The following is a 72,089-nucleotide window of genomic DNA, read 5'->3' on the forward strand; positions in this document are numbered from 1 at the left end:
TAGTATTTAAAATAGATAACCAACAAGGATCTACTGTGGGCTTCCCAGGTGGCAGAGTGGTAAGAATCCACCTGCCAGTGCATTAGAGGCAGGAGATGTGGGTTCCACCCCTGGGCTGGGAAGATCCCCTGGGGAAGGAAATGGCAACCCACTCCAGTATTCTTGCCTTGAAAATTCCATGGACAGCAGAGCCAGGCGGGCTACAGTTCATAGGATCTCAAAGAGTCAGACACGACTCAGTGACTGCGCACGCAGGAGCACGCGAGGAGCTACTGTCCGGCGCCAGGAGCTGTGCTCAATGTTCTTGTAATAATCTAAATGGGGAAAAGCTGATCAAGAATTTACGGTAAAGAACCTGCCTGTGATGCAGGAGACCAGGGTTCGATCCCTGGGTTGAGAAGTTCCTCTGGACAAGGGAATCAAAATCCACTCCAGTATTCTTGCCTGGAGAATCTCATAGACAGAGAAGCCTGGCGGGCCACAGTCTGTGGGGTTGCAAAGAGTCAGACACAACTGAGCAATGAACACACACATGTATAACTAGTTTCCCAGGTGGCACAGCGGTAAAGAATCCACCCGCTAGTGCATCAGATGCTGGAGACATGGGTTGGATCCTTGGGTTGGGAAGATCTCCTGGAGAAGGAAATGGCAACCCACTCCAGTATTCTTGCCTGGGAAATCCCACGGACAGCAGAGCCAGGCGGGCTATAGTTCGTAGGTTTGCAGAGTCGGACACGACTCAGTGACTGCGCACGCAGGAGCACGCGAGGGCCTACTGTCCGGCGCCAGGAGCTGTCTCAATGTTCTGTAATAGCCTGGAGGGGAAAAGAATCTGAAACAGAACTTATATACGGATATGTATATATATATATATATATAGTTAGTTTCCTAGGTGGTGCCAGTGGTGAAGAATCCACCTGCCAATGCAGGAGATAAGAGACGCAGGTTCGATCCTTGAGTCAGGAAGATCCCCTGGAGGAAGGCATGGCAACCTGCTCCAGTATTCTTGGTGAATCACTTTGCCGTTCACTTGAAACTAACACAATGTTGCAAATTAACTATAATCCAATATAAAATTTAAAAAAATTTTTTAAGAAATACATGTAATATTAGGTGGGTTACTGGGATTGGCAATGTGCTGCAGAGATGAGAAGCATGGCCCCAAGTCAGATAACCTGACTTTTCCCCAGAGAATATGAGCTTCTTGAGGACTGGTTCACCATAGATGCCCCAGGTTCTAAAACAATGCCTAGACGAAAAAAGCAGACCCTTTTCATAAATTTCCTTTGAATGAATCAGTTTGACTTCCTCTTCTAACACACACTAGCAGAATTACACTGCCCACTGGGAAGGCAGATTACACAGCTGGGATACTTTACCAGAAGCAGAACTTCTGTGCATCTTGGCAGATGAGGCCTGGGTACCAGGGCTGCAGTAGGTCTGCCATTATGGGCTTAATGTAGACTGTGTCCCAGCCTGACTCTCCCTCAAGCAGCCTCTGGAAGAGCTCTGGGAGACGGGACATGAGAGGCAGTGGCTGGGGCTCCTCATGGAGTGAGGAGGGGGTAGACTTGGGGGTATGCATAGCCTGGGCCTAACACACTCATTTTGGCTCACATGTGGAGCATGAATAGTCAGATATACAGTTCTTCTGTCAGCCTAGCCTAGGAAAAGATGCAATGTTTTCATTCCTTGGTGAGAGGAGCGTTTCTGTATCTGCTGATGACCACCTGATTGCCACTGAAAGTGAAAGTCACTCAGTCGTGTCTGACTCTTGGGGACCCCATGGACTATATAGTTCATGGAATTCTCCAGACCAGAATACTGGAGTGGGTAGCCTTTCCCTTCTCCAGGGGATCTTCCCAACCCAGGGATCCAACCCACGTCTCCCACATTGCAGGTGGATACCAAAGAATACTGGAGTGGGTAGCCTATTCCTTCTCCAGCGGGTCTTCCCGACCCAGGAATCAAGCCGGGGTCTCCTGCATTTCAGGTGGATTCTTTATGAACTGAACTATCAGTGAAGCCCTGATTGCCATTGGCCAGACACAAATTTTATTCCTAGTATGATGTGGAGTAAGGATTTGGAGTATAACAAGTAAATGGATTCCATTCTAGCAACAGAAGCATGACACTTGCCTAGCCATATCAGCAAGTTTTATTTCCCTATGTGCCAAATGGGGAAATTGATGGTCACCAGGCAGTTGTGAAGATTACATTTATGTATGCAAAACACAGGTTCTCCCCTGATTTCTCCAACTTAAAAACGGACCCAGTAGTTTGTGCTTTCTCTCTACCCCGACCCCTGACTCTCGAATCACTCCCAGAATCTAATCTCATTGCTCTGTGGAATATGGGATTCGTGTGGCAGATTCGTGCATTATTCATTGAGAGCTACTATTGCAAGACAGTAGCCGTGTGGCACACGAAGATAGGATTGAGCAGTGAGGGGCTGACACTCGGGCCCCAAAGCGTGTCCCAGTGTCCTTGGACGCGATAATGTTCCGCCAGCATCATTACATCCCACCACCCACAGCAGACCATAGGATTCTGTTTTTTTCTACAAGTTTTGGGGACAAAAACTGTATTCCTTGAGAGTCCACTTAAAAATCCCTTTTACAAATAAGGCCTCAAAGACACTGGCTTTCTTTCAAAGCAGTAATCAGTGGCAGCACATTAACTTCTCCTGTTTAATATCATACTCTGTTTCATCTTTTTCCAGGTGGCTTCAGGCTGTCCCAGGAAGAGAAAGTCAGCAGAAGTGCCCTCCAGGGACCCACAGAGTGAGACAGATAGATAGAGCTGCTTTTCCTATTTATTCCCAACACTTCTTAATGTTTAACATTTTGGGTAAAATCTTATTCCTTCCCCCAAAGAAGAAAAGGGTAAGATTTTTTACTTTGTTTTGCAGAAATGTATTGGTACGACTTACCTTCTAATTACAGTTTCAACATCTTGGTATCATAATGGTTGCTTCAAAGACCATGAAATAATAGATTTCGAGGAGCATAACACCCATGCTTTTTCAGCACATCTGTAATTATTATATACATTCTAATTACAATGCTTCTTACCTAGGTATTATTGCTCAAGGGAAAACAAAAACTCCTGCTATTTTCAGTTAGTCTATTTATACTCTGAGACCTAAGCCTGACTAGTGATCAGGCTTTAGTGATGACTCTGCCATCAATATTCTTTCCTGCAGCCTCACAGTGGTTGCAACCTGAAATGATATAAATGATATAAAAATATTTATGTACAATCTCAAATCTTTTTTTTAATGGACATACAATTGATTTACAATGTTGTGTTAGAATCTGCTGTATTACAAAGTGATTCAGTTATACATATATATATATATATTTTTCTCTTTCATATTCTTTTTCATTATAGGTTATTCAGTTCAGTCACTAAATTGTGTCCAACTCTTTGCGACCCATGGACTGCAGCATGCCAGGCTTTCCTGTCCTTCACTATGTCCTGGATAATGAGCTCAAACTCATGTCCATCGAGTTGGTGATGCCATCCTACCATCTCATCCTCTGTCATCCCCCTTCTCCTCCTGCCCTCAATCTTTCCCAGCATCGGGGTCTTTGATGTTGAATATAGTTCTCTGTGCTATGAATACATGAAGTGAAGTGAAGTGAAAGTCGCTCAGTCATGTCTGACTCTTTGCAACCCCATGGACTATACAGCCTGGTGGGCTGCCATCTATGGGATTGCACAGTTGGACACCACTGAAGTGACTTAGCAGCAGCAGCAGGTGGGCAACTATTAATTTGATTACTTTGTGATTTAAAATGTATAAAGCAAATACTCCGCTTTCAAGGGGCTGCAGAATTTGCAAAGTAAGATATATCCTTTCTTTCCTGAGATGCCCCCCTTTATTTCTAACCAAGAAACACTATCTGATTTGCTAATCGTTCATCCTTCCAAGTGAAAGTCAAAGTCGCTCAGTAGTGTCCTACTGTTTGCAACCCCATGGACTATATAGTCCATGGAATTCTCCAGGCCAGAATACTGGAGTGGGTAGCCTTTCCCTTCTTCAGGGGATCTTCCCAACCCAGGCATTGAACCCAGGACTCCCGCATTGCAGGTGGATTCTTTACCAGCTGAGCCACCAGGAAAGCCATAGTACGTCCTTAGTAGGACCTACTATTTTTTATATAATAGTCTGTATCTGCTAATCCCAACCTCCTATTAGTAATTTATCCCTCCTCCCCCTCCCCTTTGGTAGCCATGAGTTTATTTTCTTTTTTAAAGAATATTTATTTATTGATTTGGCTGCCTTGGGTCTCAGCTGCAGCACGCGGGATCTTCTTCGCATCATGCAGAACCTTTCCTTCTGGTGCGTGGACTCTCTAGCTGTGATGCAGGCTCCAAAACGTGTGGGCTCAGGAGTTGCGGCTCAAGGGCTCCGTGGCTCTGCAGCTTGTGGGATCTTAGTTCCCCCACCAGGGATTGAACTTGCATCTGCATTGCAAGGTGGATTCTTCACCACTGGGCCACCAGGTAAGTGCTCCATAAGTTTGTTTTCTTTGCCTGTGAGTCTATTTCTGTTTGGTAAATAAGTCCATTTGTATCATTTTTTAGAGTCCATATGTAAGTGATGACATATATTTGTCTTTCTCTGACTTACTTCACTTAGTCGGGTCATCTCTAGGTCCATCCATGTTGCTGAAAGTAGCATTATTTCATCAAATGTTAAAATCTTAACCCTGTGATTCTCTAGCAAAGAAACACCCCACCCATCTAAGGAAGGGGGTAATTTTCATCTTTCTGCTTAGCTAACTTCTCTCGGGTGTGAGTGGGTGGAGGGTGTAGAAAAAACTCACAGGAATCAAAATAAACTCACAAAAATCTGTTTCCATCTAATTAGAATTAACTCACTGATCTCATTGGTTAATTTTTCAAAAAATATGCATTAAAAATTGTTATTTTTAAAGTTGCTTCTGTGTTTCAGTGTTTGCCTCATGAAAAGTATAGAAAAAACTAAAAAAACTCTAGTCAAAAGTGGCAACATCTATACTTCCTGATGTTTCTGACACCTTGAGTACTGTTTGAAAAGTGTGTGGCTGTTGAATTATAAGTAGAGATAAAATATTTAGAGTCATTATTTTGTTTCATGTCTTAAAAAAGCAGGAATGGTGGGAAGGACGTGGAAGAAGGCATCAGAAGAACAGAAGGACAATCTTGGCTCTGCTGCTTTCTAGTCTCTCAAGCAAATCACGTAAGCATTCTGAACTGCAGTGTCTTTATTCAACACAATATGGAATATGTGTTTTCTCAGTGGGATGGTTTAGCACTTCTGAAACAACTGTCAGTGTATCCTTGGCATGAGCAATAGGTCAGTATATCGAGGATGACGGGGGCCAAGTTTTTCATGGTAAAAAGAAGGAGTAACAAACAGGGAAAGAGAGAAACAAGAAGGAGCACTACGGTGTTGGGCTGAAATTAATTGGAGGTGTCAGGATGAACTCATGGCTCTTAGGAGAGTAAGAGTGAGAAAGCGGGAGAGAGAGGAAAATGAGCAGAAAAAGAGGAGGGAGAGAGATTACATATAAAATGGATAAACAACAAGGCCCTGCTGTATAGTACAGAGAATTATATTCAATATCCTGTGATAAACCATATAGAAAAGAGTATTAAAAAGAATGTATATTTTTCTGGAATTGAGCTGCAGGAGTTGCTTGTATATTTTTGAGATTAATCCTTTGTCTGTTTCTTCATTTACTATTATTTTCTCCCAATCTGAGGGCTGTCTTTTCACCTTGCTTATAGTTTTCTTTGTAGTGCAAAAGCTTTTAAGTTTCATTAGGTCCCATTTGTTTATTTTTGCTTTTATTTCCAATATTCTGGGAGGTGGGTCATAGAGGATCTTGCTGTGATTTATGTCAGAGAGTGTTTTGCCTATGTTCTCCTCTAGGAGTTTTATAGTTTCTGGTCTTACATTTAGATCTTTAATCCATTTTGAGTTTATTTTTGTGTATGGTGTTAGAAAGTGTTCTAGTTTCATTCTTTTACAAGTGGTTGACCAGTTTTCCCAGCACCACTTGTTAAAGAGGTTGTCTTTTTTCCATTGTATATCCTTGCCTCCTTTGTCAAAGATAAGGTGTCCATAGGTTTGTGGATTTATCTCTGGGCTTTCTATTCTGTTCCATTGATCTATATGTCTTTGTGCCAGTACCATACTGTCTTGATGACTGTGGCTTTGTAGTAGAGTCTGAGTCAGGCAGGTTGATTCCTCCACTTCCATTCTTCTTTCTCAAGATTACTTTGGCTATTCGAGGTTTTTTGTATTTCCATACAAATTGTGAAAGACATTTCTCACAAAAAGACATACAGTGAGCTAACAACACATGAAAAGATGCTCAACAGTCATCATGTATCAGAGAAATGCAAATCAAAACCCAATGGGTGACATTACCGCCAGTCGGATGGCTGCATCCAAAGTCTAATGCAATAATGGCTGAGGGGTGTGGAGAAAAGATACCGCTCTACACTGTTGGTGGGAATGCACTTACAGCGTATGAAACAGTGTGGAGATTTCTAAAACTGGAAATGAACTGCCGATATGACCAGCATCACTTCTGCATACACACTGAGGAAACCAGATCTGAAAGAGACGCGTGCACCCCAATCTTCATCGCAGCACTGTTTATTATAGCCAGGACATGGAAGCAACCTAGATGCCCATCAGCAGATGAATGGATAAGGAAGCTGTGGTACATATACACCATGGAATATTACTCAGCTGTTAAAAAGAATTCATTTGAATCAGTTCTAATGAGATGGATGAAACTGGAGCCCATTATACAGAGTGAAGTAAGCCAGAAAGATAAGAACATTACAGCATACTAACACATATATATGGAATTTAGAAAGATGGTAATGATAACCCTATATGCAAAACAGAAAAAGAGACACAGAAGTACAGAACAGACTTTTGAACTTTTGTGGGAGAATGTGAGGGTGGGATATTTCAAAAGAACAGCATGGTTATACTAACGTATGGTGAACAATCAAGCCAGGTGGATGCACTGAGACAAGATGCTTCCGGCCTGCGTGCACTGGGACGCAGCCAGAGGAATCGGTGGGAGAGGGAGGTGGGAGGGGGGATCGGGATTGGGAAATACATGTAATCCATGGCTGATTCATATCAATGTATGACAAAACCCACTGGAAAAAAAAAAATTAAAAAAAAATAAAACAAACAAACAAAAAAAGAATGTATATATTTTGCTGTATAGAAGAAATTAACATTGAATTATGGAAGAATTAACATTGTAAATCAACTATATGTCAATAAAAAGTTTTTTAAAAGAAAAAGAGGAGGAGGCAGAGGAGAAGAGGATGTGGGGAAGAAGAGAGGGAGGAAGGCAGGAAAGAAGGAAGAAAGGAAGCGAGGTAAGCCTGAGTCTAGGATCCTACAGGAAAAGTACAGGATGTGTGCTTTTAAATAGACAAACTGAAGCCCCTCAGAATCTGCAATCACCTTGGAAGGGGACTGGACCATGTGAGTTGGGTGACTTGAAATAATTACATCCAAATCTCAAAAGACCAGGTTTCAACCTGAACTCAATAGAGGGAGGTCAAATTAAAGCAGTCCAATGGTATTATTTCCCTTAGATTGCAGATCTGATGGTACTAAGACCTTTGGACCATTGTCTATTTTATGCCAATTGGCCTGAAGTATGATGTAAAGCAAAAGAAAAAGGGATTGGATTTTTTTCACTTTCTATGTGGCAGATAATTCTAACCCAGAAGCCAGTGAAGCTACCTCGATTCCTAATTTTCATTGCATCTACTCCCTGAACTATTTTAAGATTCAGTAACGGCTTCTCATTACTCTTAGAATGATCAGAGCCCTCACCAGTCTATAAAGCCCTATACAATGTGGTTCCAGCCTTGACACCCAGACCTAGCCCTGCACGCTTCTGCCACTCGGCGCTACCCTGACCCGTCCTTGGTTAAACTTGGTCCTCCCGCAGGGCGTTTGCTTGTGCTCCTCCTCCTGCTCGGGATGCGCTTCTCCACCCTCTTCTTTGGACAAACTACTTACTGGTAATACCAGCTTAAAAGTCACTTTCTCAAAGATACCCCCTCGAAGTGGGAGAGTAGGACTGATCTGTATACACCACCATGTGTAAAATAGCCGGCTAGTGGGGAGCTGCAGGGTGAAGCCCAGGGAGCCCCGCTCGGTGCTCTGTGATGGCCTAGAGGGGGGAGGGGGGTGTGGGTGGGAGGCAGGCTCAAGGGGGAAGGCGCATATGTATATACACAGCTGATTTACTTCACGTTCAGCAGAAACTAACAATAGTGTAAAGCAACCATATCCCACTCTTTAAAAAAAGCACATAGAGTGAAGGCGGGCCAGCTGGCTGAGGGGAGCACAGTATTAGATGAGGAGGTAAGGGATGTCTGAGCTGGTGGCGTTTGAATACCTGAATGGCTAATGGGCCCAATCAGATGATCTCAGAGGGAACAATACTAGACAGAGGGAACAGCAAATGCAGGAGCTCTGAAACAAAAATGAACCTGACGTGTGGAAAGGAGAGAGGGAGGCAAAGCATTGCTGGAGAGGGAGAGGGAAGGATGAGCTGAGGACGCATGGGCAGGCAGGGTCCACACCGCCAAGAGCCCCATGGGCCATCTGATTTGATTCTTAGCAAAAGTGGAAGCTATTAAAGGGTTTTTCAGTTGTCTTATATTTTAAACAGTGGGATGAGGGAGTGTGAAAGCAGGTAAGTCAGTTAGGTATCTAGTTCTGCAGTCCGCATGAGAAAAACTGGTTCTGAGCTTTGCACTATGGGGGCAGCAAGGGCGCTGGAGAGAAGTGGGCAGGTTTAGAACGTGTCTTTGAAGTGGTGCTAGCAACCCTCTATTTATGAACTGAATGTGTGGGTGTAAAAGAAGGCCCAGAATCAGGGACTAGTGAGTGGTATTTGGGTTTGGGCAATTCCATGTAGATGATTGGGGCTTCCCGGGTGGCTCAGCTGGTAAAGAATCCACCTGCAATGCAGGAGACCTGGGTTTGATCCCTGGGTTGGGAAGATCCCCTGGAGGAGGGCATGGCAGCCCACTCCAGTATTCTTGCCTGGAGAATCCCCATAGACAGAGGAGCCTGGCGGGCTGCAGTCCCTGGGGTCACAATGAGTCGAACACGGCTGAGCAACTAAGCACAGCCCAGCATGTAGATGGTTATTCATTTACAGAATCTGAGGAGCAGTCGCTATTTTTTTTTTTTAGAAATAGGAGTGCCATGCTGGACATGCCAAAAATGCTATGCATTGTGTGGATGTGGAGTAGATACTGATCAAAATAACTATGGGACTCAGAGGGGAGATCAGGGCAGGGATATCATTTTAGCGGCCATCAGAATAGACACAGTATTTAAAGCTTGGGATTATATACACTGCCCTGGAGGGGTATGCTGTCAATGAGGAGGGCAGGGGGAAGGAGCCAGCAAAGGGTGTTGAGAAGAACTAGCCGATGAAGAAGCAGGGACACCAGGAAAAGTGAATGGGTGGTGGAGACCAAGAGGAGAAAGTGGGGCATGGTGCTGCATGCTGTTCAGAAGTTAAAGATGGAAAGATGGGAACATTTCATGAGCTGTGGCAATTTGGAAGCTGGTGACTTTGACAAGAACGGTTTCCAGGTGGTGTAGGAGGGAGCCTCCTAAGGGTTAGACAGTGGCAGGAGCATGACTATAAACTACTTTTACTTGGGGCACAAGTCTTGCTGTCGAGGTGTGGCCGAGATACTCTCTGCCTCCTTCACACTCATCTTCCCCTTTTACTTTAGAAGCAGCACCTCTTTACCTCATCTTTGCTACCTGGAATAAAGACTTCATTTTCCAGCCTCCTCTGTAGCTGTGGATGGAAGTATGGTCCCAGGACTAGGTTCTTGACACAGTATTTCTAAGCAAGCTTCTTAAAAGGAAGAAATTCAGCTGATTCACATTGTTGTATAGCAGAAGCCAACACAACATTGGAAAGCAGTCATCTTCCAATTAAAAATAAATTTTAAAAATTACAATAAAAAAAGGAAGCAATTCACCTGGGAGGAGCACCACTTTGCCTTTTTCCTGCTGCCTGGAATGTGGGATGCGATGACTTATCCTCAAGAGCAGCCATTCTGAGCCCTCAAGTAATTGAGAGCTGCTGCTGCTGCTAAGTCACGTCAGTCGTGTCCGACTCTGTGCGACCCCATAGACGGCAGCCCACCAGGCTCCCCTGTCCCTGGGATTCTCCAGGCAAGAGCACTGGAGTGGGTTGCCATTTCCTTCTCCAATGCATGAAAGTGAAAAGTGAAAGTGAAGGCACTCAGTCGTGTCTGACTCTTGGCGACCCCATGAACTGCAGCCTGCCAGGCTCCTCCGTCCATGGGATTTTCCAGGCAAGAGTACTGGAGTGGGGTGCTGTTGCTGTCTCTGAGTAATTGAGAATGTGACATCCAAATCCAGTGCGGTGGGAAAAGTGATAGAGTCTGGTCTCTGATGACTCCATGGATTGTCTACTTTTGCACATCTTTAACGTGAGAGAAGAAATACTTGCATGTCTAAATCATTATCTTTCCCCCTCTTGTGTTAACCAAATCTGTTGAAGAGAATTGAAGAGAAATGGTGGTGGGTTGGAGATAGACATGAGGTCAACAGCTGTTTGTTTGCTTGTTTTTAAGTCAAATGGTTCACTGAGTAGTTATTAGATACTCTGATGTATTCTTTGGAAAAAGTTCCAGAGTTATTCAGGATACCTCTTGTGAAATGCCATTTGAGTTTTTGTTTCTGGATTTAGATTTAGTGTATCAGTCAGTGTTCTTGGGTCTGAGCAATAGAAATGGATGATATAAGCAGAAAAGGAAATGCAGGGGCTTCCCGGGTGGCTCAGTGGTAAAGAATCCACCCGCAAAGCAGGAGACCTGGGTTCAATCCCTGGGTCAGGAAGGTCCCCTAGAGTAGGACATAGAAAAGCAAATGCAGGAAGGCAATCAGTGTCTGCATGTGCTGTGGCTGGGTGGGAAGTCAGGCTTGGACGATAGGCAGAGTGAGGAGGGCAGCTCCTGAGACCACAGGTACCATCATGTCATGAGATCAGTCTGTCAGGGCCACCGTAGCCCTTGCTGTCAAGGGCTGCATGCCACCCTGCCCTCGCCACTCCTGGAGGCTGAACAGATTTAGCCAAATAGATTCTCTGCTCCCCTCCCCTCCCTCCTTATGCCAGGCATGCCTATTCAAAATCTGTGATGGGGTAGTGGGTTGACCTACATTATGGGCTCATCTCCTAGCTGCAAGGGAGGCTGGGAAAGAAGCAATCTGGCCTTTTCAGACTTCTGGAGTGAGTGGTGCTTCCCACAAAAAGTCACATGGGGGTTCAGATGCCAGGTAGACCAAAGTAATAGTTAAAAATGCCAGCAAATATCTAGTATGTTTAGTTTCTTAAGTATTATAATAAACAAGTATATAGTGTTCACTTAAAAAGTTTACAGGCAAGTGACACATACCATGGTAATTTGAATATGGATTTTTAAGTCTATTTGGATTATGTACAGAAAGATAAATTACTTAAAACTATAATAAATTAGTAAAATATATAGAAAAAATCAAAGAAAATACATTTGAATGATAAAATCAGCTTCTGGGTCATAAGACCTGTTGCTAAGATAAGCTGGGACAATGTGAATGTCAAATAAAAAATAACTTTTTTTCAGCATTGTTCCTGCTTTTTAATTGGAATATTAATTTTTTAACTTTATAAGACTAGATTTACCCATACATGTCTTTGGAATGTGAGTAATGTCTATAGCATGGAAGGACAATTGGCAAATTTAACCACTATTTTTGTAAACTTGCTAGCATTAACAATTTATCATTTATTTCATAGTTACTATGTGTCACGCATTGTGTGGGGTACACACATTTTCTTATCTTGTCTTCACAATAACCCTTCGAGTCATCCCCACTCTATGGCTATGAAAATTTTGGTGCAGAGAAGCCAAGTCACTTGCTCAAGGTCAGGTAGCTGGTGAATGCCATAACTAGGTTTTTAATTCAGGTTTAATGAAAGCAAACTTGGGTACAATTTAGCAAAGGAGTGCAGTAGGGCACTTAAGGAGCTCAAGAGCCTTATCCAGGTTAATTCACTTCAGGAGTCATCCCAATTTATATCTTCATTGGGAGATTCTAGATGCTGGTCAGAGTTCCACATGACTTAGGTAAATGTCCACCTGATTTAGTATATTAGATGGTGTATGATGATCAACAGCAAACATGACTTGACAGTTTGTCCTTATCTATTGAAATATCTTCAGCTTTCTGTTGGTAGATGTGATAATTTCCACATACCTCAAGCTGAATATCTACTTATAAAAAGTGGATTATCTAGGTTGCATGTTTATGCTCATTAGATTTACCTTATTAGTGGGTCAAACAATTAGTAGAATAAATAATCAAGTTTTGAGTTTAATTAGAATACTGTCCAGACATAGCGAGGCCAAAAGTGACTAGAAATTCATCGTATTTAAATGCAAATTGAGTGGACATGTTGACCTCTCATTTGCTTACTTATATCTGATTATAAAATTTTTTTTTCATTTATTTTTATTAGTTGGAGGCTAATTACTTCACAACATTGCAGTGGGTTTTGTCATACATTGACATGAATCAGCCATGGAGTTACATGTATTCCCCATCCTGATACCCCCTCCCACCTCCCTCTCTACCCGATCCCTCTGGGTCTTCCCAGTGCACCAGGCCCGAGCACTTGTCTCATGCATCCCACCTGGGCTGGTGATCTGTTTCACTATAGATAATATACATGCTGTTCTCTCGAAACATCCCACCCTCGCCTTCTCCCACAGAGTCCAAAACTCTGTTCTGTACATCTGTGTCTCTTTTTCTGTTTTGCATGTAGGGTTATCATTACCATCTTTCTAAATTCCATATATATGTGTTAGTATGCTGTAATGATCTTTATCTTTCTGGCTTACTTCACTCTGTATAATGGGCTCCAGTTTCATCCATCTCATTAGAACTGATTCAAATGAATTCTTTTTAATGGCTGAGTAATATTCCATGGTGTATATGTACCACAGCTTCCTTATCCATTCATCTGCTGATGGGCATCTAGGTTGCTTCCATGTCCTGGCTATTATAAACAGTGCTGCGATGAACATTGGGGTGCACGTGTCTCTTTCAGATCTGGTTTCCTCAGTGTGTATGCCCAGAAGTGGGACTGCTGGGTCATATGGCAGTTCTATTTCCAGTTTTTTAAGAAATCTCCACACTGTTTTCCACAGTGGCTGTACTAGTTTGCATTCCCACCAACAGTGTAAGAGGGTTCCCTTTTCTCCACACCCTCTCCAGCATTTATTGCTTGTAGACTTTTGGATAGCAGCCATCCTGACTGGCGTTAATGGTACCTCATTGTGGTTTTGATTTGCATTTCTCTGATAATGAGTGATGTTGAGCATCTTTTCATGTGTTTGTTAGCCATCTGTATGTCTTCTTTGGAGAAATGTCTGTTTAGTTCTTTGGCCCATTTTTTGATTGGGTCATTTATTTTTCTGGAATTGAGCTTCAGGAGTTGCTTGTATATTTTTGAGATTAATCCTTTGTCTGTTGCTTCATTTGCTATTATTTTCTCCCAATCTGAGGGCTGTCTTTTCACCTTACTTATAGTTTCTTTTGTTGTGCAAAAGCATTTATATCTGATTATAAATTTTATATAAGATTTATTTTCAGAATTTTGTTGTCTTATAGTAGAACCTGATAATATTTTATTTAATTCATGATAACCTCAAGAATTAAAAATTTCTACTAAAGAAAATAAACAGGACAGAAATAGTAATACATTAATTCTCATTCCGTAATGACACAAGGGGGAATGCTTACTGTTTGATAAATTGAAAAGGAAATGGTCTTCGGAGAGATAAAAGTGGAGTTTGTAACATTTTGAGAGGATGTAGTTTTCTCCCCCCTCTCTCCCTCTGATGAAATCCTGCTCTTATTAAGCTGTGACAGTGAAGTCTATTGAAGGTGACTTTTCCCTTTCGTGTCAGTGGAGAGGGGAGAAGCAGGTCACTAAGCCTCTGAGGGTGCTCCCTGCATCTTTAGCTAGAGATAGGGCTTTAGTGGGTTTATGGAGCCCTTGAAATCATACACGAAATGTTGCATTTAGGAATGTGGGAGTGTTTTTGTGGAAGAGGTTCCCTAGCTCCTACCACTGCCTCTGAGTGGGCTGTGATCCCAAAAGAGGAATCAATACTGCTGGCTTGATCCCTGGGTGGGGAAGATCCCCTGGAGAAGGAAATGGCAACCCACTCCAGTATTCTTGCCTGGAGAATTCCATGGACAGAGGAGCCTGGTGGGCTACAGTCCATGGGGTTGCAAAGAATTGGACGTGACTGAGCGACGGAATATGCATGCACACACATTGAGTGGGAATCCTGCCATCCGAACATGGAAGCAGACACCTTTACTCTTAAGTCAAAAGGATTGCCTGAGAATAGGTGCAGAACTGGTATCAGTACAGTATTACTTGTGATTATACACACTGCTTTCAAATATTTTAACATAAATAATAACTTTAAAGTTCTGGTTAAAGAGAGCTTTACAGTTACTAGGTCACTTTAATCTATACTTGCTCATTTAAAAATCACAGTAATCAGTGGGACTTCCTGGCAGTCCAGTGTTTAAAACTTGCCTTCCAATTCTGGGGATGCACGCTCAATCCCTGGTTGGGGAGCTAAGATTCCACATGCCTGTGGCCAAAAAACCAGAACATAAAACAACGGAAGCAATATTGTAACAAATTCAATAAGACTTTAAAAATGGTCCACAGTTTTTAAAAAGTCTTTACAAATAAAAGGTTTAAATTAAAAAAAAAATACAGCAATCTGGGCTAAAACTGGAGGACTAAAATTATTTTCATCTTATAGCCAAGTAAATAAAAACAGAGGGGACAAAACCAACAATTTGTTCTAGAGATTGGAAGGCTCACGGAAGTAAAAGCCCTTCCCATAGTGTTTGCATCAGGAGTGGATATCTGACTCAAACTGGCCCAGTCAGACATTCTTCTAAGACGGTTTGGAAGGGTGACCAAAAATCAAGTTGTTGGTCCCTTGGGGATCTGGGGTGCGGTTCTTCTATCATAAATGGTGAAGCAGGAAGAGGAGGGTTAAGGAAAGGGGAGAGGGGTGAAGGGAGGCAGGAGAACTTTTGTGGGTTCTGATTCAGGCTGTTCATCTGCCTCAGGTCCCCGAGATAGACTTGCTCTGAGATAGAGCTTGGAGCAGAACTTGAATAGACTACAGAAGACACCTGTCAATGCTTGAGTGAAGTAGAGAACTCATGGAACGGAACTCTGGTGGAAACAGGACTCCTGCTTGATCCAGTGTTGGCAAGAATCATGAAATAGAATGCAAAAAAATAACTTGAATTCCAATCTTGTTTTTGGTCTCTTGTGGACAATTCACAATGTTTTTTATAAGAACATCTTTTTAAAAAACCGCTTATGCCTGATTCCTGGCTCCTCAGGCCTAGTTTGAAACTACTCACATAACAAACAAAAAACTCTGTAACATTTCAGCATGTGTGGATTTATGTCTCATTGTTCTCACTCCCTTCCTCCCCCTCCTGTTCTTTCCTCCTGTTATCTTTATTACTCATCACAGAAACTTGGAAACTTGGGAGTGGGTAGAGAGGAAATAGAAGTTTTGAGAAAAACTGGTAATATTTACATGTTCAGAAATATTACTCATGCTACATATGTTTATAATAAACTGGTTTTTGCCTAAAATGATATGAGCTGGTTTCTGTTATTTCTATCAAAGAGTTTTAAGTAATGTGTTCTTGGAGATAGTGGTAGAATTGAGGCAAGAACTTGAGTCTTTTGACTTAAAATTTCTTGCTCTTTTGGCACACCCTGACTCTGTCTGCATAGTCTTCGACTGCCAGAGAACTGAGGATTCTTTAATCCTCTGAGTACTTTAAAACAGTTTTGTATTTCTTACTAGTCCATGAGGGCAGGTACTATGTCTGTTTTGCTCAGTTGTGTATTTTCAATGCCTAACACATTGTTGATGTGTAAAAAATTGTTGGTGCTAAAAAAAAAAAAAATCATTGAATGAATGAAAGAATGAATGAAGTCTCATCTTCACTTTTTAAAATTTCATGATCTTATTTACATTTGGAGTATCTTGACAGAAAAATATAGTAGATGAATACAACTAAGAATACAGTTGCTCTTAAATTTAAGCTGTCTTTCAAGATAAAACTTTGAATTTCTGATAATTTTTCATTATTGTTTCTGGGTTTTCCTTGTATTTTATATCTCGAGGGAAACTTTTTCAATTAACTGTGATTTCTGTTGAAAGCTCTTTACTCCAAGAGGGCAATCAGTCTTATCTTCAAGTGTGTTATATGTTAGCACAAAGGGGAGTGGAGGCTTATTTTGCTAATCAGAAACAGCTCCAGTTACATAGCTCAGGCCTAAAATTATGGGATGGACAATAGACAGGGAAAAAGATTGATGAAACAATATTTCAAGCCATGTTTTCCACACATGTTGCAATGAATCTGTATTGGCATTATGATGAATACAAGTCATAATTGACTTGGTTGAAAGCCCAGTGAGTGTGTTGTGTGATAGTGACAATTGCACTGGGCTGTGAAAAATCTTCCTTGAGATTTGGAAAAAGCTTCTTGTTCTTACAGTCCAACAACATTTGTAACAGAAGAGACTTAACCTTAATATCAGCTTTATTCTTCTAAGAAACAGCTTCCTGACCCATACCCCCAAAGGACCTGAATTTCTTCTCCCAGGGACTCAGGCCTTCCTACCTCTCTTCCTACCAACCTTAGATCTTGGATTCAGAAGAAGGTGGACATAACATTCCAGGGGCAAGAAGGGATCACAGTTATGGCAGTGTCCTTGATCTCTCAAACTGAGCTGAGGTATCAGTGGGGAGCAGAGAGTGCTCTGAACTGAAAGATCAAGTTTAAGGTTCAAAACTTAACTCTGGCACTTCCTAGCTTTGTGACCTCCAAAAAGTTAATTAGTTCTTCTGTTAATAAATTCCTCAACCTTAAAACAGGAATAATGGTACTTTTACAGGCTTACTACTAAATGAGGTGATATCTTAAATACCTGGTACATGTAGACCTCCAAAAAAGGAATGCTTTCTCATTTTCATTCCCAGTTTCTCTCCTTCATTCAATTTTGTGCCTCTACAAAGAAAAACCTGTGACTTCCACTTCTGAGATTTTTCTCTTAAAAAATATCTTCCTTTGACTCTTGGGAAGATGTGCAGAGATTGCAAACTCTCCCCCACATCTGTGTTTCTAGGGCACTAGGACTCTACAGCCTGGTGAGCTTGCAGGGAAAATGTCAAGTTCAGAATCTCCAATAACCTTGCTCACTCAAGCCCTTGAGTACCAAGTGACAGACAAATGGTCAACCACCTTGATGCCTATTCTCTTTTTCTGGTATCATACAAAGAGCTCATAAAGTACCATAGTGAAAGAGAGTGTTAGTCACTAAGTCATGTCAGACTCTTTGTGACCCCATGGACTGTAGCCCACCAGGCCCCACTGTCCTTGGAATTCTCCAGGCAAGGTACTGGTGAGGGTTGCCATTCTCTTCTCCAGGGGATCTTTCCAACCCAGGGATCAAACCCGGGGATCAAACCCAGGGATCAAACCCAGGTCTGTTGCATTGCAGGCAGATTCTTTATCATCTGAGCCACCAGGGAAGCCTATAAAGTATCATAAGCTCATGGATTACAACAGGCAATGACACAGTAATTGACTAAAAAGATCATCTTTTAAATACTTTTAAATAATAATTTAGACTTGCATGTTAAGATAATTTTCCCAAGCTAGGATAAATTTTTAGTAGAAAGTGGGTTTAGACTAAGGCAAATTTTGCATCGTGTCAAAAAACTTTGTTTAGATCATCTTCATGTACACATGTAAATTATTTATTGATGGCCATGGCTTATTATATCTGGTAAGATATAAGCAAAAAGTTTAACCTATTAATGGATTGAAATCACTAATTCTCTCAGATTCTGTGATTCTTTGTAAAAGGGGAGAATTGAATCTTTGTAAAAATAAAGCCACTTTTGATTTCTGCAATATATATTTTCCATGCTAATCTCCTTTCTACTTTGGGTAGCATAGCCAAAGATTTTGGTTTGCCTGATGCTGCAATACTTTGGCCACTTGATGCCAAGAGCCAACTCATTGGAAAAGACACTGATACTGGGAAAGATTGAGGGCAGGAGGAGCAGGCGGTGACAGAGGATTAGATGGTTGGATGGCATCACTGACTCAATGCACATGAATTTGAGCAAATTCTGGGAGATAGTGAAGGACAGGGAAGCCTGGTGGGCTGTGGTCCATGGAGTTGCGAAGAGTTGACACGACTTAGCAACTGAACAACAACAGGACAATCATGTTTGGAGACTTTTGTTCTGGTGTAATTATTAATATACTTCCCCAAGCTCCCCCACCAAAGGTGTTTTGAACAATGAGATTTTGTGAGGAAAGTGAAAAAGTTGGCTTAAAACTCAACATTCAGAAAACTAAGATCACGGCATCTGGTCCCATTACTTCATGGCAAATAGATGGGGAAGCAATGGAAACAGTGACAGACTTCATTTTTTGGGGCCCCGAAATGAAGGGGTCCTGGGGATTAAGTGTGCATTAATTTTTTTAAACACCATTCTTGTAGAGAAGGGGGACAAAAAGAAGCAAATGTAGAAAAATATGAGAAACCTATTGAAAACGTGTTCATTTCCCTAGTACCCCTCATTTTGGAGTGAGGGGTGATTTTCGGGCTCCAAAATCACTGCAGATGGTGACTGCAGTCATGAAATTAAAAGACACTTGCTCCTGAGAAGAAAATCTATGACCAACCTAGACAGCATATTAAAAAGAAGAGACATGACTTTGCCAACAAAGGTCCATCTAGTCAAAGGTATCGTTTTTCCAGTAGTCATATACAGATGTGAGAGTTGGACTATAAAGAAAACCGAGTGCCGAAGAATTGATGCTTTTGAACTGTGTTGTTGGAGAAGACTCTTGAGAGTCCCTTGGACTGCAAGGAGATCCAACCAGTCCATCCTAAAGGAAATCAGTCCTGAATGTTCATTGGAAGGACTGATGTTGAAGCTGAAACGTCAATACTTTGGCCACCTGATGAAAATAACTGACTTCTTAGAAAAGACCCTGATGTTGGGAATGATTGAAGGTGGGAGGAGAAGGGGATGACAGAGGGTGAGATGGTTGGATGGCATCACAAACTCAATGGACATGAGTTTAAGTAAGCTCTGGGAGTTGGTGATGAACAGGGAGGCCTGGCATGCTGCAGTCCACAGGGTCACAAAGAGTTGGACATGACTGAGCAACTGAACTGAACTGAACTGAACCTTGGAGGTTTACATTTGCTATTTTTCCTTTGGAATTTCAGAAGTAAACTGGAAATCTCAGGTTTACTTTTAGGACAGGAGTTCTATGGATTGAAATCAGAATTTGAGGGAGTCTATGAACTTGGATTTTAGGAAGAGGTGGCAAGAATACACAGAAGAGCTGTACAAAATAGATCTTCATGACCCAGATAACCACGACGGTGTGATCACTCACCTAGAGCCAGATATCCTGGAATGTGAAATCAAGTGGGCCTTAGGAAGCATCACTATGAACAAAGCTAGTGGAGGTGATGGAATTTCAGTTGAGCTATTTCAAATACTGAAAGATGATGCTGTGAAAGTGCTGCACTCAATATGGCAGCAAATATGGAAAACTCAGCAGTGGCCACAGGACTGGAAAAGGTCAGTTTTCATTCCAATCCCAAAGAAAGGCAATGCCAAAGAATGTTCAAACTACTGCACAATTGCGCTCATCTCACACACTAGTAAAGTAACGCTTAAAATTCTCCAAGCCAGCCTTCAGCAATACGTGAACCATGAACTTCCAGATGTTCAAGCTGGTTTTAGAAAAGGCCGAGGAACCAGAGATCAAATTGCCAACATCCACTGGATCATTGAAAAAGAAAGAGAGTTCCAGAAAAACATCTACTTCTGCCTTATTGACTATGCCAAAGCCTTTGACTGTGTGGATCACAATAAACTGTGGGAAATTCTTCAAGAGATGGGAATACCAGACCACCTGACCTGCCTCTTGAGAAACCTGTATGCAGGTCACGAAGCAACAGTTAGAATTGGACATGGAACAACAGACTGGTTCCAAATAGGAAAAGGAGTACGTCAAGGCTGTATATTGTCACCCTGCTTATTTAACTTATATGCAGAGTACATCATGAGAAATGCTGGGCTGGAGGAAGCACAAGCTGGAATCAAGATTGCCGGGAGAAATATCAATAACCTCAGATATGCAGATGACACTGCCCTTATGGCAGAAAGTGAAGAAGAACTAAAGAGCCTCTTGATGATGAAAGTGAAAGAGGAGAGTGAAAAAGTGGGCTTAAAGCTCAACATTCAGAAAACTAAGATCATGGCATCTGGTCCCATCACTTCATGGCAGATAGACAGGGAAACAGTGGAAACAGTGGCTGACTTTATTTTTCTGGTCTCCAAAATCACTGCAGATGGTGATTGCAGCCATGAAATTAAAAGATGCTTACTCCTTGGAAGGAAAGTTATGACCAACCTAGATAGCATATTAAAAAGCAGAGACATTACTTTGCCAACAAAGGTCCATCTGGTCAAGGCTATGGTTTTTCCAGTGGTCATGTATGGATGTGAGCATTGGACTATAAAGAAAGCTGAGTGCCAAAGAATTGATGCTTTTGAACTGTGGTGTTGGAGAAGATGCTTGAGAGTCCTTTGGACTGCAAGGAGATCCAACCAGTCCATCCTAAAGGAGATCAGTCCTGGGTGTTCATTGGAAGGACTGATGTTGAAGCTGAAACTCCAATACTTTGGCCACCTGATGCGAAGAGCTGACTCATTTGAAAAGATCCTGATGCTGGGAGGGATTGAGGGCAGGAGGAGAAGGAGACAACAGAGGATGAGATGGTTGGATGGCATCACCAACTCAATGGACATGGGTTTGGGTGGACTCTGGGAGTTGGTGATGGACAGGGAAGCCTGGCGTTCTGTGGTTCATGGGGTCACAGAGAGTCGGACATGACTGAGTGACTGAAGTGAACTGAACTGAACTTGGAGAGGAAAAAAATATGTCCTTAATATATCTAATTCTAATTACCCTTCAATTATGAATGTAGATGACAAACCACGGTGGTGTTATTTCTCCTGTGACTTCATTATCAAGAAAATCTACAGATATTTTCATATCTATAGCTATTGCAGATTTGCAAAATATCACCCATATTCATTGTTATTTCTGAATTAGAAAGATCACATGGACCACAATCTTCATGTTTAGAGATACTGTGCAGTGTTGCTGGCCAGCTATTGGTCAAATCTATACTTTCATCAAACAAATAGTGTAGTCCTGGACCTGTATCCCAGACAGTTATGCTGCTTTACAAGATTAACCACCTACAATGGTTTGTTGATCAATATGAGGAATTAGTTCTTAAATGTTTGCAACACTAGGGAGTTTAAATAAGAATTCTTAGCTCTCTGCAAGGCAGTGAGGCCTTTTGAACCGAGAGCATAAATTCTACTGTCGCCTAAATGGATGCTCTTGTAAATCTTGCTTTCAGTGCTGTAGTGGATGCTTTAACCTCAGGACGATGAGATGCAAAAATCTCTTTCAATTTCTTTGAAAAGACAAATTTGCAAACATCTGGAAACAGTTCAGAAAGTTCTACCAGTTATTCTCTATTGATGACATCAAAATTGAACCATGAACTCTTACTCTTTTTTCTTTTTGCTATAAAGTATATTAAGATGATGAGCTAGCCAAGGGGGAATTCATTAGTCTTAGGTTAAAAAAAAAAAAAAGACTCCAGTTGGCGTTTAATTCAAAAAACCTTGGAGAGTTCAGGTGTTCCTCGACAGAAACTATTCTTGCCTTGTAAAGCAGCTTTAAAAGCTTTAAACCATTTACAAGGATTTACATTTACAAATCAGCAATCTCAATGTCTGTAACAATAACAAAAAATTGACATAAGTTGTTTATCCAACAAGACATGTCTATAGCTTTTTCAAAGACCTCTCCAGAGATTAATGTTCTTGTTCAATCTAGCAACAACAGACTTCCCACTGATAAGTCTTTACAGATAAATTTATTTTTAATTTGTTTATATTTTAATGTATTTTTGAACTTAGCACACTAATAAAAAACACATAGTATTATATTACACATTTGTTTTTCACAGCTGTTTTGACAGCCACATCTCAGTGTAATTGGTTTCTCTTGTAAATCTGTGTATTTTATCTTTTTGCAATAAAAAATATCATTCTGAAAGAGATCCCTAGCTTGATCAGTTTGCCTCTAGAGTGCTAACAGGGCCCATGATACACATATAGAGTTAATAATACTGGCTTTGGGGAATTTCCTGGAAGTCCAGTGGTTAGGATTCAGCACTTTCACTGCTGAGGGCCCAGGTTCAGTTCCTGGTCAGGGAACTAAGATCCCACAAGTTGCTCAGGGCAGCCAAAAATATATATATATATATACATATATATATATATATATATATCTGTTCCTGTTGTCTATGGCTTGATAATTTCTGAGAGAAAAAATGGGACTCCTTGTCCAGGCCCATAATCATGGACCATCAAGTTTCCCTGAACTTGTTCCTAAGTAGAGTCCACAGGATTCTAACAAATAATTTAACAAAACAAAACACTGGCTTTGGAGCTGCATCTCAAGGTAGAAACTTCTAGGAGACGTAGCAGGCATACTACCATTTATTCACTGTACAGAACTGTAAGGTCTTGCATATGGTTGGGAAGGACTGAACAGAACACTTACTGTAGAGGCTCATGCATGCATCATGTCAGCAAACGGTTAGACGTGACGAGCACCACGGAGAAATACAGGTGAGTTTCTAAGGATGGCCAGAAGAAAGACTGTTATTAGGAATAGCAGGGAACACACGGAAAAAGTGGTATTCCTGCTGGTTTGGATGGAATTGGTAAAAATCTGAATATTTCAAGTGGGGCTATTCATGCTAACTTTGTCCATAGGCCATCCAGACCAGAGACCTCAGAGCTACCCTTGAATTCTCCTCCTCACACTTGCATCTGTGATCAAGTCTTGTCCCTTAGGTCTCTTTCCTAGTCTTATTTCCGTCCCTCCTATTTATCCCCAGGGATATTGCCTGGCTTCATGCTTTTTACCAGAACTACTGGAACAGCCTCCTGCCTGGACCTCCAACTCCTTTCTCAAATCCCTTCCACACAGGTTACCCTAACTAAATGAAATGATATAATGAAAATAATATATTTTTTATTTGCAGTAAATTATTATTATATTATTATTCTTTGCTGTAAGTTAAAGATACGTTCAAGTTTTAGTATTTTACATATATGACATTAAGCCCCACGTTAAAATGTGGAATATTCACATACAACATGTATGTTAACATTGACGAGAATGCATTGGAGCTGTAGTTATCAATCTTGGCAACACATATAATCATCATTTACGGATCTATGAAAAGGTCCTGATGCAGGAGACCTACCCTTGCAGTTCTGGTGTAACGTCCATGGAGACAGAGCTCCTGACTGTCAGCCTGTTCCTGTCTGCCTCTCTAGTTTTGACATTTATCTGCTCCCCCATGTACCCCATCAAATTGCTGGTGTTGCTCAAATCCCCATGAGGGTCCCAGGACGTCCTACATGGCACACTTATCCTCCTGGTCTAAACATTTCTTTAGATGTCTCAGCTCACCTTTCTAGGGAGAATTTTCGGTCTTCTCCAGGTAAGATGGGCCGCTCTCCTTTTTGCCCCTGCTCTGATCTGTATGTCCTTGTATCATAGCAACCATATACTTTGACTTGTGTTCCTCCCCGCCCCACCCCCCATTAATGGCACTGGAAAAGAAGCCATCTCCCTTGTGTCATTTTCATGAATATATTTCCAATGATTTTAAAACCTTGCTTGCACAGCTCCCACTATGTGGAAATATCACAAATAAGCTGGAACAAAATTTAGCTTTTTTCTCTATATTTGCTGAAGCAAATAAGGTACAGTTGCTCAGTACCTTATTTATCAACCTCCTTTTATATTAGTGTAAGTAATACGATCCTGTTTTTCTGTGATAGACATCTTTGTAATAAAACATGTGTGAGAACTCAACTGGGAGTTTTGAGAAATGTATCTTTCTCATTAATTATTTTAAAAATCCCTCTTGGAGTCATGAAAAACATAGCATGATAAAGTTTCTATTGAAGTGAAATTAAGCCCAGATGTCAATCTTTTATTTCGCTTGGGAGTTTCACACCAACATACACCAGAAAAGCAGCAGCTGCTGCTTTTACAAGCGGTAGAATCCCCGGGCAGATGGGATCCGCTCAGCTTGGGACCCTTCGGAGGCTGTGGGAGTAGTACATTCTGAGCTCTCATTTGCAATTCTGGGCAAAATTTGCAAAAGGGCTTCTCAGCGAGAAGTCTATATTTGCATACTCAAATTAGATGCATATGAATATGAATGCCTCCAACCTGGTATCCACATCACATCATCACCCTCTGGCAACACTGATCTAACTTGAATGATAACCCCTAACTTTGAAAATTGAACCTTAAATTTTATATTATGTTATTTCACCTATTTCTTTTTGATTTTCAAGTCATTAATCATAGTCTAGAGAAAAGCAACTTCTCATTGCATTCTCTTAGATACACTAAAGATACAGACCCCTCAAATAATTAAACTTAGGGGAAATATTTTTAAATGAATTTATTTCCCAAGTGTAAGTTTTGCTAAATTTTAAAAATCTGAGTCTTATCACTATTAAATTATGTGCTCAGTTGCTTGGTTGTATCTGATTCTTTGCAACCCCACTCAGTCATATCTGACTCTGAGACCCTGTGGGCTGTAGCCCGCCAGGGTCCTCTGTCCATGGGATTTTCTGGACAAGAATACTGGAGTGGTTGCCACTTGCTTCTCCAGGGGATCTTCCTGACCCAGGGATCAAATCTGTGTCTCTTGCATCTCCTGCTTGGCAGGCAGATTCTTTACTGCTGTGCCACCTGGGAAGCCATATTAAATTATGTAGGAAAGTCATAATGAAAAATCTCAATTATATAAGAATTCCTACTTTCTATGTGCTACTTTAAAAACATGATCAGAAGACCCCCTACATCAGAATAAAATGCAGATTCCTGTCCTACCACTAATGAGAAATTCGCATTCCTGGTGATTTCTATGAGCCATAAAGTTTGAGAACTACTGCTCTAAGTCATTTTGAAAATTACACACTCCAGATAAAATGGCTCTTTAAATTTCCCTTTTTATAATCTGTTGTGCGCAAGTCTGGATTCTGCTGACATTTTTACTTCTTATGTTGGATTGGCCATATTTGTCCCTCAAGATCTAATATTGATAATCACTGATTTAGCTCCATGTGACCAAAGACAGAATCCAGTTATTATCAATCTCATAATTGGCTACTTTTCTTCTTCTTTCCCTTTTTTTTTTTTTTTGCATTTGATATCTTTAACTTCAAATCTTAGGTTCTTAAAATATGGTTATTCTCTTGTGAAGTCAGTTATAAGTATTCTTTTAGCTACAGCAAGAACTGTTTTTAAAAGTCCATATTCAATATCTTATAATAACCTACAATGAAAAAGAATATATAATGTGTATATGTGTGTATATATATATATATATATAGTCTGAATACATATAACTAAGTCTACTGTACACTCGGAATTAACACAACATAGTGAATCAACTATTCAGTTCAGTCGCTCAGTCATGTCCAACTCTTTGTGACCCCATGGACTGCAGCACGCCAGGCTTCCCTGTCCATCACCAACTCCCAGAGCTTACTCAAACTCACGTCCATTGAGAGAGTGATGCCGTCCAACTATCTCATCCTCTGTTGTCCCCTTCTCCTCCTGCCTTCAATCTTTCCTAACATTAGGGTCTTTTCAAATGAGTCAGTTCTTCAGATCAGGTGGCCAAAGTATTGACGTTTCAGCTTCAACATCAGTCCTTCCAATGAATATTCAGGACTTATTTCTTTTAGGATGGACTGCTTGGATCTCCTTGCAGTCTAAGGGACTCTCAAGTGTCTTCTCCAACACCACAGTTCAAAAGCATCAATTCTTCAGCACTCAGCTTTCTTTATAGTCCAACTCTCATATCCATACATGACTACTGGAAAAACCATAGCTTGGACTAGATGGACCTTTGTTGGCAAAGTCATGTCTCTGCTTTTTAAAATGCTGTCTATATGTTTCAATATTAGTATTTTCATGTCTGTCTAATACCCACCTGAATTCCATTAGGAGACCTTTAGATAATAAAGGCAAATGCTTGAAAGAAGTATGACAGTTGTTTAGTACAGAAATCCCTTACTATTATCACTTTCATTTTTTATTTAATAACCTTTCTCTTTAATTCCATATGTGTGTCTATTATATATTCACAAAAGTTTCATTTTTATCATCATTGCCAGGTAGTTTACAACAATTATTACAGGGCTGAGAAGTGTTTAATGATCACAACTTTATAAATACAGTGTTTCTCTCTTCTCGTCAGTGACATGCCTAGAACTACATATTCTCCAAGGAAAAGGCTCTTCATAGTCTTATAATTACTTACGTTCTCTGAGGAGAAACCAGGGTACAGTTTCCTAGCAAAAGAGCACTCAATAACAATTTAACATTTCCTGCCAAATACCCTAGGTTGTGGTAATTTTCAAACATTGTATAAAATGACACACATTCCATATATGAGGTGTGATTAAAACATAAGACAAGTCACACGTGAAAATATCTCTCATTACTTTATAATCACACCTCATACATCATCTTAGGGACTCAGTCATAGCATATGATTTTTTAAACCTTCACCTTATTGCCCACCTACCTCTAATCCAACTTCCCCTCTGGCCACCCCAGGGTGAGAGAAAGTAGACTGCCATCCAAAGACATCTGGTGTGGGATACAGGGCAGCAATCAAACACCCTCGGTGGGATGTCAGCGGGGATCTGCCACCACTCAAAGCTCAGCATGTATGTGGTCTTGAAATTATTCCTGGCTGCTTCACACAGGGGCAGGTCTAGGCGAAACTGTGCAGGCAATGAAGTCTGGCCCTCCCCCGTGGCCCTCAGCGGCACGGCTGCTCCCCATGGCTGAGGGGCCTCCCCATGGCTGGGGCTTCACAGACAGTTCTTGAGAATCAGTCTTTCCCATTCCTACTCACCAGCACATGGCCATCTTACGTCCTGTTCCAGCATCTGGTGAGAGGCTGTTATGTGCCCAGCACAGCGCTTGGTGCTATGGGCACAGACTTCAAAAACCATGGCTTGGCTTCATGGAATTTAGCTGGACAAAGCAAATTAACAAATTTATCTTATGTTAAGGTGGTTTGATAAGTTAACTGATGTATTCCAAGGGTTAAGACAGTGCTTGGTGCATAGTAGATGCTCAATACATATTTGTTGAAGCACTTGAAATAGCCTAAGGCTACGTCTATACTGGGTACAGTGGGAAAGTGATGGTTCAAGGAACATATCTTAAAAAGATGACATCTGAGCTAAGTCTGAAAAGGATGAGTAAGATACTGAAGATCAGATAGGTTGAAAAGGCAATTTTGAGCACAGAGAAGAGTATGAGTGAGGCATGGGGATTTCACACAACACAGAGTGTGCAAGAACACTTTAACAATTGCGTATTAGAAGACGCTAAGGTACGAAGCAAGGAGGAGTGGCAAATGAGACTAGGGAGGTAAATAGAGTGAAGTTATATAATATCTTATATCTTTATATTTGAGTTGTAATCAATAGAATTGCCTGCAATGCAGGAGACTAGGGTTTGATCCCTCGGTTGGGAAGATCCCCTGGAGAAGGGAATGGCTACCCACTCCAGTATTCTTGCCTGGGAAATCCCATGGACTGAGGAGCCTGGTGGGCTACAGTCCATGGGGTCGCAAAGAGTCGGACATAACTGAGTGACTAAACATGCACACACACAGTAGGAAGTCATTGTTATATTTGTTTTCTTAGATCTCCTATTGTAAGTTACAGGAGTAGATTGGAGGAAGGCTCCTTTGTCCATGGAATTCTCCAGGCAAGAATACTGGAGTGGGTTGCCATTTCCTTCTCCAGGGGATCTTCCCAACCCAGGGATCAAACCTATGTCTCCTGTGTATCTCCTGAAGTGCAAGCGGATTCTTTACCACTGAACCACTGGAGAAGCCAACAAGCCTTTATATGTCAAAAACTTTTACTCTCAGGTAAAATACAGACATTTTCTTAGTTTTGGGGAAGCTCAGAACTGAATGCTTGCTTACTATTGTACAGGTGAGTTAGAATGATCAGCGGTAAATTTATTGCAGCAACTCCTTATAGTTTCAATATGTAGTTTCAAATATTTACATTTTTTGTTGAGATAACTTACACAACAAAATGCACAGATAGGGACTTTCCAGGTGGTCCAGTGGTTAAGAATCTGCAGGGGATTCTTCAATGCAGGGGATGTGGGCTCAGTCCCTGGTCTGGAAACTCAGATCCCACATGCCACAGGGTGACTAGAGCCTGTCCTGCAACTAGGGAAAGCCCGTGCGCCACAATGAGGAGACTGCGCGCCACAACAATGACCAGCAGAGCCAGATGTTTTTTTAATTTATTTTTTATTTTTTTATTAAAAAAATTTTTTTTCAGATGTTTCTTTTAAAAGGGTGAAGAGAATCTGTTCTTTAAAAATAAAATAAAATGCACAGATACTAAGTGTATAGTTTGATGAGTTTTGAAAACTGTATACACCCATGTAACACAATCCAAGTTAAGATCTAGAATATATTTCCATCACCCCAGAATATGATCTCTTGTCCTTTCCAGTCAATCCTTCCTGCTCCAGGCAACCATGTCTGATTTCTATTACCACAGATGTGTTAGTTACCATGGGCCTTGCACTCCTTATACCTGAAATTATGGATTAATATATAGTCTTTTGTGTCTGGCTTCATTCACTTAATATTATGTTTATAAAATGCATCTGTGTTGTCGATTTATCAGTAGTTTGTTCCTTTTGATTCCTGTATTGTATTCCATTCCCTATTGATGGACAGTTTAATTATTTCAAGTTTTTTGAGAAAAAGATTTAATTTGGTGACAAACAGTTCTTTTAAAAATAATTAATTAATTTGGTTGCATCGAATCTTAGTTGCAGCACTTGAGATCTTAGCACCTTGTGGGATCTTTCGTTGAGGCACATGGACTCTCTCTAGTTGTGACCTGTGGGCTCTGGAGCATTCAGGCTCAGTAATTATGGTGTGCAGGTTTAATTGCTCTGTGGCATGTGGGATCTTAGGTTCCTGACCAGGGATTAAACCCACATCCTCTGCATTGCAAGGCAGATTCTTAACCACAAGACCACCAGGGAAGCCCCTATTTCAAGTTTTCAACTACTAAGAATAAGGCTCCTATTAATTCTCTAGTAATAAGTTTTTTTTTTTCCTGTGGACATAGTTATAGATTCTCTTGAGTAAACACCTACGAGTGGAATTATTTGGTTATAGGATAGGTTTATGTACAGGTGAAGAAACTGTCAGTTTTCCAAAATGGTTGTTCATATCCTTAATAGTAATTCAACACTGGTCTTTCTGATATCAACCATTCAGTAGGTATGAAGCTGTGGCTTTAATTTGTATTTCCCTGATGACTAATGATGCTGAGTAACTGCATTTGCTTGCTTGTCATAACTCTTCCTTTTGAAGTGTTATTCAAACGCTTTGTTATTTTTGAGCTGTTTGTATTTTCTTATTGATTTGTAGGAATTCTCTATAATTCTGAATACAAGTCCTTTGTCACATTGTGGTTATGACCTCACAGATTGTATCTGTCATATTCATTTGCTTAATAGTGTCTTCTGATAAGCAGTAACTTTTAATTTTTATGAAGTCCAAGTTATCATTTTTTCTTTTATGGTTAATGTTCCTGGTATCCTAGGAAATCTTAGGAGTGACATTATTCTCCTATTTTTTTTCCTAGAGACATTATGGCTCTGAGTTTTGTATTTAAATCTATAATTCACCTTGGGTTAATTTTTTAAACATAGACTGAAGTAGGGGTCTAGGTTTGGTTTCTTCCCCATATGTATATCTGGACTGTTCCAGTTCTTTGTGAGGATGCTCATTTCCCACTGAGTTTCACAGACACCTTTTTTGAAAATCAGTCGACCGTTCATATGTCGCTCTGTTTTTGGAGTCTCTGTCATTCTATTCCATTAAGCTCTTTGTCTGTTCTACGACAATGCCACTCTTGTCTTAATAACTGTGGCTTTACAGAGTTTATGATAGGCATCCATGTGTAATCACAATGTACATTCAAAGAATAATACATTACTTCATAAAGATTTAGGTAACATATAACAGTACAATTCTAGTTACCCCCTTTCCACACTTATGCCCTTATTGCCATATTTTTTCCTCCAAACACACATAATACATTGCCAATATTTTTGCTTTAAACAATCATCTTTGCAAAAAAATTAAAATTATTTTTCTCACATATTTATCTTTTTTTCTAGTGCTCGTCTCTCCTTTCTGTAGTTCTGGGCTTTCATCTGGCATCGTCTCCTGTCAGCTTAAAGAACTTCTTTTCATGGTTTTTATAGCACACACCTGCTGGAAAAAAATTATCTCAGCTTTGTCCAAATATATTAGTATGTTTATATTTAGTGTGAAAGATATTTTTACTGGGTATAGAATTCTAGGTTGACATGTTCTTTTACTGTCTTTAAGCTTTCAAACTTTCTGATGACATGTCAGATTCATTTTCAATATTATTCCCCTCAATGTGTTACATTCTTTTATTTGTTTGCTTGTATGATTCTTCATCTTTGGTGTTCAGCACTTTGATTATGATGCATCTAGATTTTTTTCTTTGTGTTTATTTTGCTTGGAGTTTGCTGAATTTCTTGAATAAGGCCTTTAAAGTCTCTCACCAACTTTAGAAATTTTTCAAATATTTTCTCCTCATGTCTTTCTTTTACCCCATTTTCTCATTTCCTCCTCTTCTGTAACTAATTTCAAATTTGTTGTTGTTCAGTTACTCAGTTGTGTCCGACTCTTTGCTACCCCACAGACTGCAGCATGCCAGGCTTCCTTGTCCTTCATCATCTCCCAGAGTTTGCTCAAACTCATGTCCATTGAGTCAGTGATGCCATCCAACCATCTTGTCCTTTGTCATCTCCTTCTCCTCCCACCTTCAATCTTTCTCAGCATCAGGGACTTTTTCAATGAGTCCTCTCTTTGCATCAGGTGACCAAAGTATTGGAGCTTCAGCTTCAGCATCAGTCCTTCCAATGAATATTCAGTGTTGATTTCCTTTATATGTTAGACTGTTTAATGTTGTTCTATGGGTTTCAGATGCTCTGTTCATTTTTGGTCATTGTCCCTTTTTTTGTTTCAGTTTGAATAATTTCTAGTCGTTTATCTTCAGTTTCACTTTCTTATGAGTTGTCTAGTCTTCTGTTAATCTCATGGAATGAATTCATTTCTGATTTTGTAGTTTTCATTTGTAGACTTATCATTTTGTTCTTTGTAGTTTTTATTTCTTTAGTGAAATTCCACACAGGTATCATATTTTTAAGCTTTTCCATATATTCTTAACAAATGTATCACAGTTATTTTAAAGTACTTTGTGTTAATTTCAAAATCACATTATCTCTGGGTGAGTTTCTGCTGTTGAATTTAGGTTACATTTTACTCCTCTGCATAGCTTGAAATACTTTTACTCATGACCAACATGTGTAAAAAATAGTAGAGGTGTAAGTAAGTAATTTATCCACAGCAAAGTGTATGTTCTTTCCTTGAGCTGCTGGGTTGAGGAAGGAGGTGTAGAAAGAGAAAGTCAATCTAACCTGTAATTAATGCATTTCTAGACTTGTAGGAGCTTTCAGTAGTTCAATTTACTTTTGGTTCAAATGTTGAGAGCAAGTAATCAGTATTTTCTTGTTGGTATGTCTTGGGATCTGCGAATCAGTGAGCATCCTGTGATCTTTCTCTGCTATATGGCCCAGCCACACAAATCACCCCACATGTGTTCAAAGTAGGGCTGGTTTTTCCATACCCTTGTCAATGGCAGATTTATTCCACAGGCCATTGTTCTGCCAGGGATAAAAGCAGGCATGTGTCTTTCCTCTCTTAAAAAGAGTTCCTTGTTGGAATTTAATTTTTTTTTTTTTCCTGGAATTTAATTTATTAAGTTTGCTTTAGTTCATTTATGTTCATTACTCAGCTTTTTGATTGTTTCAGCTATGATTTGATACTTTGATCTTGTGTCAAATCATATACTACCTTTTAATAGTTTTTGCTATAATTTACTTTCATTTTTTAAGCTTGTTCTTGTTTGGTGGAGGGTAGTGATTGGAAACTTTCTACATTCTAACCAGAAGCAAAAGTCCCTTAATCCTTAATTTTAGCATTCTTATTTATTTAAAATGTATCTTTTATCATAAACATGAAATATAGTTTCAAAATTGGTAGGAATGTTAAATGTACATGGGTAGGTTGGTGGAGTAAGAGCCTTTCTTTGGGTGTAGTGAACTGGGAAGGAAGTCCCAGACCCAGAAGTTCACAGGCATACGGGCAGTGAAGGAGGGATGTAGGAGAAAGAAGAAGAAAATTTAAGGAGATGGTTCTATCAGCTCATACTGAAGAATATCTGTGATTCATGCACTTGTATAAGGATAGACTCCTTTCCATACTACACGTTAGTGAGTTGGCACTGTGAGTGGAATTTCTAGTACAGTACGGACAGCTAGATCATGCTGCCCTAGCTCTTGGACTGTACTCTTCGAATCACTAGGTGATAACTTTTTCCATCATGAGGGCCTTAGAACTTCCCCCTTATTTAATTATCAGGTACAAATGTGGAAACAAGAATTTTGGTGGATTTGTATTTTGTCAGGCTACCTAAGCTGGAATTACATTTCCCAGAAACTGCTTCCTTGCATATGCTTGAGTTAAGAGGTCACAAAAGACAGTTTTCATGAGATTTGGAAGGTGAAGAAGCAGCCATATCCTTTCTATGTCTGGAAAGTCAGTCTAGAGGCACCAGGGGCTGTCGCTTATGTGCGTGACTGTTTATCTTCTGGCTCATTTCTGCTGGCTGGATGTGCAGCCCAGCCTGCAGCCCCTTCAGTTCCCCTCAGGTCTTCCTGCAGCTTCTCTGACTCTTGGACCATGTACGCATTTAGATCTGTGATGAAGGGCACCGGCTTCTCCTGCAGGACCCTGCATCATCAACGTGGCAGGGTTAGAGGCAGGAAGACAAATATGGGCTCTGGTTTATCTCTGTGTATTCTGGTTTGTCTTTGTTCTCTCTGATTCACATCCCTCTTCCTTCCCTAACTTCCTGCCCTGATTACTTTAGGATCCAGCACCAGATGCAGAGCCAACAGCTTCACCCAGACTGCTTAAGCAGATCCTATAATTACCTACGGTCAAATCCCTATAACAAATCCCTTATGATTATATACCTTCTAGTTGTTTTGTTCCTCTGATAAAATCCTAAATGAGAAATAAGCCTTCTCTTCACACCTTTATCTTCTTATCATACCCTTTAGTAGAAAAGAGGCTAATCAGTTAAGTATAAATTTACCCCAAAGCTAGGGAATAATGAAAAGGAAACTAAAACCAGAGCAATACGAATCTGGATAATGTGAGCAAATTATGGTTCCTTTTCCCCTAGTCCAATTCTGCCTGCACAACCTCCTTCCTAAATCCCATTTCAAAGACTTTCTTAATTCCCTCTATTAGGAGGGCTGTTTTTAGCTATGTTTACTCATCAAAGCATTGGTCAAGAAAAGGAAAACAAGTGAGCAAGTCCTTCTTGCCTCTTAAGGTCTGCTCTGCGGTTCCTGGTCCTCTTCAGGGTCTGTTTTCTACCCTGCATGACAGCCGGAGTTCCAGCACCCTTCAAGAGGGAGCTGGATGTGGACTTCCCTGGTGGGCCAGAGACTGAGACTTTGCATTCCCAGTGCAGGGGGCCTGGCTTCGATCCTTGGTCTAGAAAACAGATCCCACATGCTGCAACTAAGAGTTTGCATGCTGCAACTAAACACCCCACATGCTGTGGCTAAAATGCAGCACAGTCAAATACATACATACATACATACACATATATATATATATATATATATTTTTTTTTTTTAAAGAGAGAACTGGTCCACCACCCAGGTGTAACCTAGGCTTAGAGAATACAAGAGGATAACCAAAATTATACAAAACAACCACAGTCAAATAGCAAAATCTGCTCTTTCAGTAGCAAATTTTCTTTACCACAAACATGCTCTGAGTATTATGTGCAGTTCATTACTAGGCAAATTATATGGACCTGCCCTTCTTCCTTCCTTAGGACAGATGACATCTCACTCTGTTGTGATCTCTTTCGGCCCTTGATATTTGTTTTAACTTTTTTTTTTAAACTGGTATATGATTGCTGGGTGTTGGGAAGGACATGCTGTGATCTCCCAGGTTCTGGGCCCCACCACTCATGGGTGCCTTGGTAGGGGAGATATTTGGGGCCAAGACCACTTGTGGTTCATCCATGGACATGCTATGAAGGCAACAGCTGATGTGTCTCCCAGGTTTCGTGGCCCTCACCTGCTAGCATGTTTTATCTTCCCTCTCTGGCCTAGCTGTGTTTAGCGCTTACACAAGGTAGAAACTTGACTAATAACACCCAGAGTTCAGGCAGATATAATCATGGAACTAGATCAGATCATAGAGGAAATATAGACCAACCCAGCTATTTTACCGATGAAAGAAATGGCTCAAGGAAGTTAAGTTTGGCCATGCAGCTCACCGTGGAGCAGAAGCAGTGGAGAGAGTTGACCGTGGGTACTGGTTAGCCCAGCTACGGAGTCTGCCTCAGATACAATGCTTGTTTTTACATGCCACTGATTGTACCCTCCATGTTAATGTAGTGCCTGGCATGTCGTAGGTGTTCAAATACTTTTACTGAATGAGTGAATAAATATGTGAAATCTGCTGAGAGGTAATTCATCTAAAGCCACAGGTCTAGTAAATACCCGAGCCAGGATATACACTGAGGCCTAATGTCTTAACCACTATGCTTGGCAAGGAAACGATTGATTTGTGTAACTTTGCAAATCGGCTGGGTCTCCCTACAGTGGCAGAATAACACAGTGGCTGCCAGCAGGAAGCTACGGTGGGGAGCACAAAGAGCTGAACTTTACTGTGGATGGTCTACCGGTTTTCCCTTGTGTGACATGGGTTCCAAGTGTCTGTGGCCATAGAATAGTAGGATCTGGCCTCAGAATCTGTTAGTCTAGGTTTGTGATTCTAAATGGTTTTGGCAGAAGGACCTCTTAACTTAAAAACATTTTGGCTTCCTTATACACTCTAAGTGGGCAGCTGCATTATTAAAGCAAATATTTTCTCAATATCATAGATTTTGAGTAAATATTGGTAAAGATTCAAAAACTTCTTTCACTTGAACTTGGAAGCATCAATTGTTGGTCTGTATTTGTTATACATTTCCAAAACAAACCTTAAAGTCGTGAATTGTTCCCAAGTAACAATTACAGTGCTTTCAGAGTCACTGAGCAAAAAGGAAATTATTACCCTGGGAACCTTCTCGGTTTAAGGGTTTTTTCCTCCTCACATACATCCTGAATCTAGGGTCAAAAGCTTTTACATTTCTTCTTTAATTGACTCTGATTTTCATGCTTTCTCTCTCTTTTATTTTCCCAATGGAGAATCTACATTGTTTTATCATGATTTTTAAAAATATACATAAGAAAAGAAAAAAGCAACTTCTTAAAAATTATTCTGTGACTTTGGATGAAGATTTTAAAATCTTCATTAACATTTGTGCTAGCTTCTGTAGTGAATAAAAAGTAAAAGAAGGCTTTGTCTCAGTCCTCTAAGGACTAATTCGGGCCAAGTTGTAAGCTTAGGCTTAGTGGACAGCTGCCTAGTTGGGTGATTTCAGAAACCCCAGAAGGGAAAATAAGAAGCCAGAGTCTAATTATAGTCTTTTAGAAAAAACATAAAATGTCAAGATGGAGCTTGTTAATAATAATAATAATAATAAAACTCAAGATAGCTAATAATAATTCCTATTAATGAAGAAGGAAATGGCAACCCACTCCAGTATTCTAGCCTGGGAAATCCCATGGACAGAGGAACATGGCAGACTGTAGTCCACAGAACCGCAGAGTCAGATACGACTTAGTGACTGAACAACAACAAATTACCATTAAACTCTTTCTTGTGGGCTAGACTCTGCTGTGCCTACATGCTAAGTTGCTTCAGTTACTTCTGACTCTGTGTGACCCCATGAACTGTAAGGCCACTAGGCTGCTTTGTCCATGGGATTCTCCGGCCAGGAATCCTGGAGTGGGTTGCCATGTCCTCCTCCAGGGGATCTTCCCAAACCAGGGATCGAACCCACGACTCTTATGTCTCCTGCATCGGCAGGCGAGTTCTTTACCACAAGCGCCACCTGGGAAGCCCTAGACTCTGTCCTCAGTTCAGTTCAGTCCCTCAGTCATGTCTGACTCTTTGCGACCCCATGATCTGCAGCACGCCAGGCTTCCCTGTCCATCACCTACTCCCAGAGCCTTTGACTATGCCAAAGCCTTTGACTGTGTGGATCACAACAAACTGGAAAATTCTTAAAGGCTCTATGCTAAGAAGACACTATTACTATGTCCACTTTTCTGGTGAGGAAATTGAAATCTGATACTGAACAGGAGGCTACCTAATCACTTTCTAAGAGAGAATTTAGTTTTGGGTGTAGACAGGCAGGCAGATAAATTCATAAACTTGCTGGTAACAGGGAGTGGGCCCTGGAACTGAACAAATGGTGCAGGGAGGGACTAGAAGTGAGAAGAAACAAGATTTGATACACTTGAGTCTTTGTGGTGTCAACTAGTATTAGGATACAAGGATGCTGAAATTAATGCACTAAAAACTAACAGTGGCATCTGGCACAAGCTGTGACAGTACTTACTTGTGAATGTTATTTTCCACTTCAAAACCTCGTTTGGATTTAAGTTTCTGCCTACAGAAAGGGCAGAACAAATCATTCTAATTGTGATGAAAATAAATGTTAAGTTCATTTGCTTCTAAAATTAGGCCATCCTGAACACTGGGTTTAAGCAAAAGAAATGACAAAACCAACATTAAAAAAAGTTTAAAACGTAGGCTGTTTTCCCCTCCCCCACATTATATATATAGATGTTTTGACATAATGGTATTACCTCAGGAAACCAGATAGTATCTAGCTAGCAAGAACTTTCAGGCAATGGAATAGTATTACCAATAATTATACTGAAGGGTAACCTTCATAAACTCTTAAGGTGTGTTAAACCCTGTGTGAAGAGCTATACATGGGTTATCTCAGCTACTCTTTATAACAAGATCTTGTGAATTTGGGATTAAGACATAAAGGAGTTAACTACTGCCAGGAATAATGAAACTAGTAACATGTGGGGTTGGAATTAATTTCGGGTAGCCTGCAGTAGAAATATCATCAAATTCCTGTAATTAAGTAATGCCTATCACCCTTAAAGTAGTGAGTTGGGTGTTTCTTCTTTTCACTTTTAGCTTAGTCACTACTCAGGGATATTAAATGACACAAGCTTATCTTATACTGTTTTGGTCATTCAGGGTAATTTTTTCATTAAACCAAAAGATGGCAGTTCAAGTCTCTCACGTGGAACTTCTGAGGGTGCAAGCCAGCGTGGCCTCCATGGGCTACTACACTTTATGAGAAAGTGAAATGCCAGAGATAGTAGAATCTCCAAGTGCTTTTCTACTTGAAAGTGAACGTGTTAGCTGCTCAATCATGTCTGACTGTGACCTCATGTATTGTCCATGAGGATTCTCCAGGCAAGAATACTGGAGTCGGTTGCCATTTCCTCCTCCAGGTGACTTCCCTACCCAGGGATCTAACCCAGTTCTCCTGCATTTTGGGCAAATTCTTTACCATCTGAGCCACCAGGGAAGCCTACTTGAACCCCTGGGCTATTTGACATGAGCAAAAATGAAAGCACCCTGGACATCACCAGGTGAAAACACTGCATGTTTTGATGAATAAAATTCTAAATGTAACACTGAGTAAGTGTTTTGGTTTGTATACATGTTTATTCAGCAGGATTATTCTACTTGGTTCTAGGAGTTTTCCCCACTTAAATTTTGCATTGAGCTTCATCTACATATACACATAAAAAAAATTTAAAGTCAAAGTAAGTCTTTCTTAATTGACTTGAATTGAAATCATGCATAACCCCCCCTTTTTTTCCCCAGAGAAATTTAGCCACATGCTTTTTAATAGAAAATTTATCATATTCATTTTATCTTTGTCCTCCATGGCAACTTGTAGAGTTGGCCCTCAATAAATGTTTGTTAAACTGCACATAACTCTATACACGGAGGGGGCTTCCCAGGTGGTGCTAGTGGTAAAGAATCTGCCTGCCAATGCAGGATATGCAAGAAACATGGGTTTGATCCCTGGGTTGGGACGATCCCCTGGAGGAGGAAATGGCAACCCGCTTCAATATTCTTGCCTGGAAAATCCCATGGACAGAGGAGCCTGCTGGGCTACTGTCCATAGGGTTGCAACTTAGCATGCATGCACTATACATGCAGAGAGTTCCAAAATGGCTTGTCTTGATTTTGGTTTCTAACTTTGAAAAGCTAACATCTTTCTCTTTCAGAGCAGAGTTGGGCAATTTATACAATTGACAGTTCATTGAAAACTGGAACTACTTATTAGTGAAAGTAGGGAGACTTAAAAACTATTGCTGTTATATTTGTGATTTCTAATAAAAACTCCAGGAAGTCTACATGTTTGGATGAGACATGAATGGATTTGAGGAAACTGTCTGTTCCATCCACAAGAAAATTTCAAATGCCAAAGCTGACTCTTAGTATTTTATGCAGTCTCTGTGTTTCTTTGGAGCCTTCATTCACCAGGTGAGAAACCTGCCTTCTTCCTGGGGGACTCTTCTGTGGCGCCCCCAGCATGACAGGTGTCCTACCACATGTGCGTAGTTGACCACCCCTTTTACCAGTCAGTGCAGTGGCTTTCCAAACCAAGATTTTGCAGAATTTGCTGATGTATTCTATTCTATTTAAGTGATGCTGATCAACATTCACTTGATTGACAAAACTGATTCATTGCCTCACTTATGGGTCTCAAGTCCATTTCAAAAACACTTTAGATTAGAATCTAACACTGGGTTAGAGAAAGTCAACATGAGATGGATGTAGAACGCCTTGAAAAATTTGCTCTTATTGTTTTATTGTTCACTGGGATTAGTCCTTTTCCAATCTGGTAATTGGTTCTGCTGTTATTTACTTTTTAAAGTCTTTAAGTAGTTTCTTTTGCTATCTTGTCCAGAGTTTTAAGTTTAATCAGTTGGAAAAATACATGGGTTTACCTTATTTTGGCCAAAATCACACCCCCTTCCTGCTTTTGAAATAGTTCTGACTTAAGACTCCAAAAATCACAGGGCAGTTTTTCAGGGCCATTTAATTTTAAATCTACATTGGAGATTTTCTCTTTGGGCCCCAGTCTCTCAAGATAATCAGCCTGATACAGGAAGAATCCCACCCTGATGCCCTTCTGCTGTGCTTGGGAACATCTGACAAACACTGGAGGCAGGGGCAGTGATGATCTCATGAGAGACCAGGGAACTGCTGAGCTATCTCCACATGGCTTTACAAGTGAACTTGGACAAGTGGGTTGGGAATTGGAGCTGGTGGAAGAACAGGGCTGAAGGAAGAAGTATGAGAAAGGATCCAGGAGTCAGCTATTTGGGTTTAGGCTTTCTCACTGGAAACTGTGATGTGTTTCTTCTCTAGAAGACATTTTCTTGTCTCTAAAATAAGAACAACTAGCTGAGTGGATACAAAATCAAGACCCCGATATACGCTGTCTACAAGAGAACCACCTCAAAACAAGGGACACAGACAGACTGAAAGTGAAGGGCTGGAAAAAGATATTTCATGCAAATAAAGACCAAAAGAAAGCAGAAGTAGCAATACTCATATCAGACAAAATAGACTTTGAAATAAAGACTGAAAAGAGAGTACATAGTGATCAAAAGGTCATCCAAGAAGAAGATATAACAATTATAAATATATATGCACCCATCATAGGAACATCATAATATGTAAGGCAAATGCTAACAAGTATGAAAGGGAAAACTAACAGTAACACAATAATAGTGGGAGACTTTAATACCCCACTTACATGTATGAATAAATCAACCAAACAGGAAATTAACAAGGAAACACAAGCTTTAAATGATACAATGGACCAGTTAGACCTAATTGATATCTATAGGGCATTTCACCCCAAAACAATGAATTTCACTTTTCTCAAGTGCACGTGGAACATTCTCCAGGATAGATCACAGCCGGGGCCATAAATCTAGCCTTCGTAAATTCAAAAAAATTGAAATCATTTCAAGCATCTTTTCTGATCATAATGCAGTAAAATTAGATGTCAACTACAAGGAAAAAAACTATTAAAAATATAAACATATGGAGGCTAAAAACATGCTTCTGAATAACCAACAGATCATGGAAGAAATAAAAAAGGAAATAAAACTATGCATTGAAACAAATGAAAATGAAAATACAACAACCCATAACCTATGGGATTCAGTCAAAGCAGTGCTAAGAGGAAGGTTCATAGCAATACAAACTTACCTCAAGAAACAAGAGAAACATCAAATAAATAACCTAACTTTACACCTAAAGCTACTATAAAAAGAAGAATTGAAGAACCCCAAAGTTAGTAGAAGGAAAGAAATCATAAAAATCAGAACAGAAATAAATGAAAAAGAAATAAATGAGACTATAATAAAAATCAACAAAACTAAAAGCTGGTTCCTTGAGAAGGTAAATAAAATAAGACAAACCATTAACTAGACTCAAAAAGAAAAAAAGGGAGGAAAATCAAATCAATAAAATTAGAAATGAAAATGGAGAAATCACAACAGAAAACACAGAAATACAAAGGATCATAAAAGACTACTATCAGCGACTATATGCCAATAAAATGGATAACTTGAAAGAAATGACAAACTCTTAGAAAAGTATAACCTTCCAAAACTGAACCAGGAAGAAATAGAAAATCTTAACAGACCCATCACAAGCACGGAAATAGAAACTGTAATAAAAAATCTTCCAACAAACAAAAGCCCAGGACTTCACAGGTGAATTCTACCAAAAATTTAGGGAACAGCTAACACCTATCCTACTCAAACTCTTTCAGAAAATTTCAGAGGAAGGTAAACTCCCAAACTCATTCTATGAGGCTACCATCATCCTAATACCAAAACCAGACAAAGATGCCACAAAAAATATCACTGATGAATATAGATGTAAAAATCCTCAACAAAATTCTAGCAAACAGAATCCCACAGCATACTAAAAAGATCATACATCATGACCAAGTGGGCTTTATCCCAGGGATGCAAGGATTCTTCAATATCTGCAAATTAATCAATGTGATACACCATATTAACAAATTGAAAGATAAAAGCCATATAATTATCTCAATAGATGCAGAGAAAGCCTTTGACAAAATTCAACACCATTTATGATAAAAAACTCTCCAGAAAACAGGCATAGAAGGAACATACATCAACATAATAAAAGTCATCTACGATAAACCCACAGCAAACATTATCCTCAATAGTGAAAAATTGAAAGCATTTCCTCTAAAGTCAGGAATAAGACAAGGGTGCCCACTCTCACCACTATTATTCACCATAGTTTTGGAAGTCTTAGCCACAGAAATCAGAGAAGAAGAAGAAATAAAAGGGATTCAGATTGGAAAAGAAGAAGTAAAACTCTCACTGTTTGCAGATGACATGATCCTCTACGTAGAAAACCCTAAAGATACCACCAGAAAATTACTAGAGCCAATCAACAAATACAGTAAAGTTTCAGGATATAAAATTAATACACAGAAATCCCTTGCATTCCTATACACAGACAATGAGAAAACAGAAAGAGAAATTAAGGAAAAAATTCCATTCACCATTGCAATGAAAATAATAAAATACTTAGGAATAAATTTACCTAAAGAAACAAAAGACCTATTAAAGAAAACTAAAAAACACTGATGAAAGAAATCAAAGATGACACAAATAGATGGAGAAATATATCATGTTCATGGGTTGGAAGAATTGATATAGTGAAAATGGGTATATTACCCAAAGCAATTTATAGATTCAATGCAATCTGTATCAAGCTACCAACAGTATTTTTTCACAGAATTAGAACAAATAATTTCACAGTTTGTATGGAAACACAAAAAACCTCAAATAGCCCAAAGGAATCTTGAGAAAGAAGAATGGAACTGGAGGAATCAACCTACCTGACTTCAGACTATACTACAAAGCTACAGTCATCAAGACAGTATGGTACTGGCACAAAGACAGAAATATAGATCAATGGAACAAAATAGAAAGCTCAGAGATGAATCCACACAGTTATGGATAACTTATCTTTGACAAAGGAGGCAAAAATATAAAATGGAGAAAAGACAATCTCTTTAACAGGTGGTGCTGGGAAAACTGGTCAACTACCTGTAAAAGAATGAAACTAGAACACTTTCTAACACCATACACAAAAATAAACTCAAAATGGATTAAAGATCTAAATGTAAGACCAGAAATTATAAAATTCCTAGAGGAAAACATAGGCAGAACACTCTCTGACATAAATCACAGCAAGATCCTCTATGACCGACCTCCCAGGATAATGGAAATAAAAGCAAAAATAAACAAAAAGGACCTAATTAAACTTAAAAGCTTTTGCACAATGAAGGAAACTATAAGCAAGGTGAAAAGTCAGCCTTCAGAATGGGAGAAAACAGTAGCAAACAAAACAACTGACAAAGAATTAATCTCCAAAATATACAAGCAGCTCATGCAGCTCAATGCCAGAACAACAAAAAATGGGCCAAAGAACTAAACAGACATTTTTCCAAAGAAGACGTACAGATGGCTAACAAACACATGGAATCTCATTATCAGAGAAATGCAAATCAAAACCACATTGAGGTACCATCTCATGCCAGTCAGAATGTCTACATCAAAAAGTCTGCAAACAATAAATGCTGGGGAGGGTGTGGAGGAAAGGGAACCCTCTTACATTGTTGGTGGGAATGCAAACTAGTACAGCCACTATGGAGAACAGTGTGGAGATTCCTTAAAAAACTGGAAATAGAACTGCCATATGACCCAGCAATCCCACTGCTGGGCATACACACCAAGGAAACCAGAATTGAAAGAGATATGTGTACCCCAATGTTCATTACAGCACTGTTTACAATAGCCAGGACATGGAAGCAGCCTAGATGTCCATTGGCAGATGAATGGATAAGAAAGTTGTGGTACATATACACAATGCAATATCACTCTGCTATTAAAAAAAAAAGAACACATTTGAGTCAGTTCTAATGAGGTAGATGAAACCGGAGCCTATTATACGGAGAGAAGTTGGTCAGAAAGAAAAACACCAATACAGTATACTAATGCATATATATGGAATTTAGAAAGATGGTAACAACAACCTGGTATGCGAGACAGCAAAAGAGACACAGATGTATAGAACAGTCTGTTGGACTCTGAGGGAGAAGGCAAGGGTGGGATGATTTGAGAGAATAGCACTGAAACATGTATATTACCGTATGTGAAACAGATGACCAGTCCAAGTTCGATGCATGAAACAGGGCACTCAAAGCCAGTGCACTGAGAGAACCCACAGGGATGGGATGGGGAGGGAGGTGGGGGGCAGTTTCGGGATGGGGGGGACACATGTACACCCATGGCTGATTCATATCATTGTATGGCAAAAGCCACCACAATATTGTAAAGTAATTAATCTTTTATTCAGTTAAAATAAATAAATTTAAAAAATAAAACAAGAACAACTGTTTTCATAGGTAATTGTTAGGGTGGAAATCTTACATGTAAAGTGGTTATCAAAATGTTCAGCAGAGCAAGCACTCAGTAGCATTTAATAAATGTTGTCATTGTTATTATTGTAATGCTTAGTGCACCTGACAGACTGCTTTGTGAGTACCTGTGAGTCACCCCTTTGGATATGTCCAGAATTATTGGGGAGAGATAGGACTTTGATGTGGGAATGACCTCCTGCTTTTCCTTAGCTGGCTATAAAGCCAACAGACAGTTGTTTTCACTTCAAACACGGTATGGATTTTGCCCTTGATGAATTTATAGTCTAATGTAGGAGACAAATAAAAGTGCCCTCCTGGTAACTCAGGATCATGTTCACCTCTAGGTAATAACAAGGGGAATGGAACCATGGGGAGGCTTTAACTATACCTGTACGTGTGAATAGAAAAAGAGCTTTGAAGCAAATAGAGCAAAATGTTCAGATTCGTGAAACCTGGATAGTTGATATAAGGTTGCTCTTTATATTTACTCTGTGAGCTTGCTCAGTCTCTAAATTGTGTCTATTTGTGACCACATGGGCTGCAACCTGCCAGGTTCCTCTGTCTGTGGAATTTTCCAGGCAAGAGTACTGGAGTGGGTTGCCATTCCTACTTCAGGGTATCTTCTCCACCCAGGGATCAAACCTAAATCTCCTGTATCTCCTGCATTACAAGTGGATTCCTCACTGCTAAGCTACCTGGGAAGCTGTCATATTTACTCTATATCTTTCATATGCTTGAAATAATTAATGAAATAAAAAATCCCTTTCTTGTTCCCTACTGCCACCTCCCATGGACTCACAGCATTAATGCCATATTAGCAAATGAGTTTTGTACAAAATCATCTATTCATTGGGGAGATAGATGATCACCCAGTCTCTTCAGGGAAGTAGGGCTTGGCTGTTTCATCAAAGGCAGACTCTAGAAGCAGAGATAAGGAGGGTTGGATGCAGAATGATATCAAAGTCATCTAACTTCTTCCTTTTCCATTCCTCAAAAGAGTTACATAACAGTTTTGGGGGTGGAAGAGTAGAGGAAGGGGTCATTAATAATCTCTTCATTTTTAAGGACTCTGGAAAGGTACTTTAGGGGCCTCATTTTTCCTGTTTGGAAAGTACTTTTATTTTTCTAAAGCCACTAAATGTCAGGGCAGGCCCCAGAGGAGAGCAGGAGCAGGGGATAGAGCTGCAGGGGCCCTGGGCTGCAGCGGGTGGAGAAAGTGCCCAGGGTTGGAGGAAGATCTCCTGCTGGGCTGCATTAAAAGCTGGCAGAGACCCGGAGCAGAAGCCCCTCCACAGGGAACAATCTGCAACTGCGAATAGGAATGCCAACAATCTGTGGTGGGGCTGAGACGGGGCTGCAGATGAGTGTGCTTTGTCTCTGCCTATTTAGTTTCTTTCTTTTTTTGCAATCCAAGAACAATTCAGATTTTTCATGGCTTTATTTTCAACTGGGTCTTAGAATGTTTTGTAAAGTAGGATCATGAGAAATGAGTTGGGGGTGGGAAAACTTGCTTAAGTCAGAGGTTAGTTCAACCCACATAATAAAGGGGCAATAGGAAATAGAAAAAAAAAGATGCATAACTGAAACTTGATAGCCTGGGAGAAGTTTTCTGGAGTGTATTTTTTATTAATTATTTTAATTAATTTATTTTAAATGGAGAATAATTACAATATTGTGATGGTTTTTGCCATACATCAACATGAACTGGCCACAGGTATACATTTGTGCTCCCCATCCTGAATCCCCCTTCCATGGGAATAACTGTGGCATATGCAGAAACTGGGGGAGCAGAGAAGATGTAGGAATGTTGGTATGCATTCTGAGTCCCAGTTTCTTTAAATGCTGTTCAAGAGCACAAATGAAGACTAGAATCCTCTTTCCCTTCTCTTGGCAATTAGATTGTATCTTTGTATCCAACTTCCAGCAACTTGAGCTATGTTGGGCTCCAGGAATGATTCAGGGTATTGCTGTGCCCTTCCAGTGTGAAATATCAGCTCTGAATGTCCTAATTACAGGCATGAGAATGTCTCTGTGGTGGATAAAATTTCCTATGTTCCAAATACTATTCTATCTATGTGGGGAAATGTTGATGTTATTACTGTATTAGCTCTGATGAGTTGAAAAGATAAGAATAGCAAAAATGATGAAAATCTGGAGTAAGTAAATAGGAAAGATTCCAAGAGTGCAAGGACCATTTCAGAAAGATCCTTCAATACAGTTAAAGAAACTTGTGTATTATGACTTAGGAAGAATGGAAGCCATGTGGCATAGGATTGGGCCATATGGTGCAGGAAGTTGGCAAAGAAGTAGCAAGCACCCTGGAGAGGTAAGCAGAAGAGCATCTTCCTGAGAACTAAGGTGGTTAATAGAACACTCTGTCTGGCTTTCTGCCCAGGCAACTGTTCACCCTCACACCTGGGGTCATGTAGCTCCTCAAGAGGCTTGGCTTAGGCCAGAACCAGGTTTTTGCCAACAGAAAAATGAAGACTTCCTGAGCTAGTGCCTTATCATCTGTAATAATGATGATTATAACTATCACATACTAAGGGTAGAGAAATAGATAGATCTATCACTGTGTTAAGTACTTTAGCTGCAATATCGAATTTAATTCTCATAATAGCTCTTAGATATTATAACCTCATTTTATATAAGAGACAGAGGTTTAGGAGGTTCAATAAGAATGTCACACAGCTAGTGTTCAGTAAAGGAAACAAATTACTTTGGTGGTTTTACATAGAATGGGTTTTGATTTTTCTGCATTTTAACTATGAGATACAAGGTGAAGATTTTTTGATATTTATCCTGCTCATTTTTAATGAGGTTTCTGGATCTGCAGTTGTGTGTCTGTCATTAATTTTGGAAAAGTCTCAGCCATTAACTCAACAATTTCTTCTCTATCTTTCTCTCTTTCTGCTCCTTTTGTTATTCCTATTATGCATATCTTTTGCAGTTGTTCCATGATTCTTAGATATTCTGTTTTGTCTTTTTCATTCTTTTTTCTTTTTGGATTCAGTTTTAGAAGTTTCTATTGACATTTCTTAAAACTTGCTAATTTTTCCTTGGCCATGTCCTGGCTATTGATGAACCCATTAAGGCACTTTTTATTTCTGTTTTGATATTTTTTTATTTCTAGAATTTCTTTTAGATTCTTTCTTAGAGTTTCCACCTCTGTTTATAGTACCCATCTGTTTTTTGTATTTGTCTACTTTTTTTCATTAAAATCCTTAGCATATTAAAAACAACTATTTAAAATTACTGGTCTGATAATTCCAAAATCTCTGCCATATCTGAGTCTGGTTCTAATGCTTATTTTGTCTCTTTAGGCTGTGTTTTATTCATTTTATCATGGCTTATAATTTTTTTTTTTTAAACTGAACATGGTGATGCATCGGGTAAAAGGAAATGAATTAAATAGAACCTCAAAATAATTTTGAGCTTTACTGAGGTACAATGGACAAATAAAATTATAAAATATTTAAAATGTACATCATGGTGCTTTGATATACATATACATTATAGGCCTTTAGTGTGAGCTTTTATGTTAATTTGACGAAAAGTGAAGCTGGATTTACCATTTGCTGTAGTTACTATACTGTCAGAGGCTGAAATTTCCGCTAGTCCTTGCTTTTGTCTGTCCTACTGTCTCTAGGTTTTCCTACAGAGTCCTTAAATAGGGTCTGAGGCTTACAGTTCTTTCAGTTATCACCCCCTGTTTTTTCACAGGCACCTCGCGGGCGTTGGTGAGGTGCGGAGGGAGGGAACAGTCTACCGTCCTGTGATGAGTGAGCCTGTGTCCTTGGCCTACGGCCTTCCAGTGTGCTCCTGTTTCTCCTCCCTTGCCTCAGGTGAGACAGGATGGGAGGGTAAGGGAGCTGGAGGAGGTATCTCCCTTCCCCAGGTGAGGGTTTGGGAAAACCCCAGTCCATTACTGTCTTGTAAACAAGTTGTAATTTAATTATTATTATCATTATTTTTTGGCTGTGCAGCAGGTGGGATCTTAGTTCCCTGAACAGGGATTGAACCTGTGCCTCCTGTCATGGACCTGTGGAGTCTTAACCCCTGGACCTAATGCAATTTCTTTTGAGGGCAGACTTTGTTAAGGGTAATGGAGATCTCCAGGCATATTTCAAAATGATTACTTCTCCTCGTGGGAAGAACTAGCAGCTTCTTCTCTGATTTTCATAGTAAGAAGCCTTGTGGGGCTCCTGCAGGTAAAGCTTAGGAAAGTGTGGGAGTCACTTCCCTCAGGACTGGGCCTCCTTGGGCTTTCTAACTCTCAAACCAGTCTATGCTGAGCCGCCAGCAATTCCTCAATCACAGCTGCAGTGTTCTGACTAACATGAGCTCCGGCTCATGGCGGGCTTCACAGTGACTCCTGTGTGGGCGTCTGGTCCTAGGAAGCGCTAATTCTCTGTATTGCCTGTTTTTCTAGTTTTGGAGGCAACAGTTGCCCCCTGATTTTATTCTCTGGTGGATCTAAGAAGGGTTGTTGGTTTTCAGTTTATTCTTGTTGTGAGCACAGAGTGACAGCTTTCAAGATCTTTACATGTCAAAGTGGAGACCAGAAGTCAACAGAAAGGGATTTAATACAAGGGATTAGAAGCACATAGTGTCTTAGGAAAGGCTGAGTGATTGGAAGTTGAGGGCTGCCTTTGAACCTTTGGGTTCAAGTTCTTGCCATTGTAACTGTAATCTAGAGGTCAGCAAGATACTGTTGGCATGGCCTGACTTTGTTAAGGATAATAGAGATAGCAAAGCATATATCGAAATTGTTACTTTTTACTCTGTAGGAAGAACTAGCAGATTCTTCTTCCCAATGCCTCCACCCCAAAGTCGACCCAGCACTGCAGTGTGGCATCTGTCAGTCTGACCTGCTTGCCCACCTCAGTAATGTCTAAGCATCAGGGCAATCGAGTCACCAGTCCCAAGGCTAATAACTGTACTCTGTATGTTTTTTTCTTTATTCCAATTTGCCAGTTTCTACCTTGTATTCCAGTTTCAGCTATTGGTCCTTGTGATATTTCCTGATATCTGACTCTGTAGATCTTGCAATCCTGTTCCATATCTCTGTTCATCCTGGACAGCGTCCTGCCTTCCTCTGACCATTCCTTCCAGTCCTGTGAGAAGATCCCCACACTGATGGCCTGTTTGCCAGGATCTCCACTTCTTTCCCAGAAGAGTTTTCTATTTATGACACTTCTTTGAATGGGAAAAGACTCATGATGTGTTAAGTAAAAAGAGTATATTTTCAAATAGGATGCCATGAATAATCCAAATTTTACTTATATTTGTATGTACACATGGTGGGGTACGAAGACTAGAGTTATACATATCAGTATATTAATAGTGATTATCTGTGTGATTGAATCAAGATAGTTTTATTTTCCTTTTGATATAGAAAAAAAATTTAAACTACACACTAAATATGCATTACTTTTGAAAAATGTGAAAGACTATCTAGGGAGCATATTGAAGATTTTGATGTTAATTGGCTTATTTTCTATGTTTGAAAGCCTAGAAATTTCCATTTTTCCCCAGAAGTAAACCAAATAGAGAGCCTGCATGTGCAAATTTCAGGGTATACCACAGTCCATCCCCACTCCTGGTTCACTTAAATTGTAGAACAGAGCTGTCAAAATAGCCTTCTGAGATGAGAGGAGACATGGCTTTTCGATACCATCGATCAGTCCAATGATTGAACTGGTTAGGATATCATTGTTTCATTTTGTAAACTGCATCATCTTCTAGTGCCTCCTAGTTTTGAGAATTTCTTAAATGGCATGAAGATGTCAGTATGTTGCACAGGAATGGGAAATTTAAGAAAGAAGTAGAGGGATCCAGTAAGATCACTTTTGGGAACTGTTCCCTCACCTCACCTGAAGGTCAGAAAAAATTCAATAACCATTGTTTATTGAGCACTTACTACATGCCAGGAATTGTTCTAGGCATTTTACAGAGATGGTAGTGCTATTATTACCTCCATTTTCATACAGGGAGAAACTGAAGTACAGAAAAGTTCAGTATCACGTCAAGATAAGATCCTCCACATACGGGCGTGTTTCCTATTCAGTTTCACAAGCCTGGGGATCTGTATCAGTTATACTATGCCAAAGTCACAGGAACTAAGATTGTTTGAATAAGGCACTTAAGAAGTACCCCTAAGTAGAGGCTGCTCTCAACAAATTTTGTCATTTGTACTCCCTGAGGTAGAGGCCTTTGCAAGCCTAACCTTTACAGCTTATCAACAAGGCCACCGAAGCTAAACAAATTACTCAACAAGGTGATTTTGGAGTCAAATACCAGAAATTTCTGTTGTACCTGGGATATTCTATGTGTGTGTTTTAAAATCAGATTTCAGATTCAAGAATTCTAATAACTGATTCTAATTTTGTTTGTGAAATAAACAAGGATGAATATCATCTGAAGATGAACTCAGAAAGTTTTCCTTTCAGTAAAGAGATGAAAGGAAATATGCTTCTCAGGCAACTGTAAAAATGCCTTCTTACTACTTAAGGAAGGACATGAAAAACCCATAAGACTCTTTCTCAAAAAAAACAATCTTTCAAACACCCAGAATTATCTAATTTCTAACATTTACCTCCTTCCCCTCCAAAAGGTGGCACTTTGTCACATACTCAACAAAGACCCTCTATGTTATTAAACTTCTGGGAGGAGGGCATCATCCATCATCTCAAGTTACTATTGGTTTCTGACTGAGTCAAAGATGATACATAATGACGAACATAGGCTGTTTCTTATTACCCTGCTCTCCAGAGGAGTGAGAGCAGTGCTAAGACACAAACTCTGAGAGGACACTGAATTCTCAAGTGCTTACAGATTAAAACCTGGATCATCTGTAGACCATAAGGCCAACAAGGAAATCACTGCTGTTATCAGCAGGGTCAAGAAGTTCTACAACTACCTCTATATCATGTCTTTTATGTAGTATTGATCAAATGCCTCTATGGTGAGCCTCTTACAAGGATAATACCAAATCCTTAAAGGAGCCACTGTGTAAGGAGCTCTGGTGTCTTTTGTTGAGTTCGTATGTCCCTGGACGTGTCTGTGAGCTGGAAAGACTGACTTTAAATACCAATGCCCTGCTGCTTCTGCCATAGGGGAAGTTGGATTACGCTTTACTACCCTGGCTGGAAAGACTGACATTTCATAGCTGCCTTGAGTCATCTTTCCCAGATGACTAAATAGATGTTTGTGAGCTTCTCACACTGTCTCTGTCTTACACTGGGTGTGTCTGAGAAATTTAAATAACCATGTGTATGAGTTATCTGCTTCTAAAAGATGCCTTGTGTGGGAAAATTACATTGTTCCTCAGTGCTTTTGAGGGCTCAATAATAAACACAGTGAATTCTAAAAGGAGATCTTCACATTACCTTAGCCATATGAGAAGAAGTATATTAAAGAAATTGTTTCTGTGAGTGTATTAGATAGAACCTATGTCTGGGAGCCTGGAATTGAGTTAGACCATGAAATGAATGCTAAGTCATGTAGCTCATTATTCCATATTTATCAGACACCTATTACATGCTACCCTGGAGAAGGAAATGGCAACTCAGTCCAGTACTCTTGCCTTGGAAATCCTATGGAAAGAGGAGCCTGGCGGGCCACAGTCCATGGGGTCGCAAAGAGTCAGACTCGCCTGAGCGACTGGACACACATACATTCCGTGCTAGGCTACTTGGTATACATCATAAATGCATTTATTTTAGGTGGTAAGAGACCCACGCATCTTGATTATTGCAGAGAAGGGACTTTATTGGGCTTTGGTATATACCTGATCAAACAAAACAAAACCAAACCCAGAAAACAGTGCTAGTTCATTTCAAACCTGTGCAATAAAATCACATCTCTGAGCCAGCTATTTCAATACTTCTGTTTCTCGGAATTCTCTGTTTTCTTTAATCCCAGTTCAATCATCTTCGGGGCTTCCCTGGTAGCTCAGTCAGTAAAGAATGTGCCTGCAGTGCAGGAGACCCAGGTTCAGTCCCTGGGTCAGAAAGATCCCCTGGAGAAGGAAACAGCAACCCACGCCAATATGCTTGCCTGGAAAATCCTGTGGTCAAAGGAGCCTGGCATGGGGTCACAGTCCACGGGGTCACGGAGGTCAGACATGACTTAGCGACAAAACCACCTATCATCTTCAGGCACATGGTAACACGAAAGATAGCACAGGCTCTTAAGGTAGGGTTGAATTTAACTTATTAGGTCTTTTTACCCACCATGTCCCCACAGGTTTACTCACGATTCAGCACGATTGTCCTGGGCTTGAATCCTAGCTCTGTATCCTAACCTGGGCTGGCCACTTAGCCACCTAAACCTCAGTTTCCTCATCCACCAGGTGATTAAACTAACACCACCGCAGGGAATGCCTGTATGTTGGTGGGAATTACAATAACAGGAAATCTTTTAACTGAGTTGTGAAGGATGAATAGGCTTTCTCTAAGCAAAGAAAAAAGAATATTCCAGGAAGAGGAAATGTCATTTGTTTTTATGTGTGTAATATTTATTAGTTAAAGCTACACTTTAAGGAGTCCTCAGTTGATGTAGTTTGGATTACGTACACACCCAGAGTGTGTACACTGCCATTTAATCATGAGACTGTACTCTAGAGGAAGTTACTGCAAAGCTTCAACATTTTTTATCCCTGATCATCACTACAGGAGACATATAATATCCTTTATGCTAAATAAGTAGCCACTAATTTCATATATAGTAACTCAATAATCCCATATGTATGGGATTATATATATATTATGTTATATATTTATTATAATATATATTATATAGTTACATATACACTATACATATGTATTAGTATGTATGTATACATATACTATGCATACAGTATATATATGTAACTATATATATAACTATATACATAAAGTTATTCAGTCACTATATATAAAATTAGTGGCTACTTATTTAACATAAAGCATATTAGAAATGTTCCTTCAGTGGTCAGATTACTGGCGTTCAGTATATGTGGACTGATGAGGATACTTTGGAGACATTCCTACTTTGCATGAATAGAATGTAGAAATTTAACAAGATCATTTTTACTCTGAAGAATTGTACCCCAGCTCTGATCGGCAATCGGTCCTGGGATTAATGGCTTATTCCCTGATTCTTGGTTGCCAGAATCTGAGTGGATAGTTGAATCTGGCTACCAGGATTATTTCATTGCCTCAGGGAAATTTTCAAGTAAGATAATGTAGACAAAGAGCTCAAACTTCAGTACAGTTCAAGTTAAACACACGATTTCTCTGCTTTATGCCTGCTTACTAATAAGAGTTGTGGAAGAATCTGATTAGAGACTTGCTTTCATTATAACTAAGTAGCTGAGTTGTGGGAGAGTAGTGGACCTACTTCGAATATTTTCTGGGGCTGTCATTGTCTACCAAAGAGCACCTAAGAGCTGAGCATGGTCAAGTTGCCTTAGGTTAACTTGGAGCGGATGTAGGGGCAGAGAGGCATGAGAGCATCCGAGGCTTGGGAATAGCCAGCGGTTTAGTCTGTCTGGAGCCTGGGAACACTGTGGGGGAGAATGGTTGTAAGAAGTTGAGTTTAGAAAATAAGTTTGGGGCCACCTGGTGGAAGAGCCTTGTATTTCAGTCTAGTTAGTACAAAGGCAACATCAGAAAATTTTGAGAAAGAGGACTTAACATGTGTTCAGACTTGTGTTTAGAGTCGTCTCTGGCTGCCACGTGGAGGCAGAGAGACCATTTTGACTAGGGAACCAAGATAAACCAAGACCTACGGGACAAACCTGCCTACCACCTGTTTTGGTACTGCCTGAGAGCTAAGAATGGCTTTTATTACGTGGGGAAATAAATAAGAGTACTTCATGGTACATGAACTAATATTGAAAAAAATCACCCTCAATGCAGGCACATGTCTCCTATAAAAGGCCAGTGGGAACTGCATATGTGCATCAAGAGAGAGCTCTTCTTATGAAAAAAAATAAAGCTTTTACTACAAATAATTGAAAATTGAAAATAATAGCCCTGGATCTCTTCCCTTTCTGTACATTCTATTTTTTTTTTCATTCAGTTTTATTGAGCTATAATTGAATGGGATATAGAAATTTAGCAGATCTTTTTCACTCTTAAGAATTGCACCCCAGCTCTGATCCCCAGTTGGTCCTGGGTCTAATGGTTTATATAAGGTTAAAATGTACAGCATAATGATTCAACTTATACATCATGACATGATTATCACAATAAGTTTAGGGAACATTCATCATATCATACTGATACAGAATTAAAATTTTTTTTCTTGTGATAAGAATTCAGGATTTTACTCATATATATGTGTATATATACATACATATATATATATATATGCATATATATAAAACATTTGTTTAAAAAAAAAAAAAAAAACATTTGTTGTTGTTCAGTTGGGCGTGTCCGACTCTTTGCAGCCTCATGGACTGCAGCATGCCAGGCTCCTCTGTCCTTCACTATCTCCTGGAATTTGCTCAAATTCATGTCCACTGAGTCAGTGATGCTATTAACCATCTCATCCTCTGTCAACCCATTCTCATCCCTACCCTCAATCTTTCTCAGCATCAGGGTGTTTTCTGATGAGTCGGCTCTTCACACCAGGTGGCCAACATATGGGAGCTTCAGCTTCAGCATCAGTCCTTCCAACGAATATTTAGGGTTGATTTCCTTTAGGATTGACTGGTCTGATCTCCTTGCTGTCCAAGGGACCCTTAAGAGTCTTCTCCAACACCACACTTCAAAACATATGGCAGGGTTAATTATATTTATCATGTTGTACATTGTATCTCCAGTACTTATTTATCTTGTAGCTGGAAGTTTGTACTTACTGACTGCCTTCATCCAACCTTCCCTCCACCCCACCTCCGGTAACCGCAAATCTGGTCTCCCTTTTTATGAGTCTGTTTGTTTTTGAAGTATAATTGACCTACAACACTAGGTTAGTTCCGGTTACATAACATAGTGATCCAATATTTCAATGCATTTCAAAATGACTGTCATGATAAGTCTAGTTACCATCTGTCGCTACAAACATAGTTATTGACTGTATTCCTCACACTGTATGTTTCATACTTGTGACTCATTTATTTTGCAACTAGAAGTTTGCACCTTTTAATCTCCCTCACTTGGTTCTCTCTTCCCTCCCAGGCCCCTTCCCCTCTGGTAACCACCTTTTTATTCTCCGTGTTTTTGACTCTATGTCTATTCATGGGTTTTGCCTAGATTCCACATATAAGTGAAATCATACACAATTTGTCTTTCTCTGTCTGACTTAGGATAATACCCTCTAGGTGCATCTGTACTGTTGCACAGCATAAGATTTCATTCCTTTTTATGGCTGAGTAGTATTCAATTATACACACATATATCTATGTATGTATGCCACATCTTTATCCATTCATTGGTTGACAGACTTCGATTGCTTCCATATCTTGGCTATATGTTCAGCAATGAACATAAAGGTGAATGTATCTTTTCTAATTAGCATTTGGATTTTCTCTGGACAAGTACCCAGGAGTGGCATTGCTGGTTTGTGTGGTAATTCCATTTTTCATTCTTGAGGAACCTTCACACTGTTTTCCAGAGTGGCTGCACCTTCTCATTCCCATTGTCAGCGCACAGCGGTTACTTTTTCACCACGTCCTCTCCAGCACTCGTTATTTCCTGTCTTTTTGGTGAGAGCCACTCTGACAGGAAGGAGGTGATATCCCGTTGTGGCTTCTATTTGCATTTCCCTGATGATTAGTGATACATTCTATTTTTAAAATAAATATTTAGAAAAAAAATTAAATAAAATAAATATTTAGGGACAATGACAGGGGCCATTTGTGATATTATCAGTCAGTGTGATTCTGAAGACATCTTTTGTCCTTAGCGGGGGAAAAATTCAAATTCTTAAGTCTTATCGGCTCAGAGCCTAGTCCATTCATTTGCATATTGTCCATTGCTGCCTCTGGACTGTAACAGTGGGGTTGGGTGGCAGTCACAGGAGCCACATAGCTTGTGAAGCCTAAAATGTTTGCTCTCTTGCCCTTTACAAAAAATATTTGCTGGGCTTCTTAAAAAACTAAAGTTACCATATGATTCAGAAATCCCACTCTTGGGCATATATCCAGAAAAGATGAAAAGTTATACTTTGAAAAGATACATGCACCCAGTGTTCATAGCAACACTATTTACAGTGGCCCAGAAGTAGAAGCAACCTAAATGTTCATCAAAAAGAATGGATAAAGAAGATGTGGTGTGTATATGTATACACATATATATAATATGAATATAATATATATGTATAATATTATTCAACCATAAAAAATGGCATAATGCCATTTGCAGTGACATGGATGGACCTGGAGATTATCACATGAAGTGAAGTAAGTCAGAGAAAGACAAATATTATATGGTATCATATATATGTAGACTCTAAAAAAAAAAAGATGCAAATAAACTTACTTACAAAACAGAAATAGACTCAGAGAAAACAAACTAATGGTTACAAAGAAGAAAGGAGGGGAGGGATACATACTACATATGAAATAGATAAACAATAAGGATCTACTGTATAGCACAGGGAAGTATAACTAATACCTTGTAATAACACATAAGATAGGGGCCTAACATGGAATGTTAGTTCCATGAATCAAGGAAAATTGGATGTGGTGAAGCAGGAGATGATAAGAGTAAACACTGACATCCTAGGAATCAGCGAACTGAAATGGACTGGAATGGGTGAAATTAACTCAGATGACCATTATATCTACTACTGTGGGCAAGAATTCCATAGAAGAAGCAGAGTAGTCCTCATAATTACCGGAGAGTCCAAAATACAGTACCTGGGTGCAACCTCAACAATGACAGAATGATCTCGATTCCAAGGCAAGTAATTCAACATCACAGTAATCCAAGTCTATGCCCCTACCACTGATGCTGAAGAAGCTGATCAATTCTATAAAGCCCTCTTAGAACTAGCACCTAAAAAAGAAGTTCTATTCATCATCAGGGATTGGGATGAAAAAGTAGGAAGTTAAGATATACCTGGAGTAACAGGCAAACCTTGGAGAACAAAATAAAGCAGGACAAAGGCTAACTTAATTTTGCCAAGAGAGTGCACTAGTCATAGTAAACACCACTTTTCAACAACACAAAAGACGACTTTACACATGGATACCACCAAATGGTCAATACTGAAATCAAATTGATTACATTCTTTGTAGCCGAAGATGGAGAAGCTGTAGTCCGCAAAAGCAAGACCTGGAGCTGACTATGGCTCAGATCATCAGCTTCTCATAACAAGATTCAGGCTTAAACTAAAGAAAATCGGGAAAAACACTAGAGAATGAAGAGAAGCGAAAACCAAGGGAGAGAGAGAGAAACGTACATCCAATTAAACACAGAGTTTCAAAGCCAAGGGCTTCCCTGGTGGCTCAGATGGTAAAGTGTCTGCTCACAAGGCGGGAGACCCAGGTCCGATCCTGGGTCAGAAAGATCCCCTGGAGAAGGAAACGGCAACCCACTCCAGTACCTTGCCTGGAAATTTTCATGGATTGGAGCCTGGTGGGCTCCAGTCCATGGGGCCGCAGAGTCGGACAAGACTGAGCAACTTCACTTTCACTTTCAAAGAATAGCACAGAGAGACAAGAAGGCCTTCTTCAATGAACAGTGCTTAATAATAGAAGGAAACAACAAAAGGAGAAAGACTAGAAAGCTCTTCAGGAAAATTAGAAGCATCAAGGGAGCATTCTGCCCAAAGATGGGCACAACAAAGGATTAAAATGGTAGAGACCGAGGAGATGCTAAAGAGATCAAGCAGAGATGGAAAGAATACCTGGTAGAACTGTATTAAGAAAAGATCTTAATGAACCAGATTACTATGATGGTGTGGTTAGTCACCCAGAGCCAGACATTCTGGAGTGTGAAGTCAAGTGGGCCTTAGGTAGCACTGCTGCTAATAAAGCTAGAGGATGCAATGAAATTCCAGCAGAACTACTCAAATCCCTAAAGGAGGATACCATCAAGGTTTTGCATTCACTATATCAGCAAATCTGGAAGACTCAGCAGTGGCCACAGGACTGGAAAAGGTCAGTCCTCATCCCAATTCCCAAGAAGGGTAATACCAAAGATTGTGCTAACAACTGGACAACTGCACTCATCTCCCATGCTAGTAAGATTATGCTTAAAATCTTGCCTGCTAGGCTTCAGCTTTATGGGAACCAAGAACTTCCAGATGTCCAAGCTGGGTTTAGAAAAGGAAGAGGAACTAGAGATCAAATTGCCAACATTCGCTGGATCATAAAGAAAGCAAGGGAATTCCAGAAAAACATCTATGTCTGTTTCATCAACTACACTAAAGTCTTTGACTGTGTGGATCATGAAAAACTGTGGGAAGCTCTTAGAGAGATGGGAATACCAGACCATCTTACCTGATATTACCTGTCTTCTGAGAAACCTGTAAGCAGGTCAAGAAGCAATGCTTAGAACCCTGTTTGGAACAACTGATTGGTTCAGGATAGAGAAAGGAATATGATAGGGCTGTCTGCTGTCACCCTGTTTGTTTAATCTATACACTGAGTGCATTATGAGAAATGCTGGGCTGGATGAGTTACAAGCTGGAATCAAGATAGGCGGGAGAAGCATCAACAAACTCAGATATGCAGGTGCTACCACTCTAATGGCAGAAAGCAAAGAGGAACTAAAGAGCCTCTTGATGAGGGTGAGGGAGGAGAGTGAAAGAGCCGGCTTAAGACTAAATATTAAAAAAAAAAACCTAAGATCAAGGCATCGAGCCCCATTACTTCATGGCAAATAGAAGGGGTAAAGGTGGAAGTAGTGACATTTCCTCTTCTTGGGCTCCAAAACCACTGCAGACGGTGACTGCACTTATGAAATCAGAAGATGATTGCTTCTTGTCAGGAAAGCGATGACAAACTTAGACAGTGTATTGAAAAGCACAGACATTACCATGCCAACAAATGTTCGTATGGTCAATGCTTCCCAGTGGTCATGGATGGTTGTGAGAGCTAGACTGTAAAGAAGGCAGAGCACTAAAGAACTGATGACTTTGAACTATGGTGCTGGAGAAGACTCCTGAAAGTCCCTTGGACAGCAAGGAGGTTAAACTAGTCAATCTTAAGGGAAATCATCCCTGAATGTTCACGGGAAGGACTGACGCTGAAACTGAAGCTCCAGTATCTTAGTCATCTGGTGTGAACAGACAACTCATTGGAAAAGTCCCCGATGCTGGGAAAGATTGAGGACAGAAGGAGAAGAGGGCATCAGAGGATGAGATGGCTGGACGGCATCACCAATGCAATGAATATGAACTTGGGCAAACTCCAGGAGATGGTGAAGGACAGGGAGGCCTGGTGTGTCCATGGGGTCTCAAAGAGTCAGACACAACTAGGAGACTGAACAACAACAATAACCTATAATGGAAAAGAATCTGAAAAAGAATGTGTCTATATATATATATAGATAGATAACTGAATCACTTTTCTCTACATTTAAAACATTGTAAATCAACTATACTTTGGCAAAAATAAAAAGAAAATGTTTGCTGGTCCTCAGGTTAGACCATGGTTGCCATAGTCCATGTGACAAGTATGTCTGTGGAGGAATGGGAGAAGAACTCCCTGGGTGCAATTGTAAGGACTTAGAAGAAATGGATTGAATTTTGCTGACACTTCCTTATCCTTCTCACACATCTTTCAATGCTATTCAATGAGGAAGACTATTTGGCAAAAGAAATGGTCTAGTGAGATCGAGGGTAGACAATAATTTGAGTTAGGCTTATTGACTCTGAATTACTTGTGGAAAATATAAGTAGAGGAAGCTCAGACATATATCTTGAGGGAAGTTGAGGCTTGTGATATAGATTTGGAATTTATTAATTCAAGATCCTCTTTGAAACTCTTGCAAGGGCAGAATAGAGAGATAGTTGGCATAGAGAGAATGTAAATCAGAAGAGACAAGGGGGAGGCAATAGCTCTGAAAATGTCAAATATTTTAAAGTTAGACAGAGGGGGATAAGCCAGAGACGGGAAAAAAAGCAGGACAGTGTTCTAGTAGAAATCAAAAATGAAGATCTCTTGCTTCAAGGAAGGAATGACCTACAGCTTCAAATGCTTCAGAGAGGTCCAATGAGCTGAATAGTGAAATGGACTTGCTGCACTCAGATATGGGTTTGTTATTGGCCATTGTACTAACGTTGAGGATTGTCTACTTATTATTTTGATTTGGAAGTCTCATGGGTACCTCAAAGTCAACATGTTCTAATTGGAAAGTGAAGCCGCTCAGTCATGTCCGACTCTTTGTGACACCTGGACTGTAGCCTACCAGGCTCCTCTGTCCATGGATTTTCCAGGCAAGAGTACTGGAGTGCGGTACCATTGCCTTCTTCAGGGGATCTTCCTGACCCAGGGATTGAACCCGGGCCTCCCGCATTGCGGGCAGACGCTCTACCTCTAAGCCACCAGGGACGCATCGTTTTCCTGATGAAATCAGTGCTTTCTCTTTCAGGGATGACACTGCCATCTCTACAACTGTTTGCCTGGAGACCCGGGGTTCAGCCAGGACGTGTCTTGATTTTCACCCCAGAGTGAAGCGTCTCTCAGCTGAACTCCTATAATGACGTCTGAACTGTTCTTTCCTATCTGTCCTGTCTCCTCCAGTTTATGCTGCATCCACAGCCAGACTGATCCTTATAAAAGAAAATCTGTCAGATCACATCCCTGTCTAAAGCCTCCCCCACCTCACTTTCCTAAGGGTAAATTTCAAATTCTCAACAGGTCCAAAGACCCTCAGGATTCATCCATTGTGTGTCCCATCAACACAGTTTTGTACCATTTCCCCCGAGTCTCTAAAGTCACACTGGCCCTCTTCTAGTTTCTTGAAAAACACCACATTTCTTTCTCCCTTACATCTTCACATCCACTCATCCCTGAGGCTGGAATCTCCCCTCCCCACCTGCACCCCACCTCCACCCCTAGCCTGCCTCTTCCCCCATTGTGTAGTGAATTCTTCTGAATTCTTTGTTTATTAAGTTATGTTCCTTCTTCAGGGAATACCCCACTTCCTCAGTCTCATCTGGCCTCCCTTATCATGCTCACAGCCCTGGATCCTCTCCTTCATGGAGAAGAGTAGGTATTATGTGGTGTCCGTTTTCTCTTCATGAAATCAGGGGCTCCATTTATCTGGCTCACAGCTGCAACCCCAGTGCCAGGGACAGACAGTGGCTTTTCACTCAGCAATTCCCTGTGAAACGAGTGCATGTGGTAGGAATGCAGAGAGGGTGAGTTTTACAGGTTTGATAAGTTTTCCATAAACTTGGATCCCAAAGGGAAGGAGTGTAACAGTCATGGCAAAAGCAGATTTAACATGGCAAATAGATTCAAAATAAAGATTTTTTTAATAGATGGGAAAGCTTGGATATATTTGCAGAATAAAGCAAAGAAATTCTAGAGGAGAAGTGAATTTCTGAGAGAGTGATTGAGAGAGGGGCTAATTGGTGAAGCAGGGGAGGAGAGGGAACCCAGACATCAGGTGAAAAGGAGGAGAGGACTTCTGATACTGTGGGGAAGTATAGAAGGCTTGGAGTCACGATGGATAATTGTGCACATATTTTAGAAACAATGTCAGGGTTTTGTTTTTTTTTTTTTTTGAGAAGCAGGAAGTTGCTCTGAGTTGGACTGTGTCCTCACCAAAAGATTTATTGAAATCTGAACTCTTGATACCTGTTAGCTGACCTAGTTTGGAAATAGGGTCTTTGTAGATGGCATCAGGTTAAGATGAGGTCAGTAAGGTGGCCCTAACCCCTGACGGCTAGTGGCCTTACAAGATGAGTAAAAACACCATGTGATGACAGAGGCAAGGCGGGGAGTGATGCAGCTACCAGCTCTAGGATGCCAAGGATTGCCAGGCACCATCAGATGCTGGGAGAAGGCGGGGAGGGACTCCACCCAGAGGAGCAAGGCCTTGCTGGCCCCTTGATCTTGGATGTCCTGCTTCCAGAACTGTGAGATAATACATTTCTCTTTTTTAATTATTATTGTATTTGGTTTTTCTTTGGCTATGCAAAACGGCTTGTGGGATCGTAGTTCCCTGGGGCGGGGGGCTGTAGGCCTCTAACTTAGGCCTTCAGGAGAGAAAGCACAGGAATCTTAACCAGGGAAGATCCCGTTTATGTTGTTTTAGGCCACCTGGTTATGGACCCTTGTTCTGGCCCCAGGAATCCAGTACAGACTTATGATCATTTTTTGAGACTGGTGGTGGATTAGTGTTTGCAGGCACAGAGGAATCACTGTGAGGAGAAACACAGGGAACTGACACAATCAAGTGAGAATCTAACTGATATTTCCTGAGCCTTCAAAGCTGTGACAGGGTTAGTAGGAAACAGAAAACGAAGATGACCACGTGGAACAATGAAAAACACTTAGATAAACATCACTTTTAGGCATTAAATTTAGCTATACCCTTTCTGTTGGCCAAGTCTAAAAAGCCATAGATTGGATTCTTTGCTTTATCTTTTAAAATGAAGTATGAGTGAATGATAGTTGCTTAATCATGCCTGACTCTTTGCAACATCATGGACTGTAGCTTGCCAGGCACCTCTGTCCATGGGATTCTCCAGGCAAGATTACTGGAGTGGGTTGCCATTTCCTTCTCCAGGGGATCTTCCCGACCCAGGGATCCTGCGTTGCAAGAGAGTCTTTACCATCTGAGTCACCAGGGAAGCCTACTATTAAGAGACATATCTAAGTATAAAGACAGGCCAACTTAGAAAGCATCAGCATGTGTGCTAAGTCACTTTAGTGATGTCTGACTCCTCGAAACCTTATGGGCTGCAGCCCACCAGGCTTCTCTGTCCATGGAATTCTCTAGGCAAGAATACTAGAGTCGGTTACTGTGCCCTCCTGCAAGGGATCTTCCCAACCCAGGGGCTGAATCACATCTCATCATGTTTCTTGCACTGACAGGTGGGTTCTTTACCACTGGAGCCACTGGGATGATTTCCTCAAAGAATGAATATTTTCTTAGTAGCGGTTTCTTATTTGGAGGACTATGGACAACATAATAGCAACACTTTTCATACAAGATACAAATTCAATTCATATTTAAGCATTCACTCTTGTGTCAGACCTTTATGTTACCATCGAGGCACTTTAATTATTAATGTATGTCCCTTATTAATACAAGAAAACCGAGCTTTTGAGATATTACCCAACTGGTATGGAGGTACCAGCAAGCCTCAAAGCAAGGTCCCCTAACTCTTAACTTCTAATACCTTCTAGTTCTTCTTTTTCTTCATATCAGGCTGCTGAAAATGTTTTCCAGGTGGGTATTTCTTGAGCCAACTTTTAACAATTATTTAACAATAAGTTGAAAATTCAGTGAAGATAGTTCTTCAAGGGTCAAAGTCTATGCAGTTGAAGTAAACAGCTTTCTGGAGATTATTTGGATAAAGAAGATAGTTTAGAATACCTAACGAGATGGCTGGATAAACTATCTTCCTTAAATATTGCTTCTCTCTGTTGCTTTTTGACAGAAGCTGCAGAGCAGCCTGTTCAAGTTAAATTCTGGCAACAATCCCAGAGTGCAAATACCACATGTTACTGTTTGAAGGAAGATGCACAAGGCAAGCTTCACATTCTACCAAAAGTTGAAAAGACTGACTGTGTTCTTGCCTGGATGGAGGGTCATTGCACCTCTAGGTCCTAATTAAAAATTTGTGGCATGAATAAGGTAATTTGAAAATTCTATATTAGCAATATTAGCTTAGAAATCACACCCTGGATGCCATGTCGTGGCTATTTAGAGAAGCATAAACTTTCCTAGCTTTGCTGCTCTTGAACATTCTAATTTCATTGCCTGATCTGAAGGTCAAGGGCATGAACTCAATGAAAAAAAATCCCCCTATAGGGAATCATTAGAGGAAGCATGCCTCAGTTCAGCACCAGTGATCACAGGGGAGGGGGGGCAAATGGGGTACAAAGCATACTTGCCCTTCAGTGACCCTCAAAGGACCCCGGGGCTCCATGTGTCTTTGACCAAGTTTACAGCCTTCCATTGCTTTTCTGCTGGTTACTGCGAAACCCTCAGAGGAGAAAGATGATCTCAGGTAGCCAGGACCCATACTGAGCAAAACTGCTGAGATCACAATCAGCAATACGCAGTGCCAACTGCATGATCTTTATCAACGGGACCAGGAGCCACACTGACATATATCATCCGGTGCTGGGTTTTGTACCCCTTCTCCTGGGCATTAAGATGAGAACTGACAGGAACCCCACAGTGGGCATGGACTGCACAACAACATAGCATTTTCTTTCCAGAAGATCTGAAAGCAGCACTGGATAGCTCAACATTTGATTAACCCAGAGTAGCTAATGAATTATTAAAATAAAAAACACATGCAGGCTTCCTGAAGGCTCTGAAATCTTCTCAGTTGGAATGTAACTCTTCCTCAATGCTCACTGTGCTCTAATAGCCAAATTCATGCTATCAACTACTCTTTCACTGTCACTTTTTTATACTAGCAATAAATTATACTTGCATTTTAAAAGAGAGAGCTTTGACATTTACTTTACAAGTTCATATAACTTTATTTTGCTCTGGATGGTTTCTTTCTTCATGCTGGGGGCAGGGCAGAGCATAGATTAATGGGGAGGAGATAGCACAGTCTGGGACATTCCACTGAAATGTTATCCTAAAATTCCAAATATATTGTTAGATAGTATCACTGACTCAATGGACATGAATTTGAGCAAACTCGGGGAGATAGTGAAGGACAAGAAAGCCTGGTGCGCTGCAGTCCATGGGGTCTCAAAGAGTCGGACACAACTTAGCGACCGAACACCAACTCTTGCATAAGATTCTCAAGATGAAATAATGAGTAGGTATGAGAAAGTGAAAAAAAAAAAGAAAAGTGAGGGAGAACATGACAAGTTTCTTTCTGAATCAAATAAAAGGATATATCCACTTGGGGATGGAAATTATACAAATGAAACAATAGAAAGAAAACATGAGCACTGTTCAATTGACATACAGCCTAGCAAACAGCCATCAAGATGGAATTATTCAAGCAGGACTGTCGTTATTGGAATTACTAGGAACTTCCTAGAGAAAATTAAATAACAATTTGGTAAAAACCAATCGACTTTTCTGTTAACAACACAAAAAATTGGTGAAAGAGAAGCAGTTCATTGGCAACTGAAGGTAAATTCATTACATTTTTCACAATGAGAAGTAGGAAAATCATTAAAGAAAAATATCAATGGTAGACAAATTTTTAAGTATAATCTATGATGAAAAAAACTTAATTCTGAGTACATAGCCTTTTGACCTTAATTCCCCTGACTGGGTTAAAAAAATATGAGCAGGCTAGACTGTCCAGCTGATGACTTGGGGAAAGAATGCTGTTATTTTTAACTAGGCAAATACTTGAAGAGTCATCTGTTTTGAACAAAGAAGACTGATAGTCCTGTTCTGCATTTTCCCTGTGTCTGGAGTCTGAACTTGGCTGCCTCCAAATTAGGAAGAAATACCCTTGACTCCAGCACTACTTGAGAATCAGCTAAGAGTCCTTGCCTTTGCTTTATGCTTTTGCTTACAATATTAAGGCATCGACACATTTTTCTAAGAACAAATGAAGGAATAAAACCTCAAAGAGTTGTCTGATGAAAGGGATTCACACTCTGAATAAACTATTTTCAGTATATTAGTAAATTATATCACAAATGATAATCCCAGAAATCTCATATTGAGCCAACACCTAGTTCTGCAGGAAGAGCTAATTAACCACCCTGTATAATGTGTCAGCACTGAAAAGAATGTGATAATATAGAATCAGTTGTTATGAAAGTTTATCACTCACTTCTCACTGCTTAGGTTTTATTTTCAGACAGCTATAGTTTGAGGTAATAGGTTCAACAAAGAGGGAAAAAATGCATTCAATATTGTTTTGTAGATATTCCACACAGAGTCTATATTTATATAAACTATAGGCTGTAACCTTTAGCATAATACTGTTAGGAAATACTGTTTAATTTACTTGACCACATTTAGGTATGTTGAGGCCAGATTCCTTTTTGATAAGTGCTGTAGGCTGAATTCTCATCCCAATATTCATATGTTGAAGCCTTAACCCCTAATGTGACAATTGTTGGAGATAGGGTCTTTAGAAGTAATTAAGGTTAAATAACCAAGTGACTAACACTTCCACTTTGGTGCTTCCCAGGTGGCACTAGTGGTAAAGAACCTGCCTGACACTGCAGGAGACATAAGAGATGTGGGTTTGATCCCTGGGTGGGGAGGATTCCCTGGAGTGGGAAATGACAACCTATTCCAGTATCCTTGACTGGAGAATCCCATGGACAGAGGAGCTTGGTGGGCTACAATCCCTGGAGTCTCACGGAGTCAGACATGACTGAAGTGATTAACATGCATGCAAGGTCTTGAGCGTGGGACCCTAATCCCAGAGGGCTGTGGACTTATAAGAGGAAGAGAGAGATCTTTCTCTTTGTCCTTCATGTGGGAACATGCTAGAAGGCAGCTGAGAGAGCCCTCACCTAAAAATGATTCAGTTGTCACCTTTGATCTGGAATTTCCCCATCTCTTGAACTGTGAGACATAAATGTCTGTTTTTAACTCACCAAGTCTATGGTGTTCCATTATGGCGGCCCCAGCTTATGAAGACAGTAAGATTCCATCCCCTCTGACTGTCCCTTTTCCTGGGAAATGGCCCTCCAGGGCTTTAATTCAGAGCTGGGCAAGTTTTTGTTTCCTCAGCACCAAGAGAGACACCAGGAAAGTCAGCTCTGCTTATAGGAGAGTCTAGATAGAGGTTTTTACATTCTTGCCTCATGAAACTTCAGAATTTAATAAAGTCTTGGATGGTTAAACTCTGTATATCTGAGGCTCCGGAATTCTCCAATTGTTGTCATTCCAACCCTTGAGCACCTGCCTACAGTTTGCCATTTTCTCTGCCCATGGCAGTGCCTTCACATAGTCCAAACACCAAATTGCATCCAGAATTAGTAAATGTCCTCGAGGGGGTAAAAAAAACCAGCTCAGACCTTCAGCTCATCTCTGAGAGGCTCTAACTTCTCTAGAATATCAGTCCTTGAGGAACTCTTATTTCTGAAGCTCTTGTATCCTTTTAAAAAAAATAAGTTCTTGGCAGGAGCTTCGGTCTGCCTCAAACTGTTCCATTCTATTCCATCTATGTAGTTCCTTTTGGATCTCATTTCATTAAGGATTCAAAAAGTCCTGGAGGCAGTTCCTCCATGGCCAGCAGACATGGACCAGAACTAGAGGAGCTGTGGTAGAAACAGCAGGCAGTCTGATGTCAGGCAGGCTGGGGTCCTCCTTCCAATTCTTCTAATCCGCTGGGATAGCAGGTAACACATATAGTGGGGAGCACTGGCTTGGCAAGCAGTTGTCCTGGGCAGAGTACTGGTTCTACAAATAGTTGTATGAAATTGCAACACTGACTTAAACCTCCCTTATCCTCTGCTTCCACATTATAGAATATGAACAATAATGATACCTGCTATGTAGGCTTTTTATAAAGGAGGAGTATAATTGAAAAAATTGAGTATAGTTAATTTACAATGTCTTAGTTTGAAGTGTACAGCCAAGTGGTTCAGTTATACATATGTATGTGGGCATGCTAAGTCGCTTCACTCTTGTCTGTCTCTTTGCGATGATACGAACTGTAGCCCACCACTCTCTTCTGTCCATGGGATTCTCAAGGCAAGAATACTGGAGTGAGTTGCCATGCCCTCCTCCAGGGCATCTTCCCAACCAAGGGATCTCCTGTGTCTCCTGCATTGGCAGGCAGGTTCTTTTCCACTAGCACCACCTGGGAAGCCCATGTGTGTGCATATATATATGTATATATACTTTTTCAGATTCTTTTCCATTATTGTAAGATTTTGAGTATAGTTCTCTGTGCTGTAGAGTAGGTCCTTGTTTCCTTACTTTATATATAGTACTGTGTAGATATTAACCCCATACTCCTAATTTATCTCTTCCCCACCCCACTATTCCCTTTGGGAGCCATCAGTTTGTTTTCTATATCTGTGATACCATTTCTGTTTGGTAAATACATTCATTTGTATCATTTTTAGACTAAACATAAGTTAATGCACAGTACTTGTGTCAATAAAACCTAGGTCTTTGGAAAAGTTATCACTAATTTGGAAAAGTTACAGATTTTCACTAAGTTGATTTCCTCATGAACCACCACAACAGGGATGAGCATAATACCTGTCTCATATGCTGGGAACCAGAATGAAATGAAAACCAGTTTTAGTGTATGTGACACTGCAGTGCCATAGAATACTCTGGTCACGGGGGGTTATTCACTAATTAGTTTACTTTCCATCTTACAAATTTTCTCTGAGATAAAATAAGATTCTTTACCTTTCAAATTCTGCTGGTTTCTTTCATACAGCTTCCAATTTTGTAGCACAGACCATGTCTTATTCATCTGCTTATCCCTAGTCCTGGCCCCGAGCTTGTCATGCTAATATATATTTGTTGAAACAATGAATCAGTGTGAATACTAACTTATAACTCTATAGTTCATTATTCACTCCAGCTCCCAGCACATTTCCTTGTTCAAAGTAAGAGCCAAATAAACATTTGTTGAATAAATGAATTATTCAGAGTCATAAAGAAGACTAATAGTTTACTTAGGGATAATATCAATCTTTTTCTCAACCTGTTTTCAGTTCAGTTCAGTTCAGGCACTCAGTCATGTCCAGCTCTTTGTGACCTCATGGACTGCAGCATGCCAGGCTTCCCTGTCCACCACCAACCCCCAGACCTTGCTCATACTCATCTCCATCGAGTCGGTGATGCCATCCAACCATCTCATCCTCTGTCGTCCCCTTCTCCTCCTTTCAATCTTTCCCAGCATTAGGGTCTTTTCCAATGACTCAGTTCTTTGCATCAGGTGGCCAAAGTATTGGAGTTTCAGCCTCAGCATCAGTCCTTCCAATGAATATTCAGGAGTGATTTCCTTTAGGATGGACTGGTTGGATCTCCTTGCAGTCCAAGGGACTCTCAAGAGTCTTCTCCAACACCACAGTTCAAAAGCATCAATTCTTTGGCGCTCAGCTTTCTTATTGATATTTCTTCCTGCAATCTTGATTCCAGCTTGTGCTTCATCCCGCCTGGCATTTTACATGATGTGCTCTGCATATAAGTTAAATAAGCAGGGTGACAATATACAGCCTTGACATACTCCCTTCTCAATTTGGAACCAGTCTGTTGTCCTATGTCCAGTTCTATCTGTTGCTTCTTGACCTGCATACAGATTTCTCAGGAGGCAGGTCAGGTGGCCTGGTATTCCCACCTCTTGGAGAATTTTCCAGTTTGTTTTGATCCACACAGTCAAAGGCTTTGGCATAGTCAATAAAGCAGAAGTAGATGTTTTTCAGGAACTCTCTTGCTTTTTTGATGATCCAACAGATGTTGGCAATTTGATCTCTGGTTCCTCTGCCTTTTCTAAACCCAACTTGAACATCTGGAATTTCACAGTTCACATACTGTTGAAGCCTGGCTTGGAGAATTTTGAGCATCACTTTGCTAGTGTGTGAGATGAGTGCAATTGTGCAGTAGTTTGAACATTCTTTGGCATTGCCCATTTTTGGGATTGGAATGAAAACTGACCTTTTCCAGTCCTGTGGCCACCGTTGGGTTTTCCAAATTTTCTGGCATTTTGAGTGCAGCACTTTAATGGCATCATCTTTTAGGATGAGCTTTTGAAATAGCTCAACTGGAATTCCATCACCTTCACTAGCTTTGTTCGTGGTGATGCTTCCTAAGGCCCACTTGACTTCACATTCCAGGATGTCTAGCTCTAGGTGAGTGATCACACCATCATGGTTATATGGGTCGTGAACCTGATTTAGGAGACAGTAATTTTCATTTGGACAATGACCTACTTGGTTCTGATAAATACGGTCTTGGGTTTATAGAGGAAGTGGAACCAAGGATATTTCCTCATCAAATACAAGGTCTTGACTCCTGTTGATCAGTTTTGGTCACTAACCACATTTTCTTATTCTTTCTGGTTATAGGACGATGTAGCAGTGATGTAAACTGAAGATGCTGGAACAGTGTGTAGCTGGACTCAGAGTGGAAGCCAGATGGCTTTAATCCTAAAGGATTAGAGCCTAAAACAATAATCAAACACTTTCTTTTTAAAGTGCACATACCAAACATACTCAGTCATAATACGGAGTTTAGCATTCAGAGGATGGATACAAGTATGCTTCAGCCGACAAGGAAAATAATCCCTAAGGCATTATCATCCATTGCCACTTCAGCTACTAAAATCTTTAAATAACATTTAATGAGTTTTTATGGTGTGGTTGGTGCACATTTTCTGAGCACTATCTCAGTTAATCGTCATAGGAACAACAGCACTACTGTTGAGTGGGTTCCCTTGGTGTCCTGTTACATAGACGAAAACATTGAAGTAGGCATTTAGAAAGTTGCCCACAGACACAGAGACAGTATGTAGGGGGGTCTGGCCATCTCCTTTTTCCAAACTACTAGGTCCAGCTGCAGTGGTTTCTTCCCCCATCGGAGCCAATGCCCTCTTTTAAAAACAAATTATCATGTAAAGTCTTCTTTATAACCCTGAAATGAAATTCACATTTAATATAACCTCCCCACACACATAATAAAAAGAAAAAATTCCCTGGCCTTAATATAAAGGAGACATTCAAGGAAAGTAATTTTGAATGAAAAAATGTGTATTTCCATATGTAATTGCTAGGAGACATGGTAAGGTGAGCGGATGCTTACACCCTCCTGTTACCTCTATGAACATCTCAGCTCTAGAAACAGAATGGTCCTGGTGGGTCACATAAGCAACTCCAACATTAACCGCCGCGCGCCACTACTGAATGGACTTTTCTAAAACGGTTAGGAACTTTTGGTAAGGATTCAAACTAAACACAGTACAGTCTTCCATTTACAGTCCTGGAAAATTTATACAAGACAACTATGTGTTTACATGTACAACATAAGCAGGCTGTCCACGTGTGTGAATGACCAGCGAGGCTGTGGAGGGTCATGAAGGATGAGGAGTGAGTCCTCCTTGGGCAGCACAGCCCCACACCTGGCAGGCTGCCGGGGATTCCTGGCCTTCCCCTCGTTAACACCAGGAACACCCTCCAAATCATTGCGAAATCCACACGAACACCTCCACAAGTTTCCAAACTGCCCGTGAGGGTGGTCCTGCCACAGGTGGGAACTACGACTCTATTGAATGTTCAAAAAAAAAAAACACTAGCATTGCAAACCCAAGGGAAATTACCTAGTGCTAGATGAGCTAATGGAAAATGGGACAGAACTTTAAAAATGTACTTAATTACTGAGTGGTATTTAAGAGTAGAAGGAGAAATGGGGTCTAGAAAGAATGACATTTTATGAATGAAGAATGAGCACTTTCAGGAAGGAGGACTCAAGGAAGACCTCTTATCGTGTCCCTACAACCCAGCCAGGTTCTCTTTTAATATCCTGTCATAGCGTCCTGTGCCTCTGCTTTATAATACTCATGACAGTTGTCATTAAGTAGGGAATTGTCCGTGGCTTACTTAATGTCTGTCCCTTCCATTAAAATATGTATATACTGAGTATCATATACATATGTACATACACACATGCATACACACATAGAGGGTAACCTGTGCATTGTAGGGACTTAACAAATATTTGTAAAATGAATACTTTGCTATACTTGTTTGAAGGTTTTGGAGGAGGATTCTGAGAGGTTTGATTGATATGGCCTTGATTCTGTTAAATATATTTGAAATCTACAAGTTGATTTGTATATATCATGGTTCCTATTCTAGCAAGCTGTTTGAAAGCTGGCTAATTAAACACTCTAGACATTTAGCAGTGGTTTTGCAAGCATAACTCTAGTGCCACCTTCTGCCAGGCAGAGAAATATGCTCAGATCATTTGCATTCTGAGAATCTG

The 72,089-nt window shown here is 40.3% G+C and overlaps 1 long non-coding RNA gene across 1 annotated transcript; it reads left to right on the top strand.

Moving 5' to 3' along the window:
• Positions 1–606: 606 nt before the first annotated feature.
• On the top strand, positions 607–19,416 carry LOC122453407. Its single transcript, XR_006273075.1, has 2 exons — positions 607–718; positions 19,381–19,416. It is a non-coding gene; the product is annotated as an uncharacterized LOC122453407 (long non-coding RNA).
• Positions 19,417–72,089: the final 52,673 nt, after the last annotated feature.

Source organism: Cervus canadensis, chromosome 1 (genome assembly GCF_019320065.1).
Source record: "Cervus canadensis isolate Bull #8, Minnesota chromosome 1, ASM1932006v1, whole genome shotgun sequence".
Classification (NCBI taxonomy): Eukaryota; Metazoa; Chordata; class Mammalia; order Artiodactyla; family Cervidae; genus Cervus; species Cervus canadensis.